Consider the following 71,758-nt stretch of genomic DNA (forward strand, 5'->3'; position numbering starts at 1 on the left):
TTCCCACCGCTGGCCAGGCCCTGCGGCGACGGCAGCCACACACCGCAGCCGAATCAGTGAACCCTCGTACTCCTCTCCGCGCGGGCTTCCACTGCCACGTCTTCCCCGGCTCCGCGTCGTCCCCTTCCTAGGCCTCGCCGTCGTCCACCGCCGTGGTGCTCTCCGCGTGGCGTGGTCAACGTGGTCAAGGAACGACTTCCATCGGAAGAGTACTGTACGTGGAGAGGCTGACAGCTGGGTCCACGGCCACAACCCAGTTTTTTTGTGATTTGCCAAGTAAGTCGCTTTGTCAGGCCTGTTGGGCTGCAAATATTTCAAGACGAGGAGAGCTTTCATTCGGCTGGCCGAGAAAATGGCCCATCAGTAATGAGAAATGGGTTGTACATTTTTAAAACACATCAAACCGGCAATTAGTTTCAAATATCTTTTTTTCCATTTCAAGATTTTAAATTACATTAAATTTTTATGCGTGGAGAATTTGTTGGATTTTATATTGATATACATTTATTTTTAAAATCAGTTTGAATGTGAGTCGAAATTTCGGGATTAAAAACAGTTCGGACCGCACCGAAATATGCAAAATTTCGTATAATTTTTTAACCATGGCGACAATTTGAGCTGTAATGCTAACAAAAATAATATGGGCTCCAAAAAAAACCCTTAAGAATTAGCAAATGGGCTAAAAATTATTAGAAATAATGGCAGATGGGTTGTATGCTGTTTTCCACAGATTTGAGGCTTTCCTAAAAAAAGGTTGACACACAAGCAGTGACTGTTGGATGTCCATCCAACGGCCGTCGTGCTTCTTCGATCCCTGCTCTTCCTGCTCCAGCCGCTCAAACAAGCGCCAGCGGGACTGCCTGCCCCCTCCTCCCCGCGGCCGGCTGTGCTGCCGCGCAGGCCTCACCGCCCCACCGTACTCCCATCGCTGGCCTAGCCATCCCTCTACTCACCCACACCTGCTGTTATTCTCCGATGACGGCAGACGAATCAGTAAACCCTCGTACAGTCGTACTCCCCTCCGCGTGGGAAACAACTGCCCAGTCTTCCCTGCCTCCGTGTCGTTCCCTTCCTAGGCCTCACCGTCGTCCACCGCCCTGCTGCTCTCGGCGCGGCCTGGTCAACGTGGTCAACGACCGACATGCATCTGAAGTGGACTGTACGTGGAGAGGCCGACAGCTGGGTCCACGGCCGCACGCAAGGAAATGCCTTATTACGCGCAAAATAATGATTCCTCCACCTGATATCAGGGACCCACCGAAAGGGCCTATGTATTTCGCGAAAAAACGTTACCGCCGCTGACAGTTCGGACCCACCAGCTATATCTTCGCACGCAAGGAAGTGCCCCCTTATTACGCACAAAAAATGAATACTCCCCCTGTTAGCTGGGACCCAGTATAGTGGCAGGCTGACTTGTGGGCCTACTAAGTTGACGGGGATGGACTGCTTTGTCAACTTAGTCAATATGCATGATTCTAGCTCCAGTGACCGTACGATGTCCATCCAACGGCCGTAGTGCTTCTTCAACCTTTGGTCTTCTTGCTTCAGCCGCCCAAACCAGCGCCAGTCGTGCCTCGTGCTCCTGCCTCCCGTGGCCGGCTGCGATGCGGTAAAAGCCTCACCGCCCCCTACTACTCCCACCGCTGGCCAGGCCATCCCTCTACTCACCCACACCCCATGTTACTCTACGGCGACGGCAGCCTCACACCGCAGCGAACAAGTGCCCTCGTACTCCTCTACGTGTGGGAATCCACTCCCGCGTCTTCCCCGACTCCGCGTCGTCCCCTTCCTAGGCCTTCCCGTCGTCCACCGCCCTGGTGCTCTCGGCGTGGCGTGGTCAACGTGGTCAAGGAACGGCTTCCATCGGACGTGGACTGTACGTGGAGACGATGACAGCTGGGTCCACGGCCGCAGCAAGGAAGTGCCTCCTTATTACGTGGAAAATAATTATTCCTCCACCTGACAACGGGGACCCACCGGACGAGCCACCGTATTTCGCCTCCCTGACTGCTGGGACCCACCAGCTACATCTTCGCACGCAAGGAAGTGCCTGACAGTCGGGACCCACCTGGTCGAAGTGTACGTAGCGTTGTCATTCTGGTCGCGAACGTGTACGTACGTATATAGTGGTGGATGTAGAGGCGCGCACGTGTCGTAGTAGAGGCGGCCAGGGTGCAAGAAAGAAAATACGGCCACGCATGTGTACATATGGGCGGGGTCTCGAACGCCTACTCGCGCATACGTACGGCGAGGGCTCGTTGACATGGTTGGGTCAGAACGGAGAAACATCGTTGTCGTTGTGTTCATGGGGAGGCAACGAAATGCGTCGTGTTCATGGGGAGGCAACGAAATGCGTCATGTTCATGGGGAGGCAACGGAATGCATCGTGTTCATCGGGAGGCAATGGAACACGTGGGAGCCAACCGGCTGGGTCGGAACAGAATGTGTGGTCGTGTTCATCGGGAGGGCTTGGACGGAACATGCGATGGAAACGAGGCCTGGCGTACCGCACAAAGAAGGAAACAGACCTCCTACGTTCGGAACAGGGTCCTGTTGATCGGGAGGGGTCTGGCGTACCGCAAAACGGAGGAAACGGACCTCCTACGATCGAAACGGGGGTCATGTTCATCGGGAGGGGTGTGGCATACCGCAAAACGGACGAAACGGACCTCCTACGGTCGAAACGGGGGTCCTGTTCATCGGGAGGGGTGTGGCGTACCACAAAACGGGACTCCACGGGATACTGTTCATCTCCACCGTCGACCCCCTCCAGCCTCCATGAGCTACTGTTCATCCACCGTTGACCTCCTCCAGCCTCCACCTACGACTGTTCATCCACGGGCTCCTGTTCAACCAGCCTCCACCGCGCGGTACTCCACCGGCTACTGTTCAAATAGCCCTCTCCACGGGCTCCTGTTCAACCACCCCTCCACGGGCTACTGTTCATCCTGCCCTCCACCGTCTACTGTTCATCCTGCCCTCCACGGGGTGGTCCTGTTCATCCAGCCCTCCATGGGGTCCTGTTCATCCAGCCCCAACCGTCTCGATCGATCGGGGTCCTGTTCATCCAGAGGCAACACCATGGGGTCCTGTTCATCCACCCCCACCGAGAACTGTTCATCCACCCCCACCGGGAACTGTTCATCCACCCCCACCGGGAACTGTTCATCCAAACCCCCCCACAACGCTCACTGTTCATCCAGAGGCAGCATCGATCGGCTTCAGTTAGCAGCAGTAGCGAAGGAATTGCTTGATCGGGTTCAGTTAACAGCCATCGATCGATCGCTCGGGTTCAATAACGCGTAGCCTGTAGTGCAATTGCTCGGGTTCAGTTAGAGCCAACGCCTCGCACACACGCGCGTATGTGTACGGGAGAAACGCGCATCGCTCGGCCCCCGACCTCCCACCGTAACCGGGAACTCCCCGAAAGTTTCCTCGCCCTCGCTTCTACCACGGTTTTTTCCGTCATGGACGGCCCAAAGAATGTCATGCAGCTGCGTCTCCGGCCCGCCCAGGACGAAAAGCCCATTTTCTGTCATGATTTTTTGTCATAGAAGTAGGAGCCCACCACATCTATGTTGATACCGGGTTTTGTCACAATTATCGTCATAGAAGTGTCATATGTATGACAGAAAAAAAATTGTTCGGCCCAAAATGTCACGAATGTGTCTTTTTTTGTAGTGATACCTACCTATTAAGGCATTTCCATAGCCATTCCGAGATTTATTGCCATGCAACTTTCCACCGTTCCGTTTGTTATGACACGTTCCATCATTGTCATATTGCTTTGCATGATCATGTAGTTGACATCGTATTTGTGGCAAAGCCACCGTTCATAATTCTTTCATACATGTTACTCTTGATTCATTGCACATCCCGGTACACCGCCGGAGGCATTCATATATAGTCATATTTTGCTCTAAGTATCGAGTTGTAATTCTTGAGTTGTAAGTAAATAAAAGTGTGACGATCTTCATTATTAGAGCATTGTCCCATGTGAGGAAAGGATGATGGAGACTATGATTCCCCCACAAGTCGGGATGAGACTCCAGATGAAAAATAAAAAAGATGCCAAAAAAAGGAGAGAAGGCCCAAATAAAAAATGAGAGAAAAGAGAGAAGGGACAATGTTACTATCCTTTTACCACACTTGTGATTCAAAGTAGCACCATGATCTTCATGATAGAGAGTCTCCTATATTGTCACTTTCATATACTAGTGGGAATTTTTTTCATTATAGAACTTGGCTTGTATATTCAAATGATGGGCTTCCTCAAATTGCCCTAGGTCTTCGTGAGCAAGCGAGTTGGAATGCACACCCACTTAGTTTCTTTTTGAGCTTTCATAAACTTATAGCTCTAGTGCATCCGTTGCATGGCAATCCCTACTCACTCACATTGATATCTATTGATGGGCATCTCCATAGCCCGTTGATACGCCTAGTTGATGTGAGACTATCTCCCTCTTTTTTTTCTCCACAACCACCATATTCTATTCCACCTATAGTGCTATGTCCATGGATCACGCTCATTATTGCATGGAAGTTGAAAAAGTTTGAGAACATCAAAAGTATGAAACAATTGCTTGGCTTGTCATCGGGTTTGTACATGATTTAAATATTTTGTGTGATGAAGATGGAGCATAGACAGACTATATGATTTTGTAGGGATAAGATTTCTTTGGCCATGTTATTTTGAGAAGACATAATTGCCTTATTAGTATGCTTGAAGTATTATTGTTTTTATGTCAATACTAAACTTTTTATTTGAATCTTATGGATCTGAACGTTCATGCCACAATAAAGAAATTACATGGATAAATATGTTGGGTAGCATTATTTACCTACTCAAGGACGAGCATGAATTAAGTTTGGGGATGCTTGATACGTCTCCAACGTATCTATAATTTTTGATTGTTCCATGCTATTATATTATCTGTTTTGGATGTTTTATATGCATTAATATGCTATTTTATATTATTTTTGGGACTAACCTATTAACCTACAGGCAGTGCCAGTTTCTGTTTTTTCCTTGTTTTTGAGTTTCGCAGAAAAGGAATACCAAATGGAGTCCAAACGGAATGAAACCTCCGCGATGATTTTTCTTGGACCAGAACACAACCAGGAGACTTGGAGATGAAGTCGGAGGAGCCATGAGGCGGCCACAAGGACAGAGGGCGCGCCCCCACCCTTGTGCCCCCCCCCCCCCCCCGTGACTCTCCTGACCTAATTCTTTCGCCTATATATTCCCAAATATCCCCGAACCACCAGAGGGAGCCATGAAAACACTTCTCCACCGACGCAACCTTCTGTACCCGTGAGATACCATCTAGGGACCTTTTTCGGCACCCTGCCAAAGGGGGATTCGATCATGGAGGGCTTCTACATCAACTCTATTGCCCTTTCGATGAAGCGTGAGTAGTTTACCACAGACTACGGGTCCATAGCTAGTAGCTAGATGGCTTCTTCTCTCTCTTTGATTCTCAATACCATGTTCTCCTCGATGTTCTTGGAGATCTATTCGATGTAATACTTTTTTGCGGTGTGTTTGCTGAGATCCGATGAATTGTGGATTTATGATCAACTTATCTATGAATATTATTTGAATCTTCTATGAATTCTTTTATGCATGATTTGATATCTTTGTAATTCTCTTCAAACTATCAGTTTGGTTTGGCCAACTAGATTGGTTTTTCTTGTAATGGAGAAGTGCTTAGCTTTGGGTTCAATCTTGCGGTGTCCTTTCCCAATGATAGTAGGGGCAGCAAGACACGTATTGTATTGCTGCCATCGAGGATAAAAAGATGGGGTTTTCATCATATTGCTTGAGTTAATTTCTCTACATCATGTCATCTTACTTAATGCGTTACTCCGTTCTTTATGAACTTAATACTCTAGATGCATGCTGGATAGAGGTCGATGTGTGGAGTAATAGTAGTAGATGCGGAATCATTTCGGTCTACTTGACACGGACGTGATGCCTATATTCATGATCATTGCCTTAGATATCGTCATAACTTTGCGCTTTTCTATCAATTGCTCGGTAGTAATTTGTTCACCCACGTATTATTTGCTATCTTGAGAGAAGCCTTTAGTGAAACCTATGGCCCCTTGGTCTATTTTCCATCATATAAGTTTCCGATCTACAATATTAGTTTCCGATTTACTACTTTTGAAATCTTTTACTTTCCGATCTATAAACCAAAAATATTTACTTTATAGTTTATCTATCTATATCAGATCTCACTTTTGCAAGTAACCGTGAAGGGATTGACAACCCCTTTATCACGTTGGGTGCAAGTTGTTTGGTTGTTTGTGCAGGTATTCGGTGATTTGTGCGTTGTCTCCTACTGGATTGATACCTTTGGTTCTCAAACTGAGGGAAATACTTATCTCTAGTTTGCTGCATCACCCTTTCCTCTTTAAGGGAAAACCAACGCAAGCTCAAAAAGTAGCACTAGCCATGCCATCTCCCCGCCATGTGGGCCAGGCCAAGGATCCCCCAAAGTTATCAATCAGTGGGCCACATTGGTCAAGCCCAGGAGTGCCAAAGAAGAATCTTCCGAAGACTTGGGGCACACTTCAAGACTTAGAGGTTGTCTTTGGCACGTTTACCTTTAGATGTAACCGTCCTATGTGTAACCTATGCACCTCGGTGTCTATATAAGCAGAGGGGTGAATGTTGTTGACAACAAGTCTCATACACACACATGCGATCTCGTGGTAGATAAACCTACAACTTGTACTCCCCCCACATCAATATAAGGTATTATCTCTTCGAGAGAGCTCGAACCTGGGGAAATCCTTGCGTCACTTGTTACCAGCATGCCAAGACTACCGGCTCGGGACCCCCTACCTGAGATCCGCTGTATTTGACTCCATCAAGTATCTTTGGGCTTGGGCCCTAGTTGGGTCAACTGTCATCGTGGGTCTACCTAGTGGGGATTCCTCGTCAACTGAACTCAATGACTGGTTGGATGGTTTTGTCATCTACGGCTTGGATATCGACATGCATTTCTCAATTGTGTGAGCAATAAGACAGAACAACGTCAAAAACCTAAAACGCAGTTCTCACTCCGATCAAATAAACGCCCCTCAAGTTGTTGGACATAGGTTATCTATCAAACGATGCAGTCTTCTCCCACACACCTATTAATCCTCTCGCCATCTTGCTCTCTCTCGACCCACTTCGACCGGGTATTCGACCCTCGAGCCATTGGCCATAGGTTATCCATTGAACGTTCCAGTCTTCTCGACCGCGCCTATTAATTCCCTCGCCAACTCGCCCCCTCCAGACCCACTTCTCGAACTAGAGGTAGTACTGTAGCTCCCTTTTCCTACCTTTCCGGACTCTTCCACATCCAGCTATTCATTTCTTTCCCATCTCGCCCGCATCTCAAGAGCGGTGAACCCCCCCCCCCCCCCAACATCTCCAAACCAGTGCCTCTCTCTCGACCACCACCCAAGCCATGCCCATGCCACCGCCGACCACCCCTACTGCCGTTGACCACGGTGCGTCGTTCTAACCACATCTACCGGATCTGGAACCGAGAAGGCATGTATGTGGATATCCGGAAACTGGCTCCATGGCGCTCCCCCCTCCCGTGCTCGATACCGCCAGTCGTGGCACAACAATTGTTGGCATGGGCGACATCTCCGTGAGAAGGTACCTGTCCCATCCTCCTCTCATCCTCGTTATTTTTTTTTCTTCTGTCTATCTGAACTCGTCTTTTTTTTCGTTTTGAGATCAAGTGAAATCCTCTCGCTATATCGAATGGTTTGTGCATCTCCCACGCTGTAATGAATTCTCCGTCACATGACCGCACGGCGCACATAATCTCCACAACAATGGGCAGAAAATAAGAAGAAGAAAATGGAAAGAAAAGAAAAGAAGAGAGAAAACGCCGCGCACATTTCATCGCCGTGGTTTTCAATCATGCGTTATTACTCGTTGGATGCACCATCAACGGAGGGTCATCCGGGTTCTGTGATCCATGGAGCATCAGGACACCCTGAATTCATGAGGTACCCTCATCATCCACCTTCACCTAGAAGTCTAGAACTGGAAACGTCCCAAGCCGATCCTAAAAAGAAAAGAAAAAAGAAACGTCCGCGAGTACCCATGGCACGGCACGGCACTCAACTGCGCCAGTACAAAACTCCACCCCTCACCCGTGCGCAAACAGCCGCGCCGAAAAAAACTGAAAGCGCAAGCCACCAAGGGTCAGCCTCGCAAACTCGCCGGTGACATGCCACGTCGCCGCCGCCGCCGCCCAAACAAACAAACTTTGGAGCTAATTACGTACCTGGCAAACAATAGAGAGATAGAGAGATTATAAAGAGCGGGGGAGGAGGAGCGGGCGAGGGCACCCCCACCCAAATAAATCCAGCCCCCCTCCCTCCGTCCTCCACGCCGGCGACAGGCGTCAATGTACGGATGTCCCCCCGCCCATAGCCCCACCACCACCTCCACCACCGCGGCGCTCTCTCCTCCCTCCCCAGTCCTCACCGTCGTCGTCGAAATTTCATCTTTTTTCCCCTGTCTTTGCGCGTGTGTGTGCGCGTTGGGCTTGGGTAAAACCGCCGCACCACCGAAAGAGCAAGCCCAGCCTCCCTCCCTCTCTCCATCCCCCGATGCCGCCTCGTGCTCCGCTCCTGCCATCCCACAACCATAGCCCCCCGACTCCACTGATACAGTAGCCTCCACCCTTCCGTCCTCCACTCCACTTTCCTTTCTCCCCTGCCTCGGCCGCCTCCCGCGCCGCCGTTGCTCGGTCGGGCGCGCCCGCCTCGGCCGCCCTGCTCCATCCGCTTGGGTTTTTCACCGCTGCTGCCACGAGGTGCAGGCTCAGGCTCAGGCTCAGGCCGCGTCGCGACGAGCCGCCCCCCGCTGGCACGCGCGCCCGCGCCAGCAAAAAGGCCAAGATTCCCGGCCTCGCCTCCAGTCCCCTCCACACCGTCCCCTCCTCCTCCACCTCCCCCTGCTCGCCTCTCCAGCCCAGATCTGCCCCGCTCCCCCGCCCCGCTCCCCGCGCCGCTAGATTCGCCGCCGACATGCGGCCGCCGCGCAGCCTCTGACCCAAGGGGAATAAAAAGACTTCAGCTTTCGAGGCTCCTCTGCTCCGCGCCGCGCCGATGGGGTGCGGCCAGTCCAAGCTGGAGGAGGAGAAGGCGGTGAGGCACTGCCGGGAGCGCTCCGAGCTGCTGGCGCTCGCCATCCGCCACCGCTACACGCTCGCCGACGCGCACCGCGCCTACGCCGACTCGCTCGGCAGGGTCGGCGTCGCGCTGCACGACTTCGTCCGCGGCGTCCAGACGCTGCCCCCGCCGCCGCCCGAGCCCACGCTCCACCTGCCCCCCGGCAACCGCAAGGGGGACGGCCTGCCCGCCGCCTCGCCCGCCAACAACCCCGCAATCGCCTCCTCCTCCAACGGCCAGGCGCCGCCGCCCGCCGCCAAGCAGGTCCGCATCAACCCCGATGACGAGCACATCCACTTCCACTCCGACGGGGACTCCGATTCCGAGGACGGCCACATCAAGTTCCACTCCGACGACGAGGCCGACCCGGGCCAGCGCCGGCCCGAGATCGTTCGCTCCGCCGGGGACCCGGGCCAGAGGCCGCCGCCGTATGGCTCCTCCGCGTACGGCCCGCCGCCGTCGTATGGTGCTCCTCCGGGGTACGGGTATGGTGGATACCCCGCTCCACCTGACTACGGCAGCATGGGAGGGCCCGGCGGCTATGACCCGGGCTATGGTGGCATGGGGGGCGCCGGAGGCAATGGACAGGGATACAGCAGCATGGGACCACCGCCACCTAGCAGTGGTGGATATGACCCACCTGGCTACGGCGGCATTGGTGGCTATGGCCAGAGCTTCTTCAACATGAACTATGCCCGCAGCCAGCCCCCACCGCCGTCCGTTTCACACCAGCACCGCCCAGAGGCCACCGACGCCACCGTCCAGACCTTCTTCAACATCAGCTATGCGCGCGGCCAGTCCCCGCCGCCGTCCGTATCTTTTGAGCAACGGCCGGAGGCCAGTGATGCTACGGTTCAGACCTTCTTCAATACCAGCTATGCGCGGGGACAGCCCCCTCCGCCGTCCGCAGCATACGAGCAACGCCCTCAGGCCAGTGATGCCAGAGTCCACTATTATGGTGACGGCGGCGCGCAGCCACCCCCGCGCGGGTACAATGGGTATGCCTCCCCGCCGCAGAGTTCCTATAACCAGTATGCCTATGGTGGTTACTACGGCGGTGCTGCTGCTCCACCTCCGGCAGATATGCCATCCTCCTCCCGCGAGGAAGCTGTGCCACCACCGCCTCCATCTCCGCCGAGTGTGTCTACTTGGGATTTCTTGAACCCATTTGAGACCTATGGGAGCTACTATGACCAGCCAACTGCTGCTCCAGCGCCATACACTCCCAGCAGGAGTTCCAAAGATGTGCGCGAGGAGGAGGGCATCCCCGATTTGGAGGATGAGGACATGGAGGTAGTCAAGGAAGCTTATGGCGATGACAAGCACCCGTTGAATGGGCACACTGGGAAAGGGAAGGCGGCAAAGGAGGAAGGTCGGAGCAGTACTGGGGATGAACTGCCCCGTGACTCCAAGTCGTCGGTGCCAAGTAGTAGTGGGAGCAGCTTGGATGATGTTCATGTAGTGGAGAAGAGTGTTGTCGGAGAACAGGCACGTCAACATGTTGCTGGCCTGCCGCCCACAGGTTCAGAGAAGACGTATGTTGATGACAATGAGGTGGTGCTCGAGATCAAGGCTCAGTTCGAGCGTGCCTCCAGTTCAGCCGGCGAGGTGTCCAAGATGCTTGAGGTTGGCAAGATGCCTTACTACCAGAAAGGTTCTGGTTTCAAAGGTTGGTGAATTGTCTCACCTCTGCTGTCAAACGGTGTCTTGTTCTTTTGTAGTTTCTAAACATGTTTGCTAAGTTTTACCCAATTGCCAATCCAGTATCTGCGATGATGTTTTGTGGGATTCCGACAATGGAGGAGGAGTTCCTGCGGTTTGAAGAGGACAAGGCGATGGGATGTGGCAACCTTTCCTCGACGCTGCAAAAACTATACATGTGGGAAAGGAAGCTTCTTCAGGAAGTTAAGGTATAGAATTCTCCTTTTACATATTTGAATTTCTCAGGAACATTGTGAGTCGTGAGGCTACTTTTTTTTGGCAATGTGATTCCCAGTGTGAAAATTTAGACTACAGAGTCCAAGTACAGTATGTGAAAGTTTCGGATTTGTCTATTGTCTATGCTACTGGCTGATTATAATTAGAAGTTTCCATCTTATTTTGTAAGGGGTAGCACGTATTTAGTTATTGCGGCTAAAATTACGCATCATGTACTTAACTGTTACTTTTTAATAAATCAATAAATATGCTATGAATGAGGTCCACTTTAATACTATTTTGTTCTTCGATGTATAAATAAATGGTTGGTTCTTTGATGCTTATTGAAATGACGTGGGGGTGGCCTCTAAAAAATTGTTTTTTTTCTTTTTGTTTGATGGTATCTACGTTTCGAAACTTTGGCCGCATTGCTTCTAGTCCCCCGCTCTGTCATGCACACAATGCTTTCTTTTGTGATGCATATGGGTCAAATGTTTTTCTTATCATTCTGCACCCATTGATCCAATATTAGATTCACTGGACTCAGTTTCTTCGGGTGCATTACAGGCTGAAGAGGAGGAAAGGCTTAAGTACGACAGGAAACGCCAGGACCTGCAAATGTTAGATGAAAAAGGTGCAGAAACTGAAAAGATCATAGCCACTGAGAAGGAAATAAGGAAGTTATCAACAAGGATAAGCATAGCTATTCAGGTTGTGAACACTATCTCAGGCAAGATCAGTAAGCTAAGGGATGATGAGTTATGGCCACAAACATGTGAGCTCATTCAAGGGTATGCAGCTCTCCCTTAAAACAGCAGTAACCTGCACATACCCCTATCTGTTTCCTCCTTCTTTTACATGTTAGAATATCACATCTGGAATGTCTAGCTACATGTTTATGTTACCTTGAATGTTTTCACATATGCAAATTAGTAGATTTATAAATCCTTTCTCTGCACTACCTTGCAATATTGTTAATGCAAGTGAGGTGATAGTAAGGCACGCAATTAACAGTGAGCAATGAGCAGTTAGAAAAAGTATGTAGCACAAGGTTTCAGTAACTAAAATGCTTTTGTTGTGTCAATCCTTGTAGTATTATATCTTTTCTCAAACAGGACAGTCTTTTCCATTGCATGTTCTTATCAGGTTATATGTTTGTTTATTTATTTTTTCATGCATCAGGATTCAGTCATTTGTTCACAGCTTTTTGTCCATGTAATGCATTGCAAGATTTAGTTGACTGTTGACATCTATGGTGGTGTGTTGTTCAGTTAGCACCTATGCATCTTTCTTTATAGTTTTTATTTACACACATGTTGGTCTGTGATATTGGAACTGATTGTATGAAATACTTTTATCCAGGCTGATGCGGATGTGGGACGTTATGTTAGAATGCCATCAGATCCAGCTGCATGCCATATCCCAAGCTAAAAACATAGACTCCATGATAGATGGTGCAAGGTTTGGTGAAGATCACATGGACTTGATCAAGCATCTAGAGCTTCAGCTATTGGACTGGACTACCTGTTTTGCCGGATGGGTTAACGCTCAAAAGAACTATGTTACTACGTTAAATGACTGGCTGCGGAAAGGAGTTGAGTATGTGCCCGAGGAAACGGATGACGGTGTCCCTCCATTTTCTCCTGGCCGGTTAGGTGCACCGCCCATCTTTGTGATATGTAATAGCTGGGCAGCCGGTGTGGCGAGGATATCCGAGAAGGACGTCGTCAAGGCAATGCAAGCCTTTGCGTCCAACGTTCTCCACCTCTGGGAGAAGCACAGGTCACAGCAAAGGCAGGGTATGATGGCTAACAAAGGTATGGACAGGGGCCTGAGAGTGATGGAAAAGGATGAGCAGGCAATGCGCAAGGCTCTGGAAGCAAAGAACAAGAAGCTTGTCCTGGTTTCTGATCAGACAGGCGTGTCCTTGTCCGCGCAGGTGCTACATGGCGCAGGCCCCCAAGCCGAAAATAGCAGTCTGCAGTCGAGCCTGAGGAATATTTTTGAAGCGATGGAGACCTTCACTGCTGCTTCCTCGAATACTTATAAGGAGCTCAACCTTCGCGCTGAGGAGGAGAAAGCTCGAGTCGCCGGAGAGAGTGGCAGTAGTGTTCCGTAGCTTGCATGGTCTGTGTTTGCTGCTACAATTGGACACAGGCCTATGTCAGTGCAAAGAAAACTGACCCTGGTGATTCAGATCGGAACTGTAGTGTGCATGGCCGTGGCTCGATTTTGGTGGCAGGCTTTCAGCTGATGCACTCTCCATCCTTTGATGCCGAGCAGGTCCGAGGCAGGCTCAGACATGATGATACCTCACCTTGTTGAATTGAGAATAATAGGCGTTGAGGATTGGATGGCCGGCCATCTGTTCAGGCCATACCGGAGAAGGAGCAAGGAAACTGTGGTGTGAATCAAGATGAGGCACTCGGCTACCTGTGCATCTCAGCAGCACAGCAGCAATGGCAGCCAATCCTTGAGCTAAGCAATGGGGCTTCACGGCGCCGAGCTGCGTGAGGGGTTTCCATACACCGCATCGCGTAAAAAGAAGAAATCGATGGTCATGCTGCCAGGCTTCAGAACTGCTGGTAGAAGAGCTGCATCCTGCTGAATCGTCGGTGTACAGACGTGTTGCGGACATGGCGGTCCCTGACGCACCGAGGGATACAATGGGGCATGGTCACATATGGGGAGCCTGACGGTGGCGGCATCGCCGGGGGAGCGACTCTTTCAGTTGTAGTATTATAGGGTACTTGACCCAGAGGCCGATCGGCGGGCTTGATCGACCGTAGGATATAGTAGATGGGTAACTAATCGCCCTGGCTGTCGGTCACCGGAATTTTTTGGGTCGTTTGTTCTTGTTGTGTTTATTCGTATAGAAGAAGATATGATTGAATTGGTGCCGTTGGTTGGTTGTTTGTTTTGTGTACAGCTGCTGGTTAACTGAACTTAGCCTGTTGTTTTCTCTGTGTGTGTCATATTTTCGCCGAGCTGGGCCGGGTGTGCCGTGTCTTCTGGATCTGGATTTGCTGAAGCTGATCAGTGAGCCTCTACTGACTAATCTATCTGTCTATCCATCCTGACATCCCCTAGAGGTCTGGTAGCACAAGCTAGTAGTATTACTACATCACAGTGTGCAGCTTGACCGATCGTGTCAGTCTCTCACACTGGGTATCGTACACTGGCTACTGCTGCTGAACATGGCCGACTCCACGATTCATTTTCACGCAACGGGTGTGTACCTGTAGCAGCCTACTGCCAGCACCCGATCACTGGTCCAGCATACATGCATGCATGCATAAGCAAGCACCATTGATCGCCTGAAAATCTTTTTACTATCATGCACGCCAAAAATACCATTTTGGCAAAACCGTGCATCGGCCCCATGCCATTTGGCAAGTTCACTTGCAAGCCTTGTCACCTATGCAAACACTTGGTACGAGTAGGCAGCAGAGGAGGGACAAGTCACAAGAGTGGAGTGGATTATTGTCCTTTTATGGGCTGTGGAACATGCACACTTTCCCACCCATCACACCAGATGAAACGCACTCACTCACTTACAGGTCATTTGTGACAGATGATTGAAGAGCGAGGGGGCCCTTGCCACATGTGATCCAGGTCATTGATCCTCCCCCCCGGTAGTCCAGAATTCGGCCGGAAATGAAACAAGTCGCCGGGCCCTGGCCGTCGATCGATCACGCGGGCCCGTCTTCGGCAGGTCCACACAAATCGGCCTCTGCTTTGCCGCCCAACGTATACGGTACCGGTCACGAGGCTGCTTTGTTTCGAGCCGCGTGATCCAACGCTTTTGTTGACTGTTGTGATGATACGGTCGTGCCTGTAACAGTGCAACTAGTACCAAGTAATCTTCCGAAATGTACGCGGCTACGCGATGCTTTACAGTAGAGCACACAGTCCATTTAGCACGTACGTACAATCTTCCAAAGGTATTTGGTGTCCTTGGGCACATGCATGCATGGCGGATCCTGATGGGCTCCTCACTCACCGTTCACCGCCACCTTTCTCTTTTCTTCTGCTTTTACTATACCAGGGATGAAAGGTAGGACGGGCACAAGACAGCTCTTGGGTAGTTGCATGCACCACCAAGCATGTGGTCCTCAGTGAATAAAACAAAAAAAATAGAAAATATTCCTAACAGTACATTATTGCATCGTGATGAACTGATGATGCACTGATCCATATAGTGCTGTGATGGAATGATCATGCATTTGTTAAGTTGCCACTGGAAACAAAACCAATGAGCGCCGCCATTACAAAACTGTTACTCACCCAAAAGTTTTCTGGTGGATCTGGTGGGACTATCCCTCCCAATTAGCACCTCCCAAAAGAGCACTAATAATTAAGCTGGAGGGAAATGCCACATTATATACTACTGCGTTTAAGCCTTTCAGGCACCTTGCCGTTGGCCCAGCAGCAGGCGACGGGAAAGAAAGCATCCATTTCCAGAGTCACCACTACTAGTAATATCTTCTTTTGCCTAGAATATAAAAGGGCCGCACATTTTGAATCATGATGATGATGCACTGGTCATACATTGTTAACTTGGCGATAATCGATCCACACTGGAAACGAACCGAACTTTTATCTATTATTACGGTTACACGGCGAAAAGTTTTAATGGGTCTGGTGGAACTACTACCTCAATACGCACATTAAGAAAGAGCAGTAAATAAGAGGGAAATGTCACCTTGGATACCGTATTAAGCAGTGGCGTTTGAGGCATCTTGCTGTTGGCCGGGGTATCAAATGGAGTACTACATCATCAGATGCAAGCCCAGTAGGTGAGGGAAAGCATTGCATTTCCAGAAACATAACCACTTAAGTAGTACTCCCTCTGTAAACTAATATACGAGTGTTTAGATCACTAAACTAGTAATCTAAACGCTCTTATATTAATTTACAGAGGGAGTACCTCTGTTTACTGGTGTATTGAACTGCCAAAACGCCTTACATTAATGAACAAAGGGAGTCGTACTAAAGGAAACATACTCGAGAACGAACTTAGTTTCCTGAAAAAATAAACATATACTGAATCAACATCACATTGCTACGAACTGGTCAGGCAATGGTAGATCGTTAAAATTGGATGGCATCTAGACATCATGGTGAGAAGACGAGGCCTTTTACATCATGGGTGAGATGTAGCTTGCACTAATGGACCGGAAGTGACAGGTTAGGGCGCCGTGATCTGATGTTTATGTCCGAGAGTAGCTGAGCTAAGCTGGCTAACCTAGCCAGGTTGATGCATGGAGGAGACAGACGCACGGACAGGGCACGAAAATCGAATCTACGGCTTCCTTTCTACCCTTTCCTTTCTCTTTCGGGTTGGCAAGGCAACAAGGGGGAACGACGACGCCATGTTTTTTCCGATTTCTGCTTCCTAGTGGTTCATCTGCTCCATCCACTGGGCCTTAGAAAACTCGACAAGCTGCTGCTGGCTGCTGGTTTATAATCCACCACTTTAGGTCCATTTAACCCCTTTTGGATGGATTGAGAGCGGCCGCCGGCTTATAATGCACTGCTTTATTCGGAACAAGCCATTTCATCCGCTTTTCGATGGTTGGAAAGTTTGTTTCTCGTATACTTTTTTTTTACATGCCTGCCTTTTGTCAATTAATGGGACAAAACAGGTCGGTGATTTTCTACCATCTGCTGGTGTGTGTGGTCTTACGTTGGGGGTGAGTAATGAGCTGGATGTTGCTGACATGGCAATGACAGAGACACGTAGTCGTAGTCGAACGTCAAGTGGCAGTAGAAATGTGACACGCAGGAAAAGGAACGTGTGCTGAGTTAGCTAGATTTTTTTTTCCTTTTGTTGCTGATGACGATGTTCCGCACATCACCTGCCTGTCTCTACTCGATCGCGAGAGAATATATGTGTAACGAGACGTGTGCTCAACGCGTTGCCGAGGCAGGCTAGCTACACAAGGAAATCCAATTGTTTCGAGCGAATCGAACGTTGTCTGGTGCGGATCTATCTGCAGGTCATGTGGATGGTTTTTGGTCCACGTACGTTGTGTCGCTGCGGGTAGATGGCACGTCCGGTTCATGCGCTTTTAGGCCCGCATCATCCCATTACATGTTGTCGAAAGCTTATAGCTTAATTATTCACCAGCTTTTCTCCCGTGCGTGCGTACGTGGGGATCTATCCATAGCTACTCAGGTCCTTGTAGTTGTAGCAGCAGGCAGCAGGCAGCTCGGTGTGGTTGGGGTTTCTTCTTTCGTGTTGCTCTCCGTACGTGCTGCCGATCGATCTAATTAAACAGAGTTTTGGTCCGCGGTCGTGCGCATTCAGGCCGGAGTAGGTATGTATGCGTTTAGAGGGTGTTTGTTTCCAGGAATTTATTGGTTTAAGAGGGTGTTTGTTTTCAGAGACTTATTGGTTTAAGGACTTAAAAAAGTCCCTATAAGTCCCATCTAAATCAAACAGGAGGGACTTATAGGGACTTAAAGTGAGCATTTGAGACTTATGAAATAAGACTCTCAAGAAGGGACTTACAGTTGTAATATGGTCTTCTAGAGACCTATAAGTCTCAGGAACCAAACAGATAGAAATTTTTTAGAGTTAAATACACTACATGTGCCCTAACTTGTCCGGCTTGGTCAGTTTAGTGTCTAAACTTAAAAAATACATAAAAATGGTGTCGTGACTTGTCTGGGTGTTCAAATACGGTGCCTCTGGACGTATGCTGCCGTATCGAGTGACCGCGTGGCATGCCAGCGTGTTGCCAGGCCACATGTCAGTGGTTGCAGGCGCGACGCGTTCTGTTTTTTACAAGAATGCCCTCAGATTTTAATTAATTCTCGTAAAAATACCCCTTGATTTTAATTAATACTCATAAAAAATATCAGAAAGCGAGCGTGTGGGGAATTCGAACATGGAACATCCTCGTCGCCTGACAATCGAGCGGACCAGGCGGCCACGGTCTGGTTTACTCTTAATTATCAGCCAACAATTTATATAGATGATTGCACGTACCGCTCTGCACATGCTTCTACTGAAGTAATTCTATTTCTATTTATTTTCAAGTTACTATCTTATTTTTCTTCAAGTGAAGTTTCTATTTAGTTTTCATGATACATAATTTTTTCCATATGAAAAAATAAAACAATTATTAATATGAACTTTTTTTATTTTATATCTCTATTCTATTTCCATCACTGTGTACTTTGAAGAGATAAAAATGATTTTTTTTTCTAAAATTGATGTGGAATTAAAAAGTTGAACTTATATTAAAAACACAGTGAGCATTTTCTGAAAAAAACGTTCACGTTCACATTCATTTTTCATTTTCATATTATTTTAGAAAATGCTCACCATGTTTCTTGAAATTGTTGAATGCATATTAAAATAATATTGTGTAATATTATTCTTAAATTTCTACAAACCCGCTTAATATGTTAGTACAGTTCTAGAAATTATTATTGTCACACAATAATATTTAATACATGTTGATAATTATTGTACACAATAATGAAAATAGAATAAAGATGTAAAATAAACAATAATTGCATATTGATAATTATTTTATTTTTTCATATGGGAAAATTTATGTATCATGAAAATTAAACAGAAAATTTGCTCAAAAAACCCCGAAGCAGTACTTCAAAAAAACTGTAGAAAACATGGGCAAAGCGATACATGGAATCATGCATATAAGTTGCTAGCTAACATTTAAACGTAAACCAAAGTGTGGCCTCTTGGTGCGCCTGTTTGATAGGCAACCAGCAGGTCCGTGGGTCGAATTCCCTTCATGCTAACTTGTGTTTATGTTTCGATTTTTTCCAAGAATTAACTAAAGTTCCACCCGGGCACTTGATACGACGCATACGCCTAGAGGCACCGTACGTCCCGTAGAAAAAACAGTGTGCATGCAGGGTCCAGTGTCCGTAACGATTTTTTCCAAGAATTAATTAAAGTTCATAGGCATTTCTGTTTTTGTAAAAATAAAAAACTACACACAACTCACAACGCGCCCGCAACAACTGATATGTGGACCAGCGACACGCTGGCATGCCACCCAGGCACTTGATACGACGGCATACGTCCAGAGGCACCGTACAGGCGCGTCCCGTAGAAAAAACAGTGTGCATGCAGTGTCCAGTGTCCGTAACGATTTTTTCCAAGAATTAACTAAAGTTCATAGGCATTTCTGTTCCTGTAAAAATAAAAAACTACACACAACTCACAACACGCCCGCAACAACTGATATGTGGACCAGCGACACGCTGGCATGCCACCCGGGCACTTGATACGACGGCATACGCCCAGAGGCACCATACAAGCGCGTCCCGTAGAAAAACAGTGTGCATGCAGTGTCCAGTGTTCGTAACTATTTTTTCCAAGAATTAACTAAAGTTCATAGGCATTTCTGTTTCTATAAAAATAAAAAACTACACACAACTCACAACGCGCCCGCAACAACTGATATGTGGACCAGTGACACGCTGACATGCCACCCGGGTACTTGATACGACGGCATACGCCCAGAGGCACCGTACAGGCGCGTCCCGTAGAAAAAACAGTGTGCATGCAGTGTGCAGTGTCCGTAACGATTTTTTTCCAAGAATTAACTAAAATTCATAGGCATTTCTGTTTCTGTAAAAATAAAAAACTACACACAACTCAACTCACAACGCACCCGCAACAACAGATATGTGGACCAGCGACACGCTGGCATGCCACCCGGGCACTTGATACGACGGCCCAGAGGCACCGTACAAGCGCGTCCCGTAGAAAAAACAGTGTGCATGCAGTGTCCAGTGTCCGTAACGATTTTTTCCAAGAATTAACTAAAGTTCATAGGCATTTTTGTTTATGTAAAAATAAAAAAAAACTACACACAACTCACAACGCGCCCGCAACAACTGATATGTGGACCAACGACACGCTGGCATGCCACCCGGGCACTTGATACGACGGCATACGCCCAGAGGCACCGTATTTGAACGCCTAAACAAGTTACGTCATCATTTTTGTGTATTTTTCAAGTTTAGGCACCAAACTGATCGCATCGGACAAATTAGTGCACATGTGGTGTATTTAACTCAACTTTTTAGGGACTTGAAACTTATAAGTTGAGACTAAAAAAGTCGTAGGACTTATAAACCAGGGCTAATCTGCAATGGCACGTCAGGCTAGAGAGCCGTGTGGTGCAGGTTCAGCCCAGCCCAAATCAGAAAACAGTGGCGAGTGCAGTGTTACATGTAGCTTCTGGACACTTCACACTTGGTCGGGATCGCGCAGAGAGAGAGAGAGAGAGAGCAGAAGTAGGACACGGCTGGTCGCCACTGTTTTCAAATCGCAGAAGTAGACCAGACTTGATGTACGGCGGTGAAACTCAAAAGAAATGGCGCGGATTTGTGTTGGCATGGCGAGGCAAGAAGATGGGCCGGTGTACGCCCCCCGCTCCAAATGGATACGGCCATGCTCTGCGTCTTGGAGAGACGAGACAAGCATTCTCTGGGCGAGAGCAGCGGACATCTGCGAGCAATGCAGGATTCAATCAAAGGGCTTGGTCAATCACTTGCCACGCACGATCTCCAGGGCCATGCATACACCCAGGTCAGTCAGTTTAATTACCACCAGCGTCGAGGCTCGGCCGTTCTCGCGCTCTGGTGAGCCCTCAGGCCACAGTTCCTATTTTCTTCTGGCCTACACGGCAGGCAGCGGCAGCACGCCCGGCCCGGCTGCTTGCAGATTTGAACCTTTTCCACCGCATTGGCGACGACATCCCGTGCACGGCTGCATCCATCTCGCACAGACCTGCCGCGTAGCATGCATGCATGCAGGGCCGGCCTTGGCCGGTGGCACCTGGCACGTCACGTGGTGAATGTCGCATGCATCCATGCATGCAGAGTGCTGCACCGCACAACCATTTGATTACCCACCGTACGTACCAGTGAATGTCGTATATGCAGAGTAGTTCCGCACGCAAAGATTCCTGCCGAAAGTCCCTTGGTGCTAGTGTGGCAGTACGTACGTGCTGGATACCCCGTCGTGATTGTGAAATCGTACTGCGTCGTGCGTACGAACGGACGAGCCGAGAGGTACGCCGTACGCACGCCAGCCGGCAACTGGTGTGTACGTGTGGTGCGCACGCGCACGTGTACTGGTGTGTAGAGTACAAGATTGCGCTAGTGGCCACGGCCGGTATGGGCACAGCTAGTAGTCACGACGCGTGTGTAGAGTACGCGGCCGGCTGTGCACCGGGCTTGCATGCATGCATGCAAACTTGCTCGTGACTGATCTGACTTGACGCACATAGTGCGTGCGTACTGGTCTGCAGCACTTGTGTACGACCACGACGTTGGTATATCTAGCTGCCTGTGTCGGCAGCCAACGAACCAACAAAAGCGAGCGACAGGTTTACTGGTTGGTTCAGTGAGGCTGCTTGGAAGAGATGGTAATTAACTGACGCTCATGGTGCATGATGTACTCCTCATTTCTTTTTTTCCTTTTTGTGACGAGATATACACCTCATTTCAATGATCATAATTCATTAAAAAAGAAGGGGTTCCAAAGAAGTGTTGAGGCCCCTTTCGAATTGTACATATTACATCGGATAAAGAAATTGAGTCTATTGAGGGTCCACCACGTAGCAGAAAACTAAGGCGATAGGGAGGCGACCGCCTGGTGATCAACTTCCTGTGCTAGGGTTAGGGTTTCTCCTGCGGGGGTGGTGTGGTTACGGTGGCAGCAGGGGAGGCGATTGTCCATGGAGGATAACAGTTGCGCGAGTCCACGGAGGGCTCCACCCATGAAGGGTCCACGAACAAGCAACTTTGTCTATCCCACCATGGCCATCGTCCACGAAGAACTTGCCTCACTAGGGTAGATCTTCACAAAGTAGGCGATCTCCTTGCCCGTATAAACTCCTTGGTTCAACTCCACAATCCCGACGGAGCCTTCCAAGTGACACCAAACCAATCTAGGGGACACCACTCTTCAAAAGGTAATACGTGGTGTGTTGATGATGAACTCCTTTCTCTTGTGCTTCAAATGATAATCTCCCCAACACTCACCCCTCTCTCACTGATTTGGATTTTGTGGAAAGAAGATTTGAGTGGAAAGCAACTTGGAGAAGGCTAGAGATCAAGATTCATATGGTTGAAATGGAATATCTTGGTTTCAACACATGATTAGGTGGTTCTTTCTCAGAAAATGAATGTTGGAAGTGTAGGCATGTTCTGATGGCTCTCTCCATGAATGAAGAGTGGTTGGAGGGGTATATATAGCCTCCACATAAAATCTAACCGTTACACACAAATCACAAAACTCGGTGGGACCGAATAATGAAACTCGGCCAGACCGATTTAGTTCAAAGTGTGACCGTTAGGCATTTTGGTGGGACCGATATGATCAACTCGGTGGGACTGATGTGCTAGGGTTAGGGTAAAACCTCATCTCGGTTTGACCGATTACACAAACTCGGTGAGACCGATTTTGGTAATAAGCAAAACAGAGAGTTGGTCAGGCAAACTCGGTGGGACCGGTTGCTCATCTCGGTGGGACTGAAATATTGCAATAGGCATCAGAGAGTTTGCAATCCCATCTCGGTGAGACCGAGATCCCATTGGCGAGACCGAACTGATTAGGGTTTCTGGCAGTGGCTATGTCAAGTGAACTCGATGGCGCCGGATGGATCAAATCGATGGGGCCGAGTTTGACTTTTGGTTTGGGACATATGTGGATATGAGAAAGTGGTTGAGGGCTTTGGAGCATATCACTAAGCATTTTGAGCAAGCAAGCCATTAAACAACACCTCATCCTTTTTTAATAGTATTGGCTTTTCTAAGGACTCAATGTGATCTTGGATCACTAAACTGAAAATGTAGAGCCTCGAGCTTTTGAGTTTGAGCCAGTTCTTTGTCCTTAGCATCTTGAAGGGGTTCCACATCCTTTTGTACACGCCACTCCAACTGTTGAACTTATCTAAAATATACTAGATAAAAACATTAGTCCAATAAGAGATATGTTTGACATTAATTACCAAAACCACCCAGGGAGCACTTGTGCTTTCAATCTCCCCCTTTTGCTAATTGATGACAACATACGTCAAAGCTTTAGATAGAGATATAGAGAATAACAAGTAAAGTCTTGGAAAGACATGTAATATGCATAGACTCCTCCTACATGTATGCAATCATGTCAATATGGAAAGCAAGAGCATGTGAATGCATAAACATGACAGAGCAAGCAATGTGTTACATTTATATTGGCTATATGCATCAGAGCAAATGAAGTGGATATAGGAATTGTAACTTCATGTTCATGATTCCTTCTTGCAATATGTACAGTAGCAAGAATTCTTCATGCACATGAGTGTGATGCATATACTTACCTTGTGGTCTTGAGCTGGCTTAGGAAGAGATGAACCTGAGTAAACAAGGTTAGATAACACAGGTACAACTACTAGACAGAGCAAATCAAAGAGCCACAAGAGTACTAAGATTTGGATGACATGTGGAGAGTGAGTACTAGGTACTCCCATTAGATATAGACATGTGTCCAAGGAAAAGATATGTAATGAATTCAAAGATTTCCTTCCCTTAGATGTCTTTCTCCCCCTGAATCTTATATTTGATAATGGGAGAAAATAGGGAACAGAAAATCAGAGAAAAACAAATAATAAATCGACATGTCTTTCCCCTTTAAAGACATGTGACTTCTCTCCTCTTGAACACCAAGCATCCGGGGTCTCTCTCTGATTGATATGATTAAGTATTCCCCCATTTAAAGTACTCTCCCCTATTGAAGGGAATAAGCTTTGATGTGATCTCTCTCTCCCCCTTTGACATCAATTTCCAAGAAGGGATCTTCTAGATTTTGAGTCAAAATAGGTTTGGTCCTTGAGCCACAGAGCAAAGCAGCATATAGAGTGTGATGCTGGTAGAGAACAAGAATCATCGAGTGGAGCTGGATCAATTATGCAGGATGCAAGAGGCAAATTGTCTTCTCAGCATTGAAATCGGTTACACCGAGTTTTTTCCTTCAGTGGCACCAAATTGGTTCGGTTTGACCGAAAAAGACAAACCGGCGTGTCTGAGTTCAACATAGAGAAATAACAATTGTCATCTCAGCTCACTAGGAAAATAAGATCTCACAAAGATTTGCAATGAATTGGATGCTGGGAATGTAGAACAAAACAAAGAAAAATAAAAGAAATCTAGATGAAGGGAAACAAATATGCAAGAATACATATAAACACTAGAGAACTTCATCTAGAATTGGTCGGCGACAAAGTCATCTATGTTAGAGTATATTGACTGAGGAGTCAAGTGAGAACACACTTGATCATATGTCATACCCATCGTTTAAGCTCAAAATGGGGTTACCATTTTTCGTTTAAGCATTTGATGTATTCGCATCTTGTTGAGTTGCTTTGACCCATGACTTGGGGTAAAGCTTCTCTAAGATGGAATAACATACCTTGGGTGGTGGTGCTGAACTTGATCATGTAGTTGAACTTGTGTGGGATGCTCAAGGTTGATGTAGCTCATCAAAGATTGGGAGCACCACTTGTAGTTTGAGTTCATCTTCCATCTCCAAAGTACCGTCATGATCTCTATCGTCACCGGCATGACACCATGATCTCTATCAATGGGTCTTCACATGGTCATCTCGTCAACAATTGATTTTGCAACTATTGCTATCGCATAGCGATAAAGTAAAGCAATTACATGGCACTTGCATCTTATGAAATAAAGAGACAACCACAAGGCTTCTGCCAGTTGCCGATAAATTTAACAAAACATGATCGTTTCATACAACAATTTATATCTTATCACGTCTTGACCATATCACATCACAACATGCCCTGCAAAAACAAGTTAGACGTCCTCTACTTTGTTGTTGCAAGTTTTACGTGGCTGCTACGGGCTTGAGCAAGAACCGTTCTTACCTACGTATCAAAAACCACAACGCGGTATAGTGATTGCTTATTGATCTTCAGAAAGAACCCTGTTCATTGAATCCGATTCAACTAAAGTTGGAGAAACTGACACCCACCAGCCACCTGTGTGCGAAGCACGTCCGTAGAACCAGTCTCGCGTAAGCGTACGCGTAATGTCGGTCTGAGACGCTTCATCCAACAATGCCGCTGAATCAAGAATCAACTAGTGACGGAAAGCAATATGTATATACCCACGCCCGCAACTCTTTTGTGTTCTACTCGTGCATATAACATCTATGCATAGACTTGGCTCGGATGCCACTGTTGGGGAACGCAGTAATTTCAAAAATTTCCTACGCACACGCAAGATCATGGTTATGCATAGCAACGCGAGGGGAGAGTGTTTTCCACGTACCCTCATAGACCGTAAGTGGAAGCGTTGTGACAACGCGGTTGATGTAGTCGTACGTCTTCACAATTGACCGATCCTAGTACCGAAAGTACGGCACCTCCGTGATCTGTACACGTTCGGCTCGGTGACGTCCCACAAACTCACGATCCAGCAGAGTGTCGAGGGAGAGCTTCGTCAGCACGACGGCGTGATGATGGTGATGATGATGCTACTGGAACAGAGCTTCGCCTAAGCACCGCTACGATATGACCGAGGTGGATTATGGTGGAGGGGGGCACCGCACACGGCTAAGAGATCAATGATCAACTTGTGTGTCCATGGGGTGCACCCTCCCCTGTATATAATGGAGTGGAGGAGGGGGAGGGCCGGCCCTCTACTATGGCGCGCCCTGGGGAGTCCTACTCCCACCGGGAGTAGGATTCCCCCCTTCCAAGTAGTAGGAGTAGGAGAGAAGGATGGGGAAGAGAGAAGAGAAGGAAGGAGGGGGCGCCGCCCCTCCCCCTAGTCCAATTCGGACTAGGCCTTGGGGGGGCTGCCCTAGGCAGCCCCTTTCTCTCTCCCCTAAAGCCCAATAAGGCCCATATACTCCCCGGCGAATTCCCGTAACTCTCCGGTACTCCGATAAATATCCGAACCACTCAGAACCTTTCCGATGTCCGAATATAGCCTTCTAATATATCGACCTTTACGTCTCGAACATTTCGAGACTCCTCGTCATGTCCCTGATCTCATCCAGGACTCCAAACAACCTTCGGTACATCAAAACACCTAAACCCATAATACTGATCGTCACCGAACGTTAAGCGTGCGGACCCTACGAGTTCGAGAACTATGTAGACATGACCGAGACTCATCTCCAGTCAATAACAAATAGCGGAACCTAGATGCTCATATTGGCTCCCACATATTCTACGAAGATCTTTATCGGTCAAACCACATAACAACATATGTTGCTCCCTTTGTCACTGGTATGTTACTTGCCCGAGATTTGATCGTCGGTATCTCAATACCTAGTTTAATCTCGTTATCGGCAAGTCTCTTTACTCGTTCCATAATGCATCACCCCGCAACTAACTCATTAGTCACATTGCTTGCAAGGCTTATAGTGATGTGCATTATTGAGAGGGCCCAGAGATACCTCTCCGACAATCGGAGTGACAAATCCTAATCTCGATCTATGCCAAATCAACAAGTACCATCGGAGACACTTGTAGAGCACCTTTATAATCACCCAGTTACGTTGTGACGTTTGGTAGCACACAAAGTGTTCCTCCGGTATTCGGCAATTGCATACTCATAGTTAGAGGAACATGTATAAGTCATGAAGAAAGCAGTAGCAACAAACTAAACGATCATCGTGCTAAGCTAACGGAATGGGTAAAGTCAATCACATCATTCTCTAATGATGTGATCCCGTTAATAAAATGACAACTCATGTCTATGGCTAGGAAACTTAACCATCCTTGATTCAACAAGCTAGTCAAGTAGAGGCATACTAGTGACACTCTATTTGTCTATGTATTCACACATGTACTAAGTTTCCGGTTAATACAATTCTAGCATGAATAATAAACATTTATCATGATATAAGGAAATAAATAATAACTTTATTATTGCCTCTAGGGCATATTTCCTTCACCCAGGTGCGCCCAGGTGGGTTGTGCCCACCTCGGTGGCCTCCCTAACCCCCTCTTTACCCTATAAATTCCCGAAAATTCCATAAACCCTCGGGGTTAACCTAGATTAGAAGTTCTACCGCCAGAAGGCTCTATAGCCACCGAAAACCAATCTAGACCCCGTTCCGGCACCCTGCCGGAGGGGGGAATCATCTCCGGTGGCCATATTCATCATCCCAGCGGCCACCACGATGAGGAGGGAGTAGTCCACCCTCGGGGCTGAGGGTTTGTACCAGTAGCTATGTGTTTAATCTCTCTCCCTTGTGTTCTTGAGATGTCACGATCTTGATGTATCGCGGGCTTTGTTAATATAGTCGGATCATATGGTGTTTTCCTCTCTCTATCTTGATGTGATGAATTGAGTTCTTCCCTTTGAGATTTCGTTGTTATCGGATTGAATACTTTTATGGATTTGAGAACACTTGATATATGTCTTGCAATTGAATACTCGTGGTGACAATGGGGTATCGTATGGATTCACTTGATATATGTTTTGGCACTCAACTCGTGGATTCCCGAGGTGACATTGGGATAATCTATGCATAGGGGTTGATGCACGTTCTTGTCCTTGTTTCTCCGATAGAAATCTTGGGGCACTCTTTGAAGTTCTTTGTATTGGATTGAATATTATGAATCTGAATTTGCTTTGGTGTTATTTTAGTATGAACTCTTGGTTAGATCGATCGGAAAGAATAGCTTTGTGTTATTTTAGTACGAACTCTAGGACAGATTGATCGGAAAGAATAGCTTTGAGGTGGTTTCATACCCTACAAACAATTCTGTCGCATGTTCTCCACTAGATAGGAACTTTGGAATGATTCTTTGTTGCACGTTGAGGGACGGTTATATGATCCAATTATATTAGCATTGTTGAGAGGTTGCACTAGTGAAAGTACGGACCCTAGGCCTCATTTTCAAGCATTGCAATACCATTTTTGTGCCCGTTTACTATTTGCTACCTTGCTGTTTTTATTTATTTAGATTATAAAAATATATTTCTACCATCAATATTACACTTATATCACCATCTCTTTGCCGAACTGGCGCACCTATACAATTTGCCATTGTATTGGGTGTGTTGGGGACACAAGAGATTTCTTGTATTTGGTTGCAGGGTCGTTTGAGACAGACCATCTTCATCCTACACCTCTCACGGATTGATAAACCTTAGGTCATCCACTTGAGGGAAATGTTTTTCGGTTACATCGGTGCAAGCTTTAACACTAATCTGGATGCCTCTGAGTAGAGTTTCTCGGTTATGGAGGCGATAAAGAGTTCGACATAAAGGGTTACGTCGATGCAAGCTTTAACACCAATCCAGATGACTCTGAGTAGCAAACCGGATACGTATAGTGGAGCAGCCGTTTGGAATCGCTCCAAGTGGAGCATGGTAGCAACATCTATAGTATGACATAAAATTTGCGAAGTACACACGGATCTGAATGTTTGTGACGTTCCCGATTCAATCGTACACTAATCATACACGCAAACGTGTATGATCAAGATCAGGGACTCACGGGAAGATATCACAACACAACTGTACAAATAAAATAAGTCATACAAGCATCATATTACAAGCCAGGGGCCTCGAGGGCTCGAATATAAGAGCTCGATCATAGACGAGTCAGCAGAAGCAACAATATTTGAGTACAGACATAAGTTAAACAAGTTTGCCTTAAGAAGGCTAGCACAAACTGGGATACATATCGAAAGAGGCGCAGGCCTCCTGCCTGGGATCCTCCTAAACTACTCCTGGTCATCGTCAGCGGCCTTCACGTAGTAGTAGGCACCTCCAGAGTAGAGGAGAGGTCCTGTTGCAATTCGAGCACTTCATGATCCACTACTCGGATTGAATCCTTGAAGCAACGGTGGAGCTGTGGCACGTGGAACACATCGTGAACCTGAGAAAGGTTCGGCGGAAGCTCCAATTGATATGCCACTTTTCCACGCCTTTCGAGAATAGTGAATGGGCCAATATAGCGAGGAGATATCTTGCCCTTGATCCCTAAGCGGTGAGCACCCTTCATTGGTGTAACTCGAAGATAAGCCTTTTCGCCAGGTTGATAGGCCATGTCTTTATGATGACGGTCATACTGACTTTTCTGACGTGACCGAGCAGTCTTGAGATTCTCGCGAATAATGCGGACTTGTTCTTCGGCATATTGGATAATATCCGGACCGAAGAGTGGACGTTCCCCAGTTTCTGACCAGTTCATAGGGCTCCGACACTTTCGTCCATATAACACTTCGAAGGGGGACATCTTCAGACTAGCTTGATAGCTATTATTATAAGAGAACTCGGCATACGGAAGAGATTCCTCCCATTTCTTCCCGAAGGAAATTACAAAAGCTCGAAGCATGTCTTCGAGAACTTGGTTGGATCACCGGGTAGGATTATGCTATGCGATAATACTTGGTTAACTTACCATCTACTCTCTTCTTCTGCTGCAAGATGGAGGTTACCAGAAGTGTATTCTTCGATAGGAGTAGCTATCCCCCTCTTATTCTGGCATTCTGCAGTTCAGTCCACATATGCTACCCCCTTTTACATTTAAAGCCCAATGCTATATGTTTCTTGCTCAATTATCGAAACACCGTTGCATGGGTATTGTCATGAAATTTCTCTCCCCATACCTAAAGAGTTTTCTACATTATATCCTGTCATGGATATCATGCTCTGCTTGTCCTTGGGAAGGATATACCCCTGAAATATGTGTTTAAACACATTTTCCTTTCCATTGTTCTGTTTAATCTGATGATCACCTTTTCCTTTCCATTCTTTTGTTTAACCTTTCTGGTGATCTATATAATCTAAGCAGTAAAGATTCACTTCTTATGTAAACACCTCAATCTACAAATCCGTCAGCAAGACCCTGTTACTATTGTTGATGACATTCCAGTAGCCGCCGATGGACAAGAACTTTGCCTATTGGTCCGCCTCATTCAACGAGCAGGAAAATGGTTCTCTTCGTCCCTCGCCCTTGGTACCGACGTTGTTGCCGACATAATCGATAGGATATCCTCTGACATGCCTTGCTATCATGACCATGCAAGATGTCACCGCTCCTCCTACTTTTAACCCACATGGTGGGCCCATAACCCACAGTTCCACATGATCGAAACCTGACTCTCCTGTACACCCTGTTGTCAAATTTATTCCTCACGCTTGACTTCTTATGTAATTCACAGGCCACCTGCCTAATGATCTATTCTGATATCAGACACAATACTTATTCTTGTTGCTCTGATACCAACTTGTGACGCCCCCGATTCAATCGTACACTAATCATACACGCAAACGTGTACGATCAAGATCAGGGACTCACGGGAAGATATCACAACACAACTCTACAAATAAAATAAGTCATACAAGCATCATATTATAAGCCAGGGGCCTCGAGGGCTCGAATACAAGAGTTCGATCATAGACGAGTCAGCGGAAGCAACAATATCTGAGTACAGACATAAGTTAAACAAGTTTGCCTTAAGAAGGCTAGCATAAACTGGGATATATATCGAAAGAGGCACAGGCCTCCTGCCTGGGATCCTCGTAAACTACTCCTGGTCGTCGTCAGCGGCCTGCACGTAGTAGTAGGCACCTCCAGAGTAGTAGCAGTCGTCATCGACGGTGGCGTCTGGCTCCTGGACTCCATCGTCTGGTCGCAACAATCGGATATAGAAAGGGGAAAAAGGGGGGAGCAAAGCAACTGTGAGTACTCATCCAAAGTACTCGCAAGCAAGGAGCTACACTACATATGTATGCATTGGTTTCAAATGGAAAAGGGGGTAGCATATGTGGACTGAACTGCAGAATGCCAGAATAAGAGGGGGATAGCTAGTCCTATCGAAGACTACGCTTCTGGTAACCTCCATCTTGCATCAGAAGAAGAGAGTAGTGAAGGAAATATGCCCTAGAGGCAATAATAATGTTATTATTTTATTTCCTTATATCATGATAAATGTTTATTATTCATGCTAGAATTGTATTATCCGGAAACATAATACTTGTGTGAATACATAGACAAACTAAACGTCACTAGTATGCCTCTACTTGACTAGCTCGTTAATCAAAGATGGTTATGTTTCCTAACCATAGACATGTGTTGTCATTTGATTAACGGGATCACATTATTATGAGAATGATGTGATTGACATGACCCATTCCATTAGCTTAGCACCCGATTGTTTAGTATGTTGCTATTGCTTTCTTCATGACTTATAAATGTTCCTATGACTATGAGATTATGCAACTCCCGTTTGTCGGAGGAACACTTTGTGTGCTACCAAACGTCACAACGTAACTGGGTGATTATAAAGGAGCTCTACAGGTGTCTCCAAAGGTAAATGTTGGGTTGGCATATTTCGAGATTAGGATTTGTCACTCCGATTGTCGGAGAGGTATCTCTGGGCCCTCTTGGTAATGCACATCACACAAGCCTTGCAAGCATTGCAACTAATGAGTTAGTTGCGAGATGATGTATTACATAACGAGTAAAGAGACTTGCCGGCAACAAGATTGAACTAGGTATTGAGATACCTGTCGGGGGTTTGGTGCGACATATGCCAAAGGATGGCTTATCATGGTGGGGGCGAGTATAACGTCGCCGGTGCCTGGAAACGGGATGAGGCGAAGACATGCAGGCCGACGAATCTTACCCAGCTTCAGGGCTCTCCGAGGAGATAATACCCCTACTGCTGCTCTGCGGGGTCTCCGCATGATCACTATGGTAAAGTGTTTACACGGTTGCTCCTTGAGATGTTTTCTTGGAGGTAGGAGAGGGCAAGGCTAGCTCTCTCCCTTCTATATGATCTGGTCTAGAGCTAATGGGTTCCAACCCTTTGCATGGGTGCCCTCGGGGGTTTATATAGGCCTACCCCCCAGGGGTACAATGGGAATCCGGCTGGACGTGGGCCCAGCTGTCAGCGCCTCTGGCCTCCGTCTTCTCTGCCTACCGCTGGGGCCTACCGGCTGGCGGGCCCCGCTGACTGGCCTGGTACGGAGCCGACAGGCCGCGTCCGCCGCGGGCGGGTCTTGCCGACTGCTGATTACTGTAGCCGTGCTTCTGATGACGCGGGCTTGATCATGGGGTCATGGCAATAGCCCCGCCGCCTGGCGGGCGATCACTATTGCCACTCTCCATCACATCTTGATTAATGGTGCGTGGGCCCCGGGTCACCCTGTGCAAAACCGAACCAAAAACCAAAAACCAAACCGAAAAAACTAAACCGAACCGAAAATTCAGTTTTTTCAGGTTTTGGTTATGGTTTCAGTTTACAAAATCGAAAACCATACTCAATTCGGTTTTTTCGGTTTGAAACCGAAAAAATTTGGTTAAACTGAACTAAACCGAAAGCCCAGCAACATAAAAAAATTACAAGTCCAGTCGGCCAGCCAAACTGGGCCTTCTCCTTTATTCCTTCAACCTAGCCCAATTGCCCTAGGGCAACTCACAAGCGACACCCCCAGTCCCTGACGCAGAGGAGAGAGACCGAGAGAGGCCAACCGTGCAGAGCAGAATATGGGTGGCGGCGGCGGCGCCCTAGCTTAGCTAGGTCATACTCCGGCGCATCCATCTGCCCCCTCCGCGGCTCCACCCCCCAGCAGGCGAAGCTCCGTGCCTCCGTCCATCTCCGCCTTCCGTCCTCCATCGCGCACACCGGCGACGCTGACCTCCGCCATCCGTCCTCCGCATCGCCGCTGACCTCTGGCTCCGCCCTCTTTCCTCCATGTTGTTGAGTCGCAGACTCGCTGACCTCCGCGGCTCCGTCCTCCATCGTGCTTGCCAACGCACGCTTCCACGGAGCAACACGAGCCGTGGACGCCATCATGGTAAGCCCATTCTTTGACCTTTAGTTCGATCTGGTTGGATACTTGTTCAGTAGCATAGCATCTCCCTGATCTCATGATACATACATTAGTTGGTTCAGTTTGGTTGCAGACTTGCAGTAGTAGTGGCTGAGAAAAAAAAACATTTGCTAGTTCGGCTGCAGTTGTAACTAGTAGTGGGCTAGTGGCTGAGAAAAACAAGCACTTCCATTCAGTTGCAGTAGTGTGTGTTTGCTACTAAACAATTATTTCATTACTTTCCGCTGTTGGTTCTGTTGTTAGTACTAATCTGAATGGGAACTACCTAACTTATTTCTTCAGGTGTCCGATAGTGTCAATCTTGGTGCTGGTTATGCTGCTAGTCATGGTTCCATACCTGAAACACAACCTGATGTTACCCCTGACAGTGTTAGCAAGAAAAGGAACAAGAGGTCAAAGGCATGGGCACACTTCACAATTCAGAACGATGATCCAGATCATGCAAACTGCAACTATTGTAGTGCTATATTAGGCTGCAAATCCACATCGGCAGGTACTGCTTCTTTAGTAAACCATTTGAAGATTTGCAAAAAGAATCCTGCCCACATCGGTAGCAATCAGACCGAGCTTACCTACCAAGTTTGTGCTGATGGCAATTCTGTGGTTCCTTGGCAATACAATGAGAAAGAAGTTAGAGAAGCATTTGCTCGCATGATAGTGATAGATGAGCTTCCGTTCATATTTGCAGAGAAAGAAGGATTTAGGTTCTTCATGTCTAAAGCTTGCCCTAGGTTCAATGTGCCATCTAGGACCACTATGTATAGAGATATCATTGCTCTTTATGAAACTGAGAAAGCTATGCTTAGAAAGTATTTCATCGATTCACGTCAAACTGTTTGCCTCACCACTGATACATGGACATCAAAAAGATAGCAAAGCTACATGGTTCTTACTGCACATTTCATCGATTCTTCGTGGAACCTTAGGAAAAAAATTATTAGCTTTGTCTTGGTAGATGGACACAAAGGGGACGATATTGGGAAATCGTTAGAAAAATTACTGATTGAGTGGGGCATTGAACAAGTGTGCACTATTACAGTAGATAATGCGAGTTCTAATGACACCTGCTTAGCCTACATGAAGAGATCTTTGACTAATAGGGGCTGCACACATGCAAGAAGTCAATATCTTCACATGAGGTGTGTGGCTCACATTGTTAATCTTGTGGTTCAAGATGGGCTAAAGATAATGTGCCATCCTGTAAACAGAATTCGCCATGCTATCAAGTTTGTTAGAGCCTCCCCAACTAGACTGGATGTATTTAAGAAGTGTGTGCAGCTAAGCAAGGTAGCGAGCAAAGGTTTGATTAATATTGATGTCGCTACTAGATGGAACTCTACATTTGTAATGCTAGACAATGTTGAGAAATTTGAGAGGGCATTTGAGCAATATGCACTTCATGATCCCAACTACAAGACCGAGTTAGAAAAAACTGGTCCAGAACCTAAGCCCGATGCTCTTGACCAACGGGTTCCTCCAACTCAAAGTGATTGGGTATATGTTCGTGAGTTCAAACAATTCCTCCAACACTTCTATGACCTCACGAATAAGGTTTCTGGCACCAAGTATGTTACAGCCAACACCTTCTTGGAAGAGATTGCTGATGTTAACTTTTTGTTGGGTGAATGGAGTGATCATGTGATCTATGGTGATGATGAAATATTTAAATGCATGGCTCTCAAGATGAAAGCGAAGTATGAGAAGTATTGGGGTGATCCTGAAAAGATGAACAAATATATATTCATTGCCGCCATCGTTGATCCTAGGTATGTGGTTGACTGGCTGTTGTTCTTTTGTCAACTATATGTATGTTGTTCTTAATGTCTTTCTAACTTGCCTTGTCTTGTCTTAATTCTTTATGCAAGGACCAAGGAATCTCATTTCTTTAAGGACATGATTGAAGACACCTATGGTTGTATAATAGGTAACAGAATCTTGACTTCTTCACACAACGAATTTGTCTCTCTTTTTGGAGAATACAAAGAATTGTATGGAACTAGTTCTACTAGTGAATTAGCATCGCAAGCTCGTGCTAGTGAAAATGCTTCTGAAAATTCTCTTATGAGGTCACGCTACAACAAGAAGAGAATGAGATCTTGTGGAGAGGGTAGCACTAGCTCAAATATGAGAATTGAATTAGACAAGTACCTAGCTGAGGATACCGAAGAGTTGACTGCAGAATTTGACCTTCTTGAGTGGTGGAAGTTGAATGCTGCTCACTTTCCTGTCCTGTCAAAAATGGCTCGTGATATACTAGCAATCCCCATCTCAACGGTTGCTTCTGAATCAGCTTTTAGCACTAGTGGCCGTATTCTTGATGACTTCAGAAGCTCTTTGACACCAGTGACACTCCAAGCGTTGATATGTACGCAAGATTGGTTGCGTAGTAAGCCTATCAATGTTGAACTCGATCTTGCTGAGTTGACCAAACTGGAGGAAGGTACTTAAATGGGTGTGCATTTCAGTTATTTCAATGACCATGCAAAATTTATGTTATTTACTCGATCATGCAATATTTCTGTTACTTTTTGTAGGTGTGGGAGCCCTTCGATTGGACGATAATGGTGTAATATCGATTGGTTGATCTTCATGTGTGGAACTGGAGTGGAAACTTGTGCAAGTTGCTGCCTGAAGTGATGAAGTTTGTGTGTGTCATCAGTCATGTGTTGAACCCATTTTGCGCTATGTTGAACTTTGGCTGTGTTGAACTTTGGCTGTGTTGAACTTGCTTGTTCTAGAATTTATTGTACTTGTACTCAGCTTATGCGCCAGAATTTCATATGAACTTGTAATGGAGTTTATTATCTTCATGTTGTTGTTCCAGAATTTCTTCATGTTGTTGTACTGGACATGTACTAAGTGCTTGTACTAGATTGATTTGTGCCTTGTGTTATTGTGCAGTTCTGCTGGTGCTTGACTGCTTGTACTTGTAGTCTTGACCTTGTACTGGATTGTGCTTGTATGTACTATAAGTGCTTTGTATTGGAACATAAATTGTCTAGAATTTCTTCAAACACGTCACTAGGCTGTGCTTGTACCCCCTACTTGTATTGGACATGTACTAAATTTGTTTCTTCATGTAGCAAAACCATGTGTTGATCAAAAGTTCGCGTCAACTTTGGTTAATTTGGTTATTACCGAAACCGAACCGAAAGCAAACGGTTACAACCGAAACCGAACCGTATCTATGTATAAAACCGTATAAACCGAAGTATAAAAACTGTATAAACCGATAACCGTATAAACCGAACCGAATCAAACCGAAAAAACTGAATGCACAGGCTGAGCCCCGGGGGAGGGCTCGGCCGACTCCCCCAGGCCGACTTCCGACGGGTCCGACTGGTGGTCCTCTTGCCGTCTCTTGGGGTCTCATCAACTGGTGGGACCCGCTGCCTCTGAGCCGTACAGACTAGCCGTCGTGGGTGCAGGATTTGGTCTTGCGGTGCTGATGTCAGGGTCGGCACGGCAATAGTGCCACGCCACATGGAGATCTTCCGGGGTACGGCGTGCCGTGGCCATGCCCGCCCTTGGTAAGGGGCGGGAGTGGGCTTCACTTTAGCCACTCCCCTGCGTCGTCCCCCTTGATGAGGTCACGGGGTTTGTTGGAATCGTAGGCCGACTCCCCAAAGCCGGCTTCTCCGGAAGTCGCCAGCCAGGAGTCGGCTTACCCTGCGGTCGTCCCTGGGACTCGGCCGCGAGTGATCAGTGGGCCGTCTTGTCGTGGACTTCTTGAAGGCGGCTCTCCATCCTGGGGTCTTGAGGGGCGCAGCCTGCCCCGATGTCTTGAAAGGTTCTGGGGCTCGGGTTGGCCTACCCGTGGCCCATTACTCCCACAGTAGTCCCCGAAGCTGGTGAGGCGCCGCTGACAATCGGCCGAGAAGCCTTAGCAGTTTCTCTTTCCGGGTGCTCAACACATGGTCTTTGATTGACTTCTGCCAGGCCGACTAGAAGGAGTCGGACTTGCTCAATTCGGACTCACTCAATTCAGACTCGCACAATATTTCGAACGTCGCAGCGGGATCCAAGTAGCGTGCTGGCTAAGCCTCCAGGCCGCCGCTCGTTCTAGGCCTGTCATGCGATGACACGTGGCTGGGCCGTCCTGCCAGCCTACGCGAGCGATGGGACATGCCCATAGGCGGGGCCCGCCACTACCGTGCCTCGGCGCTTGAGCGGATCCGCTGCGGCCCCGGCAGACGGTTGGGATTCCCGTGGAGTTACTACACGCAGTAACTTTATCGTGGGACGTGGGGTTCGTGGGGCCGTGGGCGCAGTAAATCCCCACATCCGCCCCCTCGGCTTCGCAGCCCACGGGGCTATAAGTAGCGGGAAGAGGGGTCACGCGCGCCCCTCCTTCCCACCACTCCTCGCTTTCTTCCTTCTCACTACTCCTCGCTCTCCTTCTTCTTCTTCTTCTTCTTCGCTCCCGCCGCGCTCCAAAGCTCCGGCGAACGCCGCGGCGATCAGCTCGCGATGAGTTCTTCCTCCGCCGCCGCGCCTCCCCCGGTGCGCTCCGGCACTTGGGACGGTTCCGAGGTTCACGACGACCACATCGAGTTCCTTCGTCGGACTCGTCGGCTTCCCGGCGAGGATCACGTGCGGGTGCGCCTTGCGCTGAAGGGGGAGATTTCCCCCACGCCGCAGGAGGGCGAGCGGGTCATCTTCCGCTCGCACTGCTTGCGCGGGTTGGGGCTGCCGGCGAGTAGTTTCTTCCGATCTTTCCTGGAGTTCTACGGCCTCCAGCCGCACCACCTCACCCCCAACATAGTGGTGCTGCTGTCCGCCTTCATGGCCTTGTGTGAAGGCTTCCTCGGAGTCCTCCCCACCCTCGAGCTCTGGGGGAGTTCTTCTTGTCCAAGCTCGGCACCCAGGCCGCGGGCCTGCCGGCTCAGTGCGGCGCTTTCATTGCCGTGCGAAGGTCGGGGGCCGACAATCCCTTCCCCTCCATCTCGCTGATAAATCGGTGAATATGTGGCAGAGATCCTACTTTTACGTCAGGAGCGTCTCCGCGAGGGGGGACTGGGTCAACCTGCCGGCTGGGCGACTACCCAACTGGCCGTACCGGGCCAAGTCGCTGACGCCTGCGGGAGCCGGTGCCATCGCGCGACTCCGAGTGCTAACGCAGTCAGAGGGTTTGACTGGTCCAGACCTGCTGGCCGCCTTCATGGCGCACCGAGTTCTCCCACTCCAAGGCCGCCCCCACATGATATGCCAGATGAGCGGGCACCGTGACCCGAGTCGGATGTGCACCAAGGACATGCCTCACGAAGAGGTGGACTTCATGGTGAACTACCTCTCAGATAGCAAGCTCCTGGAGGATTGGCGGTTCGGCAAGGAGCCGTACTCCCGCGCCAACCCTCCGCCCGTGGTGAGTTGCCTGTCCTTTCTTTCTTTGGATTGTCTTCTCTCTCGCCGAGTTTGTTTCGACCAGTCGGCTTTGGTCAAAATCCCCTCCTCCACCGCCAGCCGGCACCTCGGGGCCGGCCCGCGAGTTCCTCGCCGACCGGGCGGAGAGCGATGTCGACGACCCCGATCTGGGGGCGGCGGCTCTGGAGGACGACACCGAGGGAGGAGGAGGAATAGCAGGCGACTTCAGGCCTTCATCCACTTTCGCTGACTGGCCTAACGACGACGCCGAGGGGGAAGTCGCCCCCCGCCATCGGCCAGGAGCCAGCCAGCCTGGCGCGGGCTCTTCTGCCGCGCCGGGTGCTCCAGGCGGCGGGAAGAAGCGCAGGGCCGTGCCGACCTTGTTCGGCAGTCGGCCGAAGAAACCCAAGGGTTCGGCTGCGGCGACCCGGCGGGACGAGGCGGCGGCGAAGGCCATCCGCTTCCGTAAGGAAGTGAAGAAGCCGCCATTGGTCTCCGCGTGAGTGTTCTGTCTCAATGCTTTATTCTTTCTTTGTGGCTTTGTCTGAGTCTTTGCTTGCTCCCCTTGCTTCAGGGCTCCCCTCACTCTTGAGAGGGTCACCGCCGCCTCCGTCATGGGGTCAGCGGAGACGTCCGCCACCACTCGGCGGATTGACCCCGCTTCTGACCTCCGGGAGGCGACGGAGCGGAATGCGCAGGACAAGCGCAACGAAGAAGAGGCCGTTCGCTTGGAGAAGACGGAGGCCGACAGGGCGGAGGCCTCTGCCAAGAAAAAACTGGCGGATGCTGAAGCCGCCGCCGCGACGAAGTGGCAGGCTGAGGAAGCCGCACGCCGCCAATCGGCGGTGTTCGTCACCCCGTTGAACTCTGCGCCGCCGCCTCCGGAGTTCACGGGGCAGACTGGGGAAGCCGGCGGTGAGAACCCCATCGTGGAGAAGGAAGGCGGCGACCCCTCTACGCCGGACGTGACTGTTCCGCCGCCGCCTCCGCCGCCGTCTGCGAGTGCGCAAGGGGAGCAACCAGCGGACCATCCGGTGCCGCCAACCGAAGACGAGGCCGTGGCGAGGCTGCTCCTCCAAGTCAGCTCGCCAACGTGCCGCCGTCTGGAGAAGGCGACTTCGGCACCCCGCCCCCTGGAAGCCCGCACCGCCAGCTTGGCGATCCCAGACGCCGAAGCGACAAGCGCCGCGCCCATTGGGTGGGTGCGAGGAGGCGGCACAGGGCCGCTGAACCAGGCGCTCCTGGACGTCCAGGCGAAGCTTCGCGCTGAGGGTGACGCTCTCCAGAGTTGCACCAAGGCGTTCCTGGCGTTGCGGGCAGCCGTCCGGGTATGTTTTTTCCTTTGGTCTTTGTTTTCTTGTTCCTCTCTGGCGGGGCGCGCCAGCGCACCCACTGGGTGTAGTCCCCGAGTTTCGGGCTGGCTGCTGAGCAGGCGGCCCGGAACTCCAATTGATGAACTCTGTGTATTAACTTTTTTTCTGAAACGTTTGACGCAGGATTACCACAACCTCCGCGTCACTGCCTTCAACCGTAACGTTGAAGAGCTGGGCAAGCGGACCACCGATTTTTCGGAGAGCCGGAGTAAGTCCTTTTCCTTCTTTGCGGTGGCGCGCTAGCGCACCCGCGGGCTGTAGTCCCCGAGATTCGGGCCGACTGCTGAGCAGTCGGCCGGATCTCCCCAGCGACCTTCTTTACCTGATGACTTAATGCCTTCTTTCTTCCTTCTTTTCAGGAGCCAACGCTGCTCTTCAACAGCAGCTGAGCGATGCCAACTCCGCTTTGCGCGCCAAAGAGGAGGAGTGCAGCAAGCTCGCCACGGAGCGCGACCTACTGGCCACTCAATTGGCAGAGCAGAAGGAGCTGCTTGTGAAGACGCAGAGGGAGGCGGAGGAGACGGAAACCGCCCTCCTGGCCGAGTTCGCGAGCGAGCGCTCCTCCTGGTCTGACAAGGAGGCGATGCTGGCCTTCGGCTTCCATGAGATTGAAGACATCGTTGATGGTGAGTTTCTTTACTTTCTCTTCGAGCTGCCGACTTAAGTCATGCCGACTTCTGGTTTTTGACTTGCTTCTTTGTTTCTTCCTGTGTTTGCAGACTTCTTTCCTGGGCACTCGCAGGCGCCATCCAAGCCATCGAGGCTGACTGAGAAGGTCGGAGGGCGGAGGGCGCAGAGATTGCCGCCGACGCCCCCCGAACTCTTGATGAGCACATCCTGAGCATCGAGGCTCGCCTTCGGCCGGCTCACCGGATGCTGCGCCGGCTTCAGCGTGTTGGTGCCCAGGCGATTGCCGCCCTGTGGCCGGACATGCAGGCTTCACGCACCCCCAGCCTGACGGCCGACTGGGTAGAGGTCGCGGCTGGTCATCTTGAGGCCTGGAAGGGCTCTTCGGCCCGAGCTGGAGCGTGCCGGGCCTTGGAGTTCGTCAAGGCATGGTATCCGGGGCTGGATCTAGACCGGCTGGCCACACTTTGGTCGGAGGCCCAGCCGGAGCTGGCAGCTGCGGAAGACGCCCTCGTCAAGCGTGCTGCGACGATCGCCGAGTACACTGACACCAGCATCTTCGTCCCTGAGCGGTCTGAAGACGGCGAGGAGGTACCGCTAGAGTGGTTTGGGATGAACCCAGACTACGGCGAGGACTCGGTGGAGGTGATTGGCTCCAGCGTCGAGGAAGAAGGCGAGGCAGAGGACGGAGGCGAGACGGAGGCACCAGAAGACGGAGCAGACGGCCAGCCTCAGCTCGACCGCGCCTCCAGCAACGAGCCGCGTGCGACCGACCCGACTGCCGCCGGAGGCGATCAAGCCGAGACTAGCCAGCCGGCCGCCCCGACGCCTGATGCTGCCGCCTCCTCCGACCCTCCGAATCCGTCTGCTGCTTCCTAAGCTGCTGCTTTATTTTATCTGCTTCAGTAGTCTTTGAAGAACTTGTTAATTCACACAATTCTACCCACGGGGTGTATTTTGAACTTCTGCTCGAAGATTCAGCCAAGGGCCTATGTTATGTAAATATATTTACCTGAGTTCTATCTTTTCTTGCTCATTGCTCTTTTGGATTTTTTCCTTTGCTGCTTTCTCTTAGTTGCCTGCCTTGCCAATCGGACAGCCGCTCTGCGGACTGCCGCTGGATCAAATGCTTGGCTACTTTGGGAAGGCAAGTACTTAGCCATTTTTAAGAGTTTTTTGAGCAAGTTGAATAGAAGACGGTAATCCGATTATTCGAGAGTCGGTTTGCGAGAAAGGCTGGAAGCCGTCTTGAGCTATGTTTTATGCTTTGAGTCCTTAGCCATTTTTCATGCGAATGCCCATTCTACCTTACTTCTGCCCACCGTTCAGTCGCTCTGCGAGCTGCGGCTTCTGACAGGAGACGGTTTAGGCGTTTACACACTACTTGTCCGACTGCAGGAAGCATTTCATAGTGCAAGGCAGCAAGTCCTCGGGCCGACTTGTCGAGCCCGGTGCCAAGCGGCATGACAAAGAGTAACGTACTTGTAGGCATAATCTTTATCATACAGACAAAAGAGGGCAGTCCCCGAGTTCGTCTCGGGGGGCCCGAAGTCTTGGTACTTTAATACAAAAGGTAGCGTGGTACATACTGCATCAACTGTAAAATCTTCGGAGGAGATTTGCATTCCATGGCCGCTCTGTCTCCTTGCCGGAGTCGTCCCTCTTGCGTGCTCGGGGCTTCTGAGCGTCAATCAGGTAGTAGGAGTCGTTGCCCAGTACTTTGCTGATGATGAAAGGGCCTTCCCAAGGCGCCGATAGCTTGTGCTGGCCGGCTGTTCGCTGGATCAGCCGGAGCACAAGGTCGCCTTCTTGGAAAGATCTTGGCCTGACCTTCCTGTTGTGGTATCGGCGCAGGCTCTGCTGGTAGATGCTGGACCGGCTGAGTGCCAACAGCCGGCCCTCTTCCACCAGATCGACGCCGTCTTGTCGCGCTTCTTCTGCTTCCTCCTTGGTGTACATGGTGACTCGTGGGGAGTCGAACTCTATGTCCGTTGGGATGACGGCTTCGGCACCATAGACGAGGAAGAAAGGCGTGAAGCTGGTTGACTTGTTTGGAGTCATGCGCAGACTCCAGAGGACGCCTGGTAGCTCATCGAGCCAGCAGCCAGCCGAGCGCTCCAGGGGCTCGATCAGCCGGGGCTTGATGCCGGAGAGGATGAGGCCATTTGCTCGCTCCACTTGGTTGTTTGACTATGGATGGGCGACGGATGCTAGGTCCAGTCGGATGCCCTGTGTTGCGCAGAAACGGGCCAAGGCGCCTTTGGTGAAATTTGTGCCGTTGTCGGTGATGATGCTGTGTGGTATGCCGTACCGAATTGTGATATCGGCGATGAAAGTCACGGTAGTTGGACCGTTCAGCTTCTTGATTGGCTTCGCTTCTATCCACTTGGTGAACTTGTCCACTGCGACAAGTAAGTGAGTTAAGCCACCTCGTGCTGTCTTGAATGGTCCCACCATGTCTAGACCCCAAACTGCGAAAGGCCAGGCAATGGGGATGGTCTTGAGTGCAGAAGCTGGCTGGTGCGGCTTGGAGCTGAACTTCTGGCACCCTTTGCATTTTTGGACCAACTCCTTGGCCTCTTCCAAGGCAGTTGGCCAGAAGAAACCGTGTCGAAAGGCTTTGGTGACGAGTGCTCTTGAAGCCGCATGGTGGCCGCACTCGCCTTGATGGATGTCTTTGAGAATCACTTGGCCTTGCTCTGGCTCTACGCAGCGCTGGTAGACACCAGTGACGCTGCGCCTGACCAGCTCTCTGTTGACTATGGTGTAGGCTGCCGCCCGGCATTGTACTTGCCGAGCTGAGGTCTCATCAGTCGGCAGCTCTTTGTTCACCAGGAATTTGAGGATGGGCTGGGCCCATGAGGGTGCTGCTATTTCTTCGACTGCCAGAACTGCGACTTGGACGAGGGCGGTTGGGCTGGGAGGCGGCGGGTTGGAGTCAACAACCGCTTGCTGGGTTAATGAAGTCCCCAGGCCGACTGGCGCGGCCCTTGGACCGAGTTCTAGAGTCTTCGAGTCCGCCACCGCAGTCCCCGGGCGGGTTCGACTGTGGCGGCTTTGGAGTCATCCGCCAAAATCCCCGTACCGACTGCCGGAGCTCTGGAGTCGGATCCGATGTCTTCGGGAGGAGCCGGCACAAAAATGCAGTCTGATTCTGGTGAAGGCTTGACAGACGGTTTGAGGAGGTGTTGAAGGGCGACGCCAGATGGTATTGCTTGGCGGGTAGAGCCGATTCGTGCCAAGGCATCTGCTTGGTCGTTGTCGTTTCTTGGCACATGAAGGAACTCGCACCCTTCGAAATACCCGCTGAGCTGCTGCACGAGGAAACGGTAACTCGCCATGTTTGCATCTTTCGCGTCCCAGTTGCCAGATGATTGCTGGACCACTAAGTCTGAGTTTCCATAACACAAGATCCGGCGGATGCCAAGTTCTTCGGCAAGCCGGAGCCCGTGAATGAGCGCCTCATACTCGGCGACATTGTTGGAGGCGGCGAAATGGATTTGTAATGCGTATTTGAGCTTATCGCCTTTAGGAGAGGTGAGGACGACGCCGGCTCCCAAGCCGGTGCGCATCTTGGAGCCGTCGAAATGCATCCGCCAATGGGTGGATTCAGGAGCTGGAGGTAGGTACTGGGTCTCGGCCCAGTCGACGAGGAAGTCGGCCAGTGCTTGTGACTTGATAGCGGTGCGGGGCTGGTAGTGGATGGTGTAAGGAGCCAGCTCTATGGCCCATTTGGCCACTCGGCCAGAAGCATCTCGGCTACCAATGATCTCGGCAAGTGGGGCCGTGCAGATCACCGTGATTGGATGCTCTTGAAAGTAAGGCTTCAATTTCTTGGTAGTAAAGTGTACACCATAGCACATCTTCTGGTAGTGGGGGTAGTTCTGCTTGGAGGTCGACAGTACTTCGCTCAGGTAATATACCGGTCTCTGGATAGGCAGTGCCTTGCCTTCCTCCTTGCATTCCACTACAATGACCGTGCTGACCACCCAGCTGGTGGCGGCGATGTACAGGAGCATAGGTTCCTTGGGAGTCGGAGCCGCCAGGACGGGTGGAGTAGTCAGTATCTTCTTCAACTGGAGGAAAGCTTCATCCGCCTTATGGTTCCACTCGAAAAAGTGGTCTTCTTCATGAGTTGGTATAAGGGGAGAGCTTTCTCGCCCAGCCGACTGATGAATCGGCTGATGGACGCTAAGCAGCCAGTGAACTTTTGCACATCTAGCAGTCGACTGGGTACCTCCATTCTCTCAATGGCCTTGATCTTTACTGGGTTGCATTCTATGCCACGTTCAGAGACCAGGAAGCCAAGGAGCTGGCCGGCTGGTACACCGAAGAGACACTTCTCGGGATTGAGCTTGATCTGGAATTGGTGTAGGTTCTCAAAGGTCTCCTCGAGATCTTCCAGCAGCGTTCCACGCTTTTCCGTCTTCACCACCACGTCGTCTACGTAGACATGGGCGTTCCTGCTGAGCTGCTTGAGGAGGCACTTCTGCATGCAACGCTGAAAGGTGGCGCCGGTGTTCCTTAAGCCGAACGTCATGGTGAGGTAGCAGAAGGCTCCAAACGGCGTGATGAAGGTGGTCTTCAGTCTGTCAGCCAGGTTCAGCTTGATCTGGTGATATCCTGAGTATGCATCCAAAAAACTCAACAGCTCGCATCCGGCTGTGGAGTCTATCACCTGATCGATTCTTGGTAGAGCAAATGGGTCCTTGGGGCAGGCCTTGTTGAGGCTTGTGTAGTCAATACACATTCGCCACTGCTTGTTCTTCTTCAGTACCAGGACCGGATTTGCTAGCCATTTTGGAAAGAACACTTCCATAATGAAGCCGGCTGCTAGGAGTCGGGCTATCTCTTTTCCAACGACTCTTCTCTTCTCTTCTGATAGGCGGCGCAGGGGCTGCCTGACCGGCTTTGCATTAGATAGGACATGTAAGTTGTGCTCGGCGAATTCCGTCGGTACATCTGGCATGTCTTTGGGGGACCATGCGAAGATGTCCCGATTCTCACGGAGGAAATCGACGAGCTCGCCTTCCTATTTGCTGTCGAGGTTTGCACCTATGACGGCGTACCTCTCTGGGTGCTCCGGATCCAAGGGTATCTTCTTTGTCTCTTTGGACGGCTTGAACGAACCCTCAGCCTCCAACTCTTTTGGGTTGGGCGATACCTCAGGCTGCCTGCCGGCCATCGCCACAACTCGCTCAAGGAGCCGCTTCTCGGCCGCAATTACCAGGGACTCGGCCAGCTGACTGCTCTCAGCCGCGCAAGCAGACGACTTCTGGTAGTCACCAGCCACAGTCAGAATTCCCCTGGAACTGGGCATCTTCATCTTGAGGTAGGCGTAGTGGGGGACCGCCATGAACTTGGCCAAGGCGGGTCGGCCAAGTAGCGCATGGTATGGGCTCTCAAGGTCCACCACCTCAAACCAAACAGACTCTCTGCGGAAGTGATCTTTGTCTCCAAAGAGGACGTCCATCAGGATCTTGCCGATTGGCGAGCAGGAAAGCCCAGGAACAATGCCATGGAACACATTTCGGCTGTTCTGAAGCTGTCTTTGCTTGATTCCTAACTTCTCCATGGTGTCCTTGTACAGGATATTGATGCTGCTGCCTCCGTCTATCAGAACTCGCGAGAAACGCGCGGCTCGTCTGTCCGTAGCAAAGGTGGCGTCCAGGACCAAGGCATAGGAGCCTGGACTCGGCATCACTTCTGGGTGGTCAGCCCTGCTCCAGCTGATGGGCTTCTTGGACCAGTGCATGAACTCTGGCGTCTCCGACGCTACTGCATTCATCTCTTGTCGCTGCAGCCGCCTGCTGCGTCGATCATCAGCCACACTGGTGAACACCACATAGGCTCCGTGCTCTTCAGGGTATTCGTCTTGTACCATGCCGACTGGCCTGACAGCCGGCTGCTGGGGCGGCGGCGGAGGCGGCTGCCCAGCAGGCGGGGGAGGGAGGAGGCCGTCTCCCTTGGCGATCCTGGTGAGCCAGTGGCACTTCCAGGTGGTGTGATTCGACGGCTTCGCGCTGCTATGGAACTTGCAAGGTCCATCCAAGGTCTGCTCGTAGGAGAAGGCCGGCAACCAGTTTGGCTTGCCGCCTTTCTGTCGCTTGGGTGGGGGCTACTCGTCTGGCTGCTGGGCTTCGACGGTCGCGACCTGCCGGCTGCTGGAAGCCGGCTGCGGGGCCTTGCGCTTGTGGTCGCCCTACTGTTGTCGCCGGCTGGCGTCTGCCGCCGGAGTTCTTGGAGCTTGAGGAGCCACTTTGCCAGTTGTGCTGATTTGAATCTCCGCCTTCATTGAGGAGTCGGCCGTGGCGTACTTGTCCGCTATGATCAGCAGCTCGTCGAGGGTTTCTGGATCGTCGCAGAGGAGCTTGTGCTTGAGGAGGGTGCCTTCTCTGCACCTGGCTGTGAAGTACTTGATGGCCTGCACCTCGTGCACGCCCTCACAGGAGTTCCGAAGCTCGGCCCAACGTGTGAGGTAATCGCGAGTTGACTCGTCGGGGCCTTGTACGCACAAGGAGAGCTGACGAGGCTTGGGAGGACGCTTGTATGTGCTGGTGAAGTTGCAGACGAATGCTTCGGTGAAGTCGACCCAGCTATTGATGCTGCGGGGCTTTAGGCTGTTCAGCCATGTCCGGGCCGTGCCCTGGAGCATGAGCGGAACGTACTTTACGGCAACACGCTTGTTGCCGTTTGCTATGCTGACAACCGTGGAGTAGTCGACTAGCCAGTCTTCCGGCTTCACGGAGCCGGTATACTTGGGCATGTCTCTTGGGAGCGTGAACCCTCTGGGAAAGGGCTCGTCCCGAATGCGGGGCCCGAAACAAGGCGGACCTAGCTCGTCTTCTTCTTCCAGCGCTAAGGATCGGTGAAGTCGGTCGATCCAGTGGCGGGCGTCATTCTCTCCAACTCCCTCTCGGCGGCCAAGGTGGTTGACGAGAGTCGGGTGGTCAACAGGCGGTGGGGAGACTCGCCTCTCCTTGCAGGGAGGGGGAGGCGGACAGTCGTCCCGTCGTTCCACTGCTGTCGGGCGGCCGTCTTGGTCGCGCTCTATGGTAATGCGAGTCTGACTGTGGCTGACAGCCGGCTCCTTGTCCCTTCTTCCTCGGGCGCCACCAGTCGGCGTCCGAGACGTCGCGCCTTGATCTCGGTGAAGGTCGTCGTTTGGCCGCTGCGGCGCCTCCGTGCGGCAGCCGCCCTCGTTCTGCGCGGCGGCCGCGTCGAGGAGCCGCTGGACTCGCTCCATCATGAGGCGGCGCTCTTTGCCCTCGAAATTGTCCAGCTCATCCGCCGCTGCCTGGGCGGCTTGGATGTTCTTCACTAGTGTAGTGTACACAGGGCGGCTTGCCCCAAATAGGTTGGCGATGGCTACGCTGCGCTGCTGGACTGCGCCAAGGCGGCTCGGCCCCGCCGGGGCCGGCGAGCCGCCGACGGCGCGATCCATCTCCCGCTGGTAGGCTTCTGACAAGCGTCTCATGCTGGCCAGCTTCTTCGTGCCTTCAACGAGCTGAAGGCGGCGCGCCTCCAACGTCTCTGCGTCAGCGTCTTCTGAAATGGGTGCAGTTAGGTCTTGTAGCGCCACGCTGAGTGAGTCGTGCGCTCCTCCGCCGGGAAGCTCGTCATGATTGATGACGAGCACCTCGGTGATGGTGGTTCCGTTGCTCTCCGCGCGAGGGAGAGGTTCATCGTAGACCACCACATTGGTGGGGAACACGTCGAGCGACGCGGTGTCAGAGTCGACCAGCATCGGGTCGGTGGAGCCCACAGACTCCAAGTCTACGGCAGGCTCGCCGGAAACGTGGAGTTGAACGAGGAGGCCCACGAGGAGGCTCTCGGGGCCGCCCGTGCCTGCGTTGGACGCAGGTTCATCGGAGAGGCGGACCTCGCCGACAAGTTCGGCCAGGCAGCTGGCTGCGCAGGCGATCTCAACGCCGCTTAGCGTGTCGGCGCAAACTCCGTCTGGCATGCCTGGCTGGCTGCGCTCGCAAGGGAGAAAAAGGGTTCCCATCCAGAACAGGTCTCCGGACGGCGGTGCACCATGCCCCACAGTGGGCGCCAAATGTCGGGGGTTTGGTGCGACATATGCCAAAGGATGGCTTATCATGGTGGGGGCGAGTAGAACGTCGCCGATGCCTGGAAACGGGATGAGGCGAAGACATGCATGCCGGCGAATCTTACCTAGCTTCAGGGCTCTCCGAGGAGATAATACCCCTAGTGCTGCTCTGCGGGGTCTTCGCATGATCACTATGGTAAAGTGTTTACACGGTTGCTCCTTGAGCTATTTTCTTGGAGGTAGGAGAGGGCAAGGCTAGCTCTCTCCCTTCTATATGATCTGGTCTAGAGCTAATGGGTTCCAACCCTTTGCATGGGTGCCCTGGGGGGTTTATATAGGCCTACCCCCCAGGGGTACAATGGTAATCCGGCTGGACGCAGGCCCAGCCGTCAGCGCCTCTGGCCTCCGTCTTCTCTGCCGACCGCTGGGGCCCGCTGTTTGGCGGGCCCCGCTGACTGGCCTGGTACAGAGCCGACAGGCTGCGTCCACCGCGGGCGGGTCTTGCCGACTGCTGATTACTATAGCCGTGCTTCTGATGACGCGGGCTTGATCATGGGGTCATGGCAACAGCCCCGCCACCTGGCGGGCGATCACTATTGCCACTCTCCATCACATCTTGATTAATGGTGCACGGAGATCTTTCGGGGTACGGCGTTCCGTGGCCATGCCCGCCCTTGGTAAGGGGCGGGAGTGGGCTTCACTATAGCCACTCCCCTGCCCCATCCCCCTTGATGAGGTCATGGAGTTTGTTGGAATCGCAGGCCAACTCCCCAAAGCCGGCTTCTTCGGAAGTCGCCAGCCAGGAGTCGGCTTACCCTACGGTCGTCCCTAGGACTCGGCCGCGAGTGGTCAGTCGGCCGTCTTGTCGTGGACTTCTTGAAGGCGGCTCTCCATCCTGGGGTCTTGAGGGGCGCAGCCTGCCCCAATGTCTTGAAAGGTTCTGGGGCTCGGCTTGGCCTACCCGTGGCCCATTACTCCGACAATACCGACGATCGAATCTCGGGCAAGTAACATACCGATGACAAAGGAAACAACGTATGTTGTTATGCGGTCTGACCGATAAAGATCTTCGTAGAATATGTGGGAGCCAATACGAACATCCAGGCTCCGCTATTGGTTATTGACCGGAGACATGTCTCGGTCATGTCTACATTGTTCTCGAACCCGTAGGGTCCGCACGCTTAAGGGTTCGATGACAGTTTATGAGTTTTTGATGTACCGAAGTTAGTTCGGAGTACCGGATATGATCACGGACATAACGAGGAGTCTCGAAATGGTCGAGACATAAAGATTGATATATTGGACGGCTATATTCGGACACCGGAAGTGTTCCGGGTGATTTCGGAGAAAACCGGAGTACCGGAGGGTTACCGGAACCCCCCTGGGAGAAGTAATGGGGCATATGGGCCTTAGTGGAGAGAGAGAAGGGCAGCCAGGGTGGGCCGCGCGCCTCCTCCCCCCTTGGTCCGAATTGGACTAAGAGAGGGGGGGGCTCCCCCCTTTCCTTCTCCCTCCCCACTTCCTTTCCCCATCCTAGTAGGAGTCCTCCTCCTACTAGGAGGAGGACTCCTCCTTGGCGCGCCAATAGGGCTGGCCGGCCTCCTCCCCTTGCTCCTTTATATACGGGGGCAGGGGGCACCCCTAGACACACAAGTTGATCCACATGATCGTTTTCTTAGCCGTGTGCGGTGCCCCCTTCCACCATAATCCTCGATAATATTGTAGCGGTGCTTAGGCGAAGCCCTGCGACGGTAGAACATCAAGATCGTCACCACGCCGTCGTGCTGACGGAACTCTTCCCCGACACTTTGCTGCATCGGAGTCCGGGGATCATCATCGAGCTGAACGTGTGCTAAAACTCGGAGGTGCCGTAGTTTCGGTGCTTGATCGGTCGGGCCGTGAAGACGTACAACTACATCAACCGCGTTGTGCTAACGCTTTCGCTGTCGGTCTACAAGGGTACATAGATCACACTCTCCCCTCTCGTTGCTATGCATCACCATGATCTTGCCTGTGCGTAGGAATTTTTTTGAAATTACTACGTTCCCCAACAGTGGCATCCGAGCCGAGGTTTTATGTGTTGATGTTATATGCACGAGTAGAACACAAGTGATTTGTGGGCGATATAAGTCATACTGCTTACCAGCATGTCATACTTTGGTTCGGCGGTATTGTTGGACGAAGCGGCCCGGACCGACATTACACGTACGCTTACGCGAGACCGATTCTCCCGACGTGCTTTGCACAAAGGTGGCTAGCGGGTGTCAGTTTCTCCAACTTTAGTTGAACCGAGTGTGGCTACGCCCGGTCCTTGCGAAGGTTAAAACAACACCAACTTGACAAACTATTGTTGTGGTTTTGATGCGTAGGTAAGATTGGTTCTTACTTAAAGCCCGTAGCAGCCACGTAAAACTTGCAACAACAAAGTAGAGGATGTCTAACTTGTTATTGCAGGGCATGTTGTGATGTGATATGGTCAAGACATGATGCTAAATTTTATTCTATGAGATGATCATGTTTTGTAACCAAGTTATCGGCAACTGGCAGGAGCCATATGGTTGTCGCTTTATTGTATGCAATGCAATTGCGCTGTAATGCTTTACTTTATCACTAAGCGGTAGCGATAGTCGTGGAAGCATAAGATTGGCGAGACGACAACGATGCTACGATGGTGATCAAGGTGTCGCACCGGTGACGATGGTGATCATGACGATGCTTCGAAGATGGAGATCACAAGCACAAGATGATGATGGCCATATCATATCACTTATATTGATTGCATGTGATGTTTATCTTTTATGCATCTTATCTTGCTTTGTTTGATGGTAGCATTTTAAGATGATCTCTCACTAATTATCAAGAAGTGTTCTCCCTGAGTATGCACCGTTGCGAAAGTTCTTCATGCTGAGACACCACATGATGATCGGGTGTGATAGGCTCTACGTTCAAATACAACGGGTGCAAAACAGTTGCACACGCGGAATACTCAGGTTATACTTGACGAGCCAAGCATATACAGATATGGCCTCGGAACACGGAGACCGAAAGGTCGAGCGTGAATCATATAGTAGATATGATCAACATAGTGATGTTCACCAATGAAACTACTCCATCTCACGTGATGATCGGACATGGTTTAGTTGATTTGGATCACGTAATCACTTAGAGGATTAGAGGGATGTCTATCTAAGTGGGAGTTCTTTAGTAATATGATTAATTGAACCTAAATTTATCATGAACTTAGTACCTGATAGTATCTTGCTTGTTTATGTTTGATTGTAGATAGATGGCCTGTGCTGTTGTTCCGTTGAATTTTAATGTGTTCCTTGAGAAAGCAAAGTTGAAAGATGATGGTAGCAATTACATGGACTGGGTCCGTAACTTGAGGATTATCCTCATTGCTGCACAGAAGAATTACGTCCTGGAAGCACCGCTGGGTGCCAGGCCTGCTGCTGGAGAAACACCAGATGTTATGAACGTCTGGCAGAGCAAAGCTGATGACTACTCGACAGTTCAGTGTGCCATGCTTTACGGCTTAGAATCGGGACTTCAACGACGTTTTGAATGTCATGGAGCATATGAGATGTTCCAGGAGTTGAAGTTAATATTTCAAGCAAATGCCCGGATTGAGAGATATGAAGTCTCCAATAAGTTCTATAGCTGCAAGATGGAGGAGAACAGTTCTGTCAGTGAGCATATACTCAAAATGTCTGGGTATAATAATCACTTGATTCAATTGGGAGTTAATCTTCTAGATGATTGCGTCATTGACAGAATTCTCCAATCACTGCCACCAAGCTACAAGAGCTTCGTGATGAACTATAATATGCAAGGGATGAATAAGACTATTCCCGAGCTCTTCGCAATGCTGAAAGCTGCGGAGGTAGAAATCAAGAAGGAGCATGAAGTGTTGATGGTCAACAAGACCACTAGTTTCAAGAAAAAGGGCAAATGGAAGAAGAAGGGGAACTTCAAAAAGAATAGCAAGCAAGTTGCTACTCAAGAGAAGAAACCCAAACCTGGACCTAAGCCTGAAACTAAGTTCTTCTACTGCAAGCAGACTGGTCACTGGAAGCGGAACTGCCCCAAGTATTTGGCGGATAAGAAGGATGGCAATGTGAACAAAGGTATATGTGATATACATCTTATTGATGTGTACCTTACTAATGCTTGCAGTAGCACCTGGGTATTTGATACTGGTTCTGTTGCTAACATTTGCAACTCGAAACAGGGACTACGGATTAAGCGAAGATTGGCTAAGGACGAGGTGACGATGCACGTGGGAAATGGTTCCAAAGTCGATGTGATCGCGGTCGGCACGCTACCTCTACATCTACCTTCGGATTTGTATTAGACCTAAATAATTGTTATTTGGTGCCAGCATTAAGCATGAACATTATATCTGGATCTTGTTTGATGCGAGACGGTTATTCATTTAAATTAGAGATTAACAGTTGTTCTATTTATATGAGTAATATCTTTTATGGTCATGCACCCTTAAAAAGTGGTCTATTCTTATTAAATCTCGATAGTAGTGACACACATATTCATAATGTTGAAGCCAAAAGATGCAGAGTTGATAATGATAGTGCAACTTATTTGTGGCACTGCCGTTTGGGTCATATCGGTGTAAAGCGCATGAAGAAACTCCATACTGATGGACTTTTGGAACCACTTGATTATGAATCGCTTGGTACTTGCGTACCGTGCCTTATGGGTAAGATGACAAAAACACCGTTCTCCGGTACTTTGGAGAGAGCAACAAATTTGTTGGAAATCATACATACGGATGTATGTGGTCCAATGAATACTGAGGCTCGTGGCGGATATCGTTATTTTCTCACCTTCACAGATGACTTAAGCAGATATGGGTATATATACTTAATGAAGCATAAGTCTGAAACTTTTAAAAAGTTCAAAGAATTTCAGAGTGAAGTTGAAAATCATTGTAACAAGAAAATAAAATTCCTACGATCTGATCATGGAGGAGAATAACGAGTTTGGTGTACATTTGAAACAATGCGGAATAGTTTCGCAACTCACACCACCCGGAACACCACAGCGTAATGGTGTGTCTGAACATCGTAATCGTACTTTACTTGATATGGTGCGATCTATGATGTCTCTTACTGATTTACCACTATCATTTTGGGGTTATGCTCTAGAGAAGGCCGCATTCACGTTAAATAGGGCACCATCAAAATCCGTGGAGACGACGCCTTATGAACTGTGGTTTGGCAAGAAACCAAAGTTGTCGTTTCTGAAAGTTTGGGGTTGCGATGCTTATGTGAAAAAGCTTCAACCTGATAAGCTCGAACCCAAATCGGAGAAATGTGTCTTCATAGGATATCCAAAGGAAACTATTGGATACACCTATCACAGATCCGAAGGCAAGACTTTTGTTGCTAAATTCGGAAACTTTCTAGAGAAGGAGTTTCTCTCGAAAGAAGTGAGTGGGAGGAAAGTAGAAGTTGATGAGGTAACTATACCTGCTCCCTTATTGGAAAGTAGTACATCACAGAAATCAGTTTCTGTGACACCTACACCAATTAGTGAGGAAGCTAATGATGATGATCATGAAACTTCAGAACAAGATACTACTAAACCTCGTAGATCAACCAGAGTAAGATCTGCACCAGAGTGGTATGGTAATCCTGTTCTGAAAGTCATGCTACTAGATCATGATGAACCTACGAACTATGGAGAAGCGATGGTGAGCCCAGATTCCGCAAAATGGCTTGAAGCCATGAAATCTGAGATGGGATCCATGCATGAGAACAAAGTATGGACTTTGGTTGACTTGCCCAATGATTGGCAAGCAATTGAGAATAAATGGATCTTCAAGAAGAAGACTGACGCTGACGGTAATGTTACTGTCTACAAAGCTCGACTTGTCGTAAAAGGTTTTCGACAAGTTCAAGGGATTGACTACGATGAGACCTTCTCACCCGTAGCGATGCTTAAGTCTGTCCGAATCATGTTAGCAATTGCCACATTTTATGATTATGAAATTTGGCAGATGGATGTCAAAACTGCATTCCTGAATGGATTTCTGGAAGAAGAGTTGTATATGATGCAGCCGGAAGGTTTTGTTGATCCAAAGGGAGCTAACAAAGTGTGCAAGCTCCAGCGATCCATTTATGGACTGGTGGAAGCCTCTCGGAGTTGGAATATAAACGCTTTGATAGTGTGATCAAAGCATTTGGTTTTGTACAGACTTTTGGAGAAGCCTGTATTTACAAAAAGTGAGTGGGAGCTCTGTAGCATTTCTGATATTATATGTAGATGACATATTACTAATCGGAAATGATATAGAATTTCTGGATAGCATAAAGGGATACTTGAATAAGAGTTTTTCAATGAAAGACCTCGGTGAAGCTGCTTACATATTGGGCATTAAGATCTATAGAGACAGATCAAGACGCTTAATTGGACTTTCACAAAGCACATACCTTGACAAAGTTTTGAAAAAGTTCAAAATGGATCAAGCAAAGAAAGGATTCTTGCCTGTGTTACAAGGTGTGAAATTGAGTAAGACTCGATGCCCGACCAATGCAAAAGATAGAGAGAAAATGAAAGATGTTCCCTGTGCTTCAGCCATAGGCTCTATCATGTATGCAATGCTGTGTACCAGACCTGATGTGTGTCTTGCTATAAGTCTAGCAGGGAGGTACCAAAGTAATCCAGGAGTGGATCATTGGACAGTGGTCAAGAACATCCTGAAATACCTGAAAAGGACTAAGGATATGTTTCTCATATATGGAGGTGACAAAGAGCTCATCATAAATGGTTACGTTGATGCAAGCTTTGACACTGATCCGGACGATTCTAAATCGCAAACCGGATACGTGTTTACATTAAACGGTGGAGCTGTCAGTTGGTGCAGTTCTAAACAAAGCGTTGTGGCGGGATCTACATGTGAAGCGGAGTACATAGCTGCTTCAGAAGCAGCAAACGAAGGAGTCTGGATGAAGGAGTTCATATCCGATCTAGGTGTCATACCTAGTGCATCGGGTCCAATGAAAATCTTTTGTGACAATACTGGTGCAATTGCCTTGGCAAAGGAATCCAGATTTCACAAGAGAACCAAGCACATCAAGAGACGCTTCAATTCCATCCGGGATCTAGTCCAGGTGGGAGACATAGAGATTTGCAAGATACATACGGATCTGAATGTTGCAGACCCGTTGACTAAGCCTCTTCCACGAGCAAAACATGATCAGCACCAAAGCTCCATGGGTGTTAGAATCATTACTCTGTAATCTAGATTATTGACTCTAGTGCAAGTGGGAGACTGAAGGAAATATGCCCTAGAGGCAATAATAATGTTATTATTTTATTTCCTTATATCATGATAAATGTTTATTATTCATGCTAGAATTGTATTATCCGGAAACATAATACTTGTGTGAATACATAGACAAACTAAACGTCACTAGTATGCCTCTACTTGACTAGCTCGTTAATCAAAGATGGTTATGTTTCCTAACCATAGACATGTGTTGTCATTTGATTAATGGGATCACATTATTAGGAGAATGATGTGATTGACATGACCCATTCCTTTAGCTTAGCACCCGATCGTTTAGTATGTTGCTATTGCTTTCTTCATGACTTATACATGTTCCTATGACTATGAGATTATGCAACTCCCGTTTGCCGGAGGAACACTTTGTGTGCTACCAAACGTCACAACGTAACTGGGTGATTATAAAGGAGCTCTACAGGTGTCTCCAAAGGTAAATGTTGGGTTGGCATATTTTGAGATTAGGATTTGTCACTCCGATTGTCGGAGAGGTATGTCTGGGCCCTCTCGGTAATGCACATCACACAAGCCTTGCAAGCATTGCAACTAATGAGTTAGTTGCGAGATGATGTATTACATAACGAGTAAAGAGACTTGCCGGTAACAAGATTGAAATAGGTATTGAGATACCGACGATCGAATCTCGGGCAAGTAACATACCGATGACAAAGGGAACAACGTATGTTGTTATGCGGTCTGACCAATAAAGATCTTCGTAGAATATGTGGGAGCCAATATGAACATCTAGGTTCCGCTATTGGTTATTGACCGGAGACATGTCTCGGTCATGTCTACATTGTTCTCGAACCCATAGGGTCCGCACGCTTAAGGTTTCGATGACAGTTTATGAGTTTTTGATGTACCGAAGTTAGTTCGGAGTCCCGGATATGATCATGGACATAACGACGAGTCTCGAAATGGTCGAGACATAAAGATTGATATATTGGACGGCTATATTCAGACACTGGAAGTGTTCCGGGTGATTTCGGAGAAAATCGGAGTACCGAAGGGTTACCGGAACCCCCCTGGGAGAAGTAATGGGCCATATGGGCCTTAGTGGAGAGAGAGAAGGGCAGCCAGGGTGGGCCGCGCGCCTCCTCCCCCTTGGTCCGAATTGGACTAGGAGAGGGGGGGGGGCGCCCCCCTTTCCTTCTCCCTCCCCACTTCCTTTCCCCCTCCTAGTAGGAGTCCTACTCCTACTAGGAGGAGGACTCCTCCTTGGCGCGCCAATTGGGCTGGCCGGCCTCCTCCCCTTGCTCCTTTATATACGGGGTCAGGGGGCACCCCTAGACACACAAGTTGATCCACGTGATCGTTTTATTAGCCGTGTGCGGTGCCCCCTTCCACCATAATCCTCGATAATATTGTAGCCGTGCTTAGGCGAAGCCCTGCGACGGTAGAACATCAAGATCGTCACCACGCCGTCGTGCTGACGGAACTCTTCCCCGACACTTTGCTGGATCGGAGTCCGGGGATCGTCATCGAGCTGAACATGTGCTAAAACTCGGAGGTGCCGTAGTTTCGGTGCTTGATCGGTCGGGCCGTGAAGACGTACGACTACATGAACCGCGCTGTGCTAACGCTTCCGCTGTCGGTCTACAAGGGTATGTAGATTACACTCTCCCCTCTCGTTGCTATGCATCACCATGATCTTGCGTGTGTGTAGGAATTTTTTTGAAATTACTATGTTCCCCAACAAGTAGATGGTAAGTTAACCAAGTATCATCGCATAGCATAATCCTACCCGGTGATCCTCCCCTCGTCGCCCTGTGAGAGAGTGATCACCGGTTGTATATGGCACTTGGAAGGGTGTGTTTTATTAAGTATCCGATTCTAGTTGTCATAAGGTCAAGGTACAACTCCGGGTCATCCTTTTACCGAGGGACACAGCTATTTGAATAGATCAACTTCCCTGTAGGGGTGCACCACATTTCCCAACACGCTCGATCCCCTTTCTTCCGGCACACTTTTCTGGGTCACGCCCGGCCTCGGAAGATCAACATGTTGCAGCCCTACGTAGGCACAACAGAGAGGTCAACACGCCGGTCTAAATCCTATGGCGCAGGGGTCTAGGCCCATCGCCCATTGCACACCTGCGCGTTGCGTACGCGGCCGACGAGCAGACCTAGCATCCCTTATACAAGAGTAGGCGTTCCAGTCCAACCTGGCGCGCGCCGCTCAGTCGCTGAGGTCACGAAGGCTTCGGCTGATACCATGATGTCGAGTGCCCATAACTGTTCCCGAGTAGTTGGTTAGTGCGTATAGGCCAGTGGCCAGACTCAAATCAAATACCCAGATCTCGTTAAGCGTGTTATTTTGAAATAACCGCGGACGCCGACCAAGGCCAGGCCCACCTCTCTCCTAGGTGGTCTCAGCTTACCTTGTCGCTCCGCTCAGAGGGCCGTTGGGACAAACGTCCTTTCGGACCCAATCCGTGAATCACTCGCGGGTACTCTACGAGCCGACCTGACTTTAGTCACCACAAGTATCGTATAATGTGTATGTAAGTATATGCCCGTGATCACCTCCCGAGTGATCACGGCCTGATAGTATAGCATGGCAGGCGGACAAGAATGTAGGGCCACTGATGATAAACTAGCATCCTATACTAAGCATTTAGGATTGCAGGTAAGGTATCAATAACTGTAGCAACAATGACAGGCTATGCATCAGGATAGGATTAACGGAAAGCAGTAACATGCTACACTACTCTAATGCAAGCAGTAGAGAGAAGAATAGGCGATATCTGGTGATCAAGGGGGGGGGGCTTGCCTAGTTGCTCTGGCAAGAAAGAGGGGTCATCAACAGCGTAGTCGATCGGGGCACCAGCAACGGCGTCAGTCTCGTAGTCTATCGGAGAGGAGAGGGGGAAGAAACAATGAATATAATGCAAACAGATGCATAGTGATGCATGACATGACAGGTAGCGGTGCTAGGGGTGCCCTAACACGGTATGAGGTGGTACCGGTGAAGGGGGGAACATCCGGGAAAATATCCCCGGTGTTTCGCGTTTTCGGACAGATGAATCGGAGGGGGAAAGTTGCGTGTTCACTATGCTAGATATGTGTGGCAGATGAATGGGCTGCATATCCGGATTCGTCTTGTCGTTCTGAGCAACTTTCATGTACAAAGTTTTTCCATCCGAGCTACGGTTTATTTTATATTGATTTTAAAAGATTTAAATCATTTTAGCATTTATTTAATTATTTTAATTCAACATTATCCAGAATAGTGTTTGCTGACATCAGCATGACATCAGCAATCAACAGGGTTGACAGGTCAACCTGACCAGTGGGTCCCACTAGTCAGTGACACATTTTAATTAACCAATTTTAATTAACCTAACCAGGATTAATTAGGGGTGGGCCCAACTATCATTGACTAAGACTAAACATGATTAATTAGTTTAATTAGTTGTTTAGTTTAATTAAACAAAATTAATTAAGTTAATTAATTCTTTAATTATTATTATTATTTAATTCTTTTTTTAAACGTTCTCAGGGGCTTGGCCTACCAGTCATTGTCACAGGGGGGCGGGGCCCAACTTTCATGGGCCCATGTGGCCTTAACGGGGCGGGCGCTACGGGCACGGGTCAACGGGAGCGGAGCCACGGGCTCACGGGCGGCGACTCGAGCAGGGCTGGGGGGAACGGCGGCCACGGCAGGGCGGACGGGGCTACATCGAGCCACCAGAGCGGCGGTGACTGGCGTTGGGACGAAGGGCACAACCCCGGGTAGCGGCGCTGTGGGCGCCGATGGCCGTGGCCGCAGCCGGAGCATGGCGGCGCGGGTAGCGGAGAGGGTGACCGCGGCGGACGGCAGGGCCAGAGTCAGGGCAGCCGTGATGGAGGTGGTGGCGGGGTCGCATGGGCGGAGCAGGGGCACGACAGCCGGAGCGGAGCAGTGCGGCTAGCAGCACTGGGCGCGGCATTGCGCGGGGAGCTGCGGCGACGAGCAGCGCGACCAGGGGCAACTGCGGCGGGAGCGCGACATCGAGTAGGTGGCGCGGGGCGCAGGGCAACAAGGGGCGAGCGCGGCGCAACACAACAGTGACAGCAACACGAGATCGCGGTGAGGGGGGGGGGAGTCAGGTGCGTGCACGAGGAAGCAGGGGCGCGGCCGTGGGCGCGCGCGCGCGGAATCATGAGCGCAGCAAGCGAGCAGGCGCGGCGATGAGCCAAGGGGGAGTAGGGGGACGACCACACGCGGGGCGCGGACGAGCGGGCTATGGGGATGCGCACAGACGGGGAAGGGAGGGGGAGAGGCCGGGGCCTCATCGGCGTCGTAGGGTCAAATGGCAGCCGGGCGTGGGCGGGGAGGGGGGGGGGGGTTGACGGGGACGACGGGTCGACGGGGAGGCAGTCCGGCGATGGTCGGTGATGGGCGATGCTGGCAGCGGCCTCCTCCTCCGATCCTGATCCAATCGGGGGAGAGAGGGGGGGGATATTTCGGGGGGAGGGGAGTGGGGTTGTCGGTGGGCGTTTGGGGGAGTGGGGGAGGTTATGGGGTGCGGGGTTGGGCTGGCCCATTCGGGCGGTTGTGGCCAACTGGGCCGTGCCCCCATGGGGGGGTGTTTCCCCCTTTTTTGTTTGTTTTTCTCTTTTGTATTTTCTTTCTTTTATGTTTTATTTCAATTTAAATTATTTAGGCATTTTATAAAAATGTGTTTATTACACCATATTTACATATGCAAAATATGGCACCTCCCGAACATTTTTGTTTTAACTTTTGAAAAGTTTGGTGTTTGACATTTTTTTAAAATTTGCATCTGAAAAGTTTTGATCCAACGCGAGACTAGCAACAGTAACCGAGGTGACGTGGCACCGTTAACGTGGGATTACTGTAGCATGATTATCCGAGCGTTACAATGTTGCAGACCCATTGACTAAAACCTCTCTCACATGCAAGACATGATCAAACCCTAGAACTAATTGGGTGTTGATCACATGGTGATGTGAACTAGATTATTGACTCTAATGCAAGTGGGAGACTGTTGGAAATATGCCCTAGATGCAATAATAAACTAGTTATTATCATATTTCCATGTTTATGATAATCGTATATTATCCATGCTAGAATTGTATTGATCGAAAACTCAAATACATGTGTGGATACATAGACAACAACATGTCCCTAGTAAGCCTCTACCGGACTAGCTCATTGATCAAAGATAGCTATGGTTTCCTAGCCATGGACATGAGTTGTCATTTGATAACGGGATCACATCATTAGAAGAATGATGTGATGGACAAGACCCAAACGATGAACATAGCAGATGATCGTGTCAAGTTTATTGTTATTGTTTTCTGCATGTCAAATATATGTTCCTACGACCATGAGATCGTGCAACTCACTGACACCGGAGGAGTACCTTGTGTGTAACAAACGTCGCAATGTAACTGGGTGAGTATAAATGTGCTCTACGGGTATCTCCGAGGGTGTCTGTTGAGTTGGCATGGATCAAGACTAGGATTTGTCACTCCGTATGACAGAGAGGTATCTTAGGGCCCACTCGGTAATACAACACACTAGTAGAAAATGGGTCAAATGTGAAGCACATTAGTGCCGGTTTGATTTTGAGCCGGCACTAATGTGTGCATTAGTGCCGGTTCCAACAGCTAGCCGGCCGCTCTCATTAGTACCGGTTCATGGCGAACCTTTAGCACCGGTTCGTGCCACGAACCGGTACTAAAGTGAGTGGTGGCAGGATGTTGTCAGTCTGAGGCCCCTCCAGCACCTTTAGTACCGGTTCGTATCATGAATCGGTACTAAAGGTTGTCCTACATAAACCCTTCGTCCACCCGAGCTCGCTCTGTTCTTCCCCCTTCCCCTCTTCTCTCTGTTCTTCCCCTCTTCCTCTCGAGCTCATCACACATTTTACCCAAAATTTGTCAAGATTTGAAGGCCCCCATCCATTCAAATGATCACAAAGGTTAGCAACTTTGTCCTTTCATCTCTCATTGCTAGATTAGCTCTTGCAATGCTTTATATAGTGATTAATTTGTGAGTTTAGTAATTTGGGAGGAATTATATGTGCTAGTATTTGATTTATATGCAATTTGAGGTCAAAAATAACACTTAGTTTTCATATGTAGGTGTGGTTTACTTAGTGCCTTCTAAATCTCCGTCGTAACCACCGTCGATCGCCCGCACCGTCCCGTCGCCGGCACCACCTTGCGGTGAGCCTCTTGTTCATGAATGTTTTATATAAAAAATTGATGTTTGTGTGATTTGGATATATAGTTACTCGTATAATTATCTTACCCGTACATTGTTTGTTATACATAGTGCCATGGTTTTGATATCAGTCCCCGTCGGCCCTCGTCCTTGTTATGCTTCGGATGTGGTATATTCTCTTTTAAAACTATTAGTTGCATTTCGTGTTTATGACAAATTATGCCCGTCAAGTTGACATAGATATTTGTATGTAGGAGGTATGTGAACCAGAAATTCCAACCAACCCTATTGTCGATAGGTTAAATTTAGTTGAAAGAGAAAATGAGGATTTGAAAGAAAAGTTGAAAAGAATTGAGGGGGAGAAGATGGAATTGGAGTTGCATGTTGCCGATGTCGTCGATGATCACAAGATCAAGATGGAGAAAATGCGCTTGAAGATTAGAAAGATTAGAAAATATGCCATTCACAGTGAGGCTTGGTATCATTATGCGGTTGGATCAATTGTTACCTTAATTGCGATCTTGATTGCATTTGTTGTTGCATTTAAATTCTTTAGCTAGAGAGTTATTTGTTTGTTGCATTTAACTGTTTTATGAACTTTATGTATGAAATTTATGTATGAACTTGTATTAATTAGTTCTTTTCGGTGTTGTGTAATAAAGATGAGCCGACAATTGATGTACGATGACCGATGCTCTCCTAAGTTCATTAATGGCGTGCATACTTTTCTGCTTGCGGCTGAGGCAAACAAGCGGGCAGATGGTTTTATGCCTTGTCCATGTGCTGGCTGTAAGAATGATCACAATTACTCTACATCAAGAACCATTCACGTCCACCTGTTTGAGTCCGGTTTCATGGCCCACTATAATGTTTGGACCAAGCACGTAGAAAGAGGGGTTATGATGGAAGACAATGAAGAAGAAGAGGACGACGACAGCTATCCTGGCCATGGGTTCCCTGAATACGATGATACAACAATGGGGGAAGAAGCTGAGCCGGCAATGCGGGAAGAAGCTGAAGAAGAGGCATCAGATGAGCCCGCTGATGATCTAGGTCGGGCCATTGCCGATGCAAAGAGAAACTACGCAAGTGATTTGGAGAAGAAGAAGTTGCAGCGCATGTTAGAGGATCACAAGAAATTGTTGTACCCAAATTGTGAAGTTGACAAGAAAAAGTTGGGCACCACACTGGAATTGCTACAATGGAAGGCAGAGAATGGTGTATCTGACAAGGGATTTGGAAAGTTGCTGGCAATGATAAAGAATATGCTTCCAAAGGACAACGAATTGCCCGAGAGTACGTACGAAGCAAAGAAGGCTGTCTGCCCTCTAGGGTTAGAGGTGCAGAAGATACATGCACGCCCTAATGACTGCATCCTCTATCGCGGTGATCAGTACGAGGATTTGAACGCTTGTCCGGTATGCGGTGCATTGTGCTATAAGATCAGCCGCAATGACCCTGGTGATATCGAGGGCGAGCGCCCCAGGAAGACGATTCCTGCCAAGGTGATGTGGTATGCTCTTGAAACATTTGTTCCAAAACAAAGAGCATGCCAAGGCGATGCGATTGCACCGAGAAGACCGTAAGAAAGACGGAAAGTTGAGAGTACCTGTTGACGGGTCGTAGTGGAGAAAAATTGAGATAAAGTACATGAAGGAGTTTGCAGGTGACGCAAGGAACGTATGGTTTGGTCTAAGCGCAGATGGCATTAATCCTTTTGGGGAGCAGGGCAGCAACCATAGCACCTGACCTGTGACTCTATGTTTGTATAACCTTCCTCCTTTATTGTGCATGAAGCGGAAGTTCATTATGATGCCAGTGCTCATCCAAGGCCCTAAGCAACCCAGCAACGACATTGATGTGTACCTAAGGCCATTAGTTGAAGAACTCTTACAGCTGTGGAATGGAACAGGTGTACGTGCATGGGATGAGCACATGGGGGAAGAATTTGACCTAAAGGCGTTGCTGTTCGTGACCATCAATGATTGGCCTGCTCTCAGTAACCTTTCGGGACAGAGAAACAAGGGATACCGCGCATGCACGCACTGTTTGGATGATACCGACAGTATATATTTGGATAATTGTAGGAAGAATGTGTACCTGGGACATCGTCGATTTCTTCCGAGCAGGCATCCCGTAAGAAAGAAAGGCAAGCATTTCAAAGGTGAGGCGGATCATAGGACGAAGCCTCGCCATCGTACTGGTGCTGATGTACATGATATGGTCAAGGATTTGATGGTAGTCTTTGGAAAGGGTCCTGGCGGACAATCTGTTCTGAATGACGCTGACGGACGCGCACCCATGTGGAAGAAGAAATATATATTCTGGGACCTGCCCTATTGGAAAGACCTAGAGGTCTGCTTTGCAATCGACGTGATGCACGTGACAAAGAATCTTTGCGTGACCCTGCTTGGCTCTTGGGCGTGTATGGGAAGACAAAAGATACACCTGAGGCATGGGAGGACCAACAACGTATGCATGGAAAAGATGGCATACATCAGGGTCATGCCAGCTATGCTCTTACCAAAGAAGAGAAGGAAATCTTCTTCGAATGCCTGCTCAGTATTAGGGTACCGTCTGGCTTCTCGGCGAATATAAAGGGAATAATAAACATGGCAGAGAAAAAGTTCCAGAACCTAAAGTCTCATGACTGCCACGTGATTATGACGCAACTGCTTCCGGTTGCGTTGAGGGGGCTTCTACCGAATAACGTTCGATTAGCCATTGTGAAGCTATGTGCATTCCTCAATGCAATCTCTCAAAAGGTAATCGATCCAGAAATCATACCAAGGTTAGAGAATGATTTGGTGCAATGTCTTGTCAGTTTTGAGGTGGTGTTCCCACCATCCTTCTTCAACATCATGACGCACGTCCTAGTTCACCTATGCGAAGAGATTAACGTTTTGGGTCCTGTATTTCTACACAATATGTGCCCCTTTGAGAGGTTCATGGGAGTCTTAAAGAAATATGTTCATAACCGTGCTAGGCCATAAGGAAGCATCTCCAAGGGCCATGAAAATGAGGAGGTCATTGAGTTTTGTATTAACTTTATTCCCGACCTTAAGCCGATTGGTGTTCCTGAATCGCGGCATAAGGGCAGACTGGATGGAAAAGGCACGCTAGGAGGGAATCAAATAATATGTATGGACGAACATTCTCTCACTAAAGCACACTACACAGTTCTACAGAATTCCGCCTTGGTGGCTCCATATATGGACGAACATAAGAATTTTCTACGCTCCAAACACCCGGAGCGGTCTGATGACTGGACTACACGTGAACAAACCAGGAGTTTCGCCGGCTGGTTGCAGACACGTACCATGCATGACGCCTCTATTGAAATGACCTGTACTCGCCGTCCCAGTTACCATCACCTAATATAATGACTTTCAAAGGGTACGAGATAAATGGTAATACATTTTACACGATCGCCCAAGATAAGAAGAGCACCAACCAAAACAGTGGTGTCCGCTTTGATGCAACAACCAAGACGGGAAAGGAAACATATTATGGTTACATAGAGGACATATGGGAACTTTACTATGGACGTGGTTTGAAGGTCCCTTTGTTTCCGTGCAAATGGGTCAATATGACACGAGGCGGGGTAACGGAAGACCTGCAGTACGGAATGGCAACAGTGGATCTCAACAATCCTGCGTATGCAGACGAGCCATTCGTCCTAGCCAATGATGTGGCATAAGTTTTCTATGTGAAGGACATGTATACCAAGCCGAGAAAAAGAAAAGATAAGGAAGCGAATGCATCATACAATGAGCCAAAGTGCCACATAGTTCTTTCTGGAAAGAGAAACATCGTGGGAGTGGATGACAAGACAGACATGTCAGAAGATTATGAAAATTTTGATGAAATTGCTCCATTCACAGTGAATATTGACCCGAGCATCCCATTAAATGATGAAGATTTTCCATGGCTACGGCGCAAAGGGACACACGCGAAGAAAAACTTTCACACCCATAGATCTGGGATGTGATCAACTTCACTATCATCACTTTCTTCTGTGTTTCACACCCAGGAGGGAATCTCTGTAATAGTTATGGTAGTTATGTGTTTTGGCATTTGAAACGCGAAGAAATTTTATATGCAAACAAATTCTTTCATGCATTTACTGATTTCACCCACATAGCATGTGCAAAAAAGTTGAGAGGGTTACCGCAAAAACTGGATGCATGATACGCCTTCAACGTATCTATAATTTTTGATTGCTCCATGCTATATTATGTACTGTTTTGGACATTATTGGGCTTTATTATCCACTTTTATATTATTTTTGGGACTAACCTATTAACCGGAGGCCCAACCCAGAATTGCTATTTTTTTGCCTATTTTAGGGTTTCGAAGAAAAGGAATATCAAACGGAGTCCAAACGGAATGAAACCTACGGGAACGTGATTTTCTCACCGAACAAGACCCAGGAGACTTGGACCCTATGTCAAGCAACCAACAGGGAGGCCACGAGGTAGGGGGTGCGCCTACCCCCCCAGGCATACCCTCCACCCTCATGGGCCCCCTGTTGCTCCACCGACGTACTTCTTCCTCCTATATATACCTACGTATCCCCAAACGATCAGATACAGAGCCAAAACCCTAATTCCACCGCCGTAACTTTCTGTATCCACGAGATCCCTTCTTGGGGCCTGTTCCGGAGCTCCGCCGGAGGGGGCATCCATCACGGAGGGCTTCTACATCAACACCATAGTCTCTCTGATGAAGTGTGAGTAGTTTACCTCAGACCTTCGGGTCCATAGTTATTAGCTAGATGGCTTATTCTCTCTTTTTGGATCTCAATACAATGTTCTCCCCCTCTCTTGTGGAGATCTATTCGATGTAATCTTCTTTTTGCGGTGTGTTTGTTGAGACCGATGAATTGTGGGTTTATGATCAAGATTATCTATGAACAATATTTGAATCTTCTCTGAATTCTTTTATGTATGATTGGTTATCTTTGCAAGTATCTTCAAATTATCAGTTTGGTTTGGCCTACTAGATTGATCTTTCTTGCAGTGGGAGAAGTGCTTAGCTTTGGGTTCAATCTTGCGGTGTCCTTTCCCAGTGACAGTAGGGGCAGCAAGGCACATATTGTATTGTTGGCATCGAGGATAACAAGATGGGTTTTTTTTTATCATATTGCATGAATTTATTCCTCTACATCATGTCATCTTGCTTAAGGTGTTACTCTGTTATCATGAACTTAATACTCTAGATGCATGCTAGATAGCGGTCGATGAGTGGAGTAATAGTAGTAGATGCAGGCAGGAGTCGGTCTACTTGTCTTGGACATGATGCCTATATATATGATCATACCTAGATATTCTCATAACTATGCTCAATTCTGTCAATTGCTCAACAGTAATTCGTTCACCCATCGTAAAATACTTATGCTCTTGAGAGAAGCCACTAGTGAAACCTATGGCCCCCGGGTATATCTTCATCATATTAATATTCCAATACTTGGTTATTTCCTTTGCTTTTTTACTTTGCTTTTATTTTACTTTGCATCCTTATCACAAAAATATTATCTTATCATATCTATCAGATCTCACTCTCGAAAGTGACCGTGAAGGGATTGACAACCCCTTATCACGTTGGTTGCGAGGAGTTATTTTTTTTGTGCAGGTACGAGGGACTTGCGCATAGCCTCCTACTGGATTGATACCTTGGTTTTCAAAAACTGAGGGAAATACTTACGCTACTTTGCTGCATCATCCTTTCCTCTTCAAGGAAATCCAACGCAGTGCTCAAGAGGTAGCAATGCACTTCATGTACAAAATGGACAAAGGCATTTCATTTTTTAAATAACCTAAGCATTACCAAATTGAATATAATGATAAAACACACTAATATTAAACATAAGAAAAAAGAATCACTGAAAAATCTATTTTCAAAGTTAAGTTCTAGTGGTTCACAAAAATTTCAAATAATTCAAAATTTAAACTATTCAAATTTGAAAACTACTGGCACTAACAGAAAGTTAGTAATTTTTTGTACCTAAAGCAAAAATATTCACAAAGAAACTCTAAATACAGCAAAAAACAACTCAAAAATAAATAAAACAAAAATAAATAAAGCAAAAAAAAAGAAAATAAAAAGCCCGCCTACTGGGCCAGAGCGGCCTGCATACGACTAGAAACCCAACGTGTTATTGGGCCAGGATGCAGGCTCGCAAAGGCCCAATAGGCGCACAGGGCAGTGATATGTCCATTTTGCATCATGCTTTTATATCGATATTTATTGCATTATGGGCTGTTATTACATATTATGTCACAATACTTATGCCTATTCTCTCTTATTTTACAAGGTTTACATAAAGAGGGAGAATGCCGACAGCTGGGATTCTGGGCTGGAAAAGGAGCAAATATTAGAGACCTATTCTACACAGCTCCAAAAGTCCTGAAACTTCACGGAAGACGTTTTCAGAATATATAAAAAATACTGAGCGCAAGAAGTTCACCAGGGGGGCTACACCCTGCCCACGAGGGTGGGGGGCGTGCCCTACCCCCTGGGCGCGCCCCCTACCTTGTGGGCCCCCTGGTGGCCCTCCGATGGCCATCTTCTGCTATATGAAGTCTTTCGATGAGGAAAAAAATCATAAGCCATCTTCTCGGACGAAACTCCGCCGCCACGAGGCGGAACCTTGGCGGAACCAATCTAGGGCTCTGGCGGAGCTGTTCTACCGGGGAAACTTCCCTCCGGGAGGGGGAAATCATCGCCATCGTCATAACCAACGCTCCTCTCATTGGGAGAGGGCAATCTCCATCAACATCTTCACCAGCACCATCTCCTCTCAAAACCCTAGTTTATCTCTTGTATCCAATTCTTGTCTCCAAGTCCGGGATTGGTACTAGTAGGTTGCTAGTAGTGTTAATTACTCCTTGTAGTTGATGCTAGTTGGTTTATTTGGTGGAAGATCATATGTTCAGATCCTATATGCATATTAATACCCCTCTGATTATTAACATGAATATGCTTTGTGAGTAGTTACGTTTGTTCCTGAGGACATGGGAGAAGTCTTGCTATTAGTAGTCATGTGAATTTGGTATTCGTTCGATATTTTGATGAGATGTATGTTGTCTATCCTCTAGTGGTGTTATGTGAACGTCGACTACATAACACTTCACCATTATTTGGGCCTATAGGAAGGCATTGGGAAGTAATAAGTAGATGATGGGTTGCTAGAGTGACAGAAGCTTAAACCCTAGTTTATGCGTTGCTTCGTAAGGGGTTGATTTGGATCCACATGTTTCATGCTATGGTTAGGTTTACCTTAATACTTTTGTTGTAGTTGCGGATGCTTGCTATAGGGGTTAATCATAAGTGGGATGCTTGTCCAAGTAAGGACAGTACCCAAGCACCGGTCCACCCACATACCAGATTATCAAAGTACCGAACGCGAATCATATGAACGTGATGAAACCTAGCTTGACGATATTCCCATGTGTCCTCGGGAGCGCTTTTCTCTATATAAGAGTTTATCCAGGCTTGTCCTTTGCTACAAAAAGGATTGGGCCACCTTGCTGCACTTTATTTACTTTTGTTACTTGTTGCTCGTTACAAATTATCCTATCACAAAACTATATGTTACCACTTATTTCAGTACTTGCAGAGAATACCTTGCTCGAAACCGCTTATCATTTCCTTCTGCTCCTTGTTGGGTTCGACACTCTTACTTATCGAAAGGAAAACGATAGATCCCCTATACTTGTGGGTCATCATGACTCTTTTCTGGCGCCGTAGCCGGGGAGTGAAGCGCCTTTGGTAGGTGGAATTTGGTAAGGAAAATTTTATATAGTGTGCTGAAATTTATTGTCACTTGTTACTATGGAAAGTAATCCTCTAAGGGGCTTGTTCGGGGTATCTTCACCCTGACCAGTAGAGCAAAGAGTTGCTCCTCAACCTACTGAACCTACTGAAAATGAAAATGCTTGCTTTGAAATTCCTTCGGGTATGATAGAAAAACTGCTAGCTAATCCTTTTTAGGAGATGGAACAAAACATCCTGATGAACATCTGATATATGTGGATGAAGTTTGTGGATTATTTAAGCTTGCAGGTGTACCCGGAGATGTTGTTAAGAAGAAGGTCTTCCCTTTATCTTTGAAGGAAGATGCATTGACATGGTACATGCTATATGATGATACGGGGTCATGGAACTACAAACGATTGAAATTGGAATTTCATCAGAAGTTTTATCCTATGCATCTCGTTCATCGTGATCACATTTATATATATAATTTTTGGCCTCGCGAAGGAGAAAGCATCGCTCAAGCTTGGGGGAGGCTTAAATCAATGCTATATTCATGCCCCAATCATGAGCTCTCAAGAGAGATGATTATTCAAAATTTATATGCTCGGCTTTCTGATAACAATCGCACCATGCTCGATACTTCTTGTGCTGGCTCTTTTATGACGAAGACTATTGAATTCAAATGGGAGTTATTAGAAAGCATTAAACGCAACTCTGAAGATTGGGACCTCGACGAAGGTAAGAAGTCAGGTATGACACCTAAATTTGATTGTGTTAAATCTTTTATGGATACCGATGTTTTCCGTAAATTTAGCACTAAATATGGACTTGACTCTGAGATAGTAGCTTCTTTATGTGAATCTTTTGCTACTTATGTTGTTCTCACCAAGGAGAAGTGGTTTAAATATCATCCTCCCATAGAAGTAAAAGTAGCTGCACCTATTAAAGTTGAAGAAAAGATTATCACTTATAATGATCCTATTGTACCTACTTCTTATGTTGAGAAACCACCTTTCCCTGTTAGGATAAAGGATCATGCTAAAGCTTGAACTGTGGTTCGTAAAAGCAATATTAGAACATATACACCTCCTGAGCAAGTTAAACTTGAACCTAATATTTCTATTTGTTAAAGATCTCTTGGCTGATAATATTGATGGGCATGTTATTTATTTCTGTGATGAAAATGCTAGAATTGCTAAACCTTGTGGTAAAGATAAACCTAGACTGGTGGTAGGCATGCCTGTTATTTCTGTTAAAATAGGAGATCATTGTTATCATGGCTTATGTGATATGGGTGCCAGTGCTAGTGCAATACCTATTAGCCTATATAGATAAATTATGCATGATATTGCACCTGTTGAGTTAGAAGATATTGATGTCACAATTAAACTTGCCAATAGAGATACTATTTCACCAATGGGAATTGTTAGAGATGTTGAAGTCTTGTGTGGGAAAACTAAATATCCTGCTGATTTTCTTGTTCTTGGTTCCCCACAAGATAGCTTTTGTCCCATTATATTTGGTAGACCCTTCTTAAACACTGTTAATGTTAAGATAGATTGCAAAAAGGATGTTGTTACTATCGGTTTAGATTATATGTCTCATGAATTTAATTTCTCTAAATTTAGTAGACAACACCGTGAAGAAGAATTACCTAGTAAGGATGGAATTATTGGTCTTGCTTCTATTGCCATACCTCCTAGTGATCCTTTAGAACAATATTTGCTAGACCATGAAAATGATATGTTTATGAATGAAAGAAGGGAAATAGATGAAGTTTCTTTAAACAGGAACCTATTCTGAAACACAATTTGCTTGTTGAAATCCTAGGGGATCCTCCTCCACCCAAGGGTGATCCCGTGTTTGAGCTTAAACCATTGCCTGATACTCTTAAATATGCTTATCTTGATGAGAAAAAGATATATCCTGTTATTATTAGTGCTAACCTTTCAGAGCATGAGGAAGAGAGATTATTGAAAACTCTGAAGAAGCACCGTGCTGCTATTGGGTATACTCTTGATGATCTTAAGAGCATTAGTCCCACTCTATCTCAACATAAAATAAATTTGGAAGAAGATGCTAAACCAGTTCGTGATCATCAACGACAGCTGAATCGTA

General features: G+C 48.5%; 3 protein-coding genes across 3 annotated transcripts; all 3 read left to right on the forward strand.

Moving 5' to 3' along the window:
• Window positions 1-8,366: 8,366 nt before the first annotated feature.
• LOC125510324 (uncharacterized) lies at window positions 8,367-14,074 on the forward strand. The gene is made up of 4 exons (XM_048675479.2): window positions 8,367-10,864; window positions 10,960-11,105; window positions 11,680-11,903; window positions 12,475-14,074. Exons 1-4 carry the CDS (start codon window positions 9,133-9,135, stop codon window positions 13,229-13,231), a joined length of 2,859 nt encoding a protein of 952 aa, XP_048531436.1. The 5' UTR covers window positions 8,367-9,132; the 3' UTR covers window positions 13,232-14,074.
• Window positions 14,075-20,557: 6,483 nt separating this feature from the next.
• On the forward strand, window positions 20,558-33,852 carry LOC147972554 (zinc finger BED domain-containing protein DAYSLEEPER-like). The gene is made up of 2 exons (XM_087524379.1): window positions 20,558-20,695; window positions 33,262-33,852. Exons 1-2 carry the CDS (start codon window positions 20,558-20,560, stop codon window positions 33,850-33,852), a joined length of 729 nt encoding a protein of 242 aa, XP_087380505.1.
• Window positions 33,853-34,662: 810 nt separating this feature from the next.
• On the forward strand, window positions 34,663-35,563 carry LOC147972555 (zinc finger BED domain-containing protein RICESLEEPER 3-like). The gene is made up of 3 exons (XM_087524380.1): window positions 34,663-34,745; window positions 34,845-35,419; window positions 35,514-35,563. The coding sequence occupies exons 1-3, from the start codon at window positions 34,663-34,665 to the stop codon at window positions 35,561-35,563; spliced, it is 708 nt and encodes a 235-aa protein (XP_087380506.1).
• The last annotated feature ends 36,195 nt before the right edge of the window (window positions 35,564-71,758 follow it).

This window comes from Triticum urartu, chromosome 5A (genome assembly GCF_056163025.1).
Source record: "Triticum urartu cultivar PI428250 chromosome 5A, HENAU_Tu73, whole genome shotgun sequence".
In the NCBI taxonomy this organism is placed as follows: Eukaryota; Viridiplantae; Streptophyta; class Magnoliopsida; order Poales; family Poaceae; genus Triticum; species Triticum urartu.

Excerpts from the sequence above, each read along its gene's own strand:
- LOC125510324 (XM_048675479.2), top strand. The coding sequence starts at position 9,133 with ATGGGGTGCGGCCAGTCCAAGCTGGAGGAGGAGAAGGCGGTGAGGCAC. Across the intron at positions 10,865-10,959 it reads GAAAGGTTCTGGTTTCAAAG|TATCTGCGATGATGTTTTGT; the intron begins GTTGGTGAATTG and ends TTGCCAATCCAG. Across the intron at positions 11,904-12,474 it reads ACATGTGAGCTCATTCAAGG|GCTGATGCGGATGTGGGACG; the intron begins GTATGCAGCTCT and ends ACTTTTATCCAG.
- LOC147972554 (XM_087524379.1), top strand. The coding sequence starts at position 20,558 with ATGCTCTGCGTCTTGGAGAGACGAGACAAGCATTCTCTGGGCGAGAGC. Across the intron at positions 20,696-33,261 it reads AGGGCCATGCATACACCCAG|GTGTCCGATAGTGTCAATCT; the intron begins GTCAGTCAGTTT and ends TTATTTCTTCAG.
- LOC147972555 (XM_087524380.1), top strand. The coding sequence starts at position 34,663 with ATGAAAGCGAAGTATGAGAAGTATTGGGGTGATCCTGAAAAGATGAAC. Across the intron at positions 34,746-34,844 it reads GCCGCCATCGTTGATCCTAG|GACCAAGGAATCTCATTTCT; the intron begins GTATGTGGTTGA and ends TCTTTATGCAAG. Across the intron at positions 35,420-35,513 it reads GTTGACCAAACTGGAGGAAG|GTGTGGGAGCCCTTCGATTG; the intron begins GTACTTAAATGG and ends TACTTTTTGTAG.